Source organism: Buteo buteo, chromosome 10 (assembly GCF_964188355.1).
Source record: "Buteo buteo chromosome 10, bButBut1.hap1.1, whole genome shotgun sequence".
Classification (NCBI taxonomy): domain Eukaryota; kingdom Metazoa; phylum Chordata; class Aves; order Accipitriformes; family Accipitridae; genus Buteo; species Buteo buteo.
Window position 1 is genome coordinate 26,644,363 of NC_134180.1, and position 72,089 is coordinate 26,716,451.

Genomic DNA, 72,089 nt, shown 5'->3' on the forward strand with positions numbered 1-72,089 from the left:
ACAGTTTATATTGACACTAGGTTTAAACAATGCCTCTGGCTTATTTTGAAATTATTTAATGAATGTACTTTGTCAGATGAACATCATTTCCTAATTATACAGGAAAGTATTAAATGATGAGCTATTTTTAAAGAGTGGATACAATCTTTTCTTTCCTAAGGGACAAACTGAAAACAGGCTGGTGCCATACGTTGCTGCATAAAGTGTATAGTGGGGGGGGGGGCTGGCAGGCGGGCACACACAGAAATTTTCCTTGTCTTGACAAAGCAAGATCTATAGCTAGGCATCTTAAGACAAACATGAAGAGATATTACCATCACCAGGTAAGGCTGATACGCCACCATTTCATCACCCAGAAGGGAATGACTATTTCCAAGGGTAATTAAGGGCCTAATCCTGCACCATGAATGGTGATGAGCACTTTTGACTCTCACTAGCTTTAAAGGGAGATGAGAGGAATCAGTGGGTCACAGGATCAGGCTCCAAAATGAAAGAGAGATTTGAAGGAGTCGTCCACACAATTTCATACACTAGAAGGAGGACAAAGACAGTTTGATCTGAGCATCACTTCTATGCTCTGGGAGTTTCACAGCACCTCCACTGTACAGCACTGTAATTTTGTAGGTCCAATAGGCATTTGCCAGCATTAGCTGCTCTGAAATAAGAGAGAAGGTAAAGGATTCGCACAGAAAGCTGAGTGTTAAGCTGATCAAAGTTAGAGATACAGGGATTTATATGCACCTTTCTAGCTAAGAAACACTATCTCCTTTTTTACACTAATCTCAGTGGGCCAAATTTATCCTGATGTAACTCAAAGCATATCAGAAGAATTACTGCAGAGAAAGCGGACCCAGTCTCCCTGTGATGTTATTTATAATCTGTATGTTTTGCTCTACAACAGCATATATAGTTAGAGGGTTGCCTGACTGCAGTCACTTACAAGGGTGCAAAAATCTATTGACTTCAGCAAAGTTAATTCTGAGTTTGATGAAGGAGATTCACATCAAAGCAGTAACAAGGGCTATTCCTAAAAATCATTCCTATATATTCACTGATGTTCTTAACTTGGCATTAAGAGCTGTATTAATACTCACATTAGGCTGTGCCTTCTCCTTCAAATCTGAAATCTGACACCCTTTTTCTAACAGCTAAATGCTTTTACATGCATCTGTTGTGAAACAGCTCTGTCCTGCAGTGTGTACTGTGAACAGTCTGCTTCTTTTGTGGAAGTGCTTAGCATGTATGTTTAGAATCCAAGGTTGGCATTCAAATCCAAAGTTGGCATTTTCAGAAGCATTTAAGAGACTTAAGCATGTAAGTCCTGCTGAAACTCAGTGAGACTTGTCTTCCTAAATCAGTTAGGTTTTCTGAACGTTAGATCCTATTGCATTTCAGCGAGAGTTGGCTGCCTCCCAGCTAAGGCTTTGAAAAATCTAGCCAACAAAATAATACTGCCACAAAAATCAACACAAACAATAGACACAAGTTGTGTAAACTGAGACTTTCCATGATCAGCCTACTTGGAAAATGGTTAAGATCTCTAAAAAGTGATTCCTCTCTATCTAGGATCCTCTCCAGATTTCATATGAGGAAAGGGACACTCCAATTAATGCACAGATGTCCCAGGTGACAGCCCGGATAAGGCCCACTTTATTGGCCACTGTATTGGCCAACTTCCACTCAGTAAGGAATGGGACTTGCTTTGCTGCCATTATCCAGAGAGGCGTATGTCCAAACTTGTCCGTCATCTTCTAGGATAATTTGGTATGAAAATTTTGCTTCATACTGAGAAAGAAAGGAAGTATATTCATTTTCTGTCATTATTTTGAACAGCGCGATCTGAACAGTAAACCTAAGTACCTTGCAGAAAGCTACAGATAAGACCAGAACATGCTGCTATGCCATCCAAGTCTCTGTAGGCATATTTGATATGGTGTTTACATAATAGCAGTTGCAGGAAACAGAAGTTGAAGAACAGTTTCTGGGGTTGGTTGGTTGGGGTTTTTTTAAATGGAAAATGTATTCCCTTTCTTTCATTTCCTTTAGTTGCTGCGACACAACATATTCATCTACAGCCATCTAAGAAATTATGCATGGAGCAGTAGCTCACCCAACCCCCTGTGGCTTCAGCTGACGCTTTAGAAGCTGGGATTCAAAACGCACTCCCAGACCACGGATGTCCTAGTTTTGCCATACAGTGCTCCTTCCTCAGACAAGTTAAAAATGCAGCTTTGTATGAACTGACAATGAACAGCACTGAAAAGGGCCAAAGTTTGTACAATTCATTGCAGTCACCACAGGTACAAAATTTATAGGAACCAAAAAAGCCACAATGGGATTGATAACTTCAGCCCATGGCTGAAGGAAGCAAGTTCTGGAAGCACAAATTTAACCTCATTTCTTGTGACACAGTCAATTGTGGAATAAGTGCTATAATACACATACTGCAACAAGAACAAAAATTGCACCAGTTGCTTTTATGTTATTATACTTCCGGGTGCTCTCACAAAAACTTTCCCCAGAAAATCAATAAATCAGATTGTGCCCAGCAGTCACCCATTACAGAATTAAATCCATATGCCAACACAAAACAATGAAGAAAACAAAACTAACAAGGGATCCATTTGGCTTTGTTTGACTTTGCCTGCCACGAAATGAGAATGCAAGGCTGGGTGTAATTTAATGCAAACCTTGGCCTATCCTGGTCATGCATATGACTGACCCTCAGGGCAAGACCATCAATTTTCTATTAAAGATCAGAGAGTTGACATATCAAAGTCAACATCTAGCTGAATAACTGCAGTAACTTGATAATAATTCTTTTGTGGATTTCAGAGTGGCTTTTCGGTAAAGTATCAGAAAGGTAGCAGTTTTCAATCCTGACCCAACAAGATCTGAATATGAAATAAAGGATTTGAGCTTGATCTCTCCATGATGTGAGGATGAATGTTCTAGTAAATGTTAACTTAGTGCTCTGAATAGCTCAGTAATAGATGGGTTTAGGCGGTAATAGGTTTAAAATGTCAACTTATTGAATAATAATTTCATGTTGTACAAATACTACGTGTAAGAAGGGATTTGTTTTGCAAATTTTGAAATAAATGAATGGATTTGTGATGTCCTTCACTGTTCTGGTCAGACTGTTACACAAGAACAGAAATTAGTTTTGCTTCAATAATATCCCTCATTGTTTCCCTGCATTATTCTGAGTATGTGTCATAACTCACGAGTCTTGTTTACTCCTTACCCTTAAGTAGCTTGATGTATGTTTTGGCCCCCATGACAAGAATGATAATTATTCATTGTGCAAATAAATAGTAAGATACAAAAAAGAAACCTTAACAGACTTTTCTTAAAATTCTGCCACCCAAACTAAGGAGGACTGTTAAAACATCATTCCATCACTTACATTCAAACAGTTCCTACTGAACTCTTACTGAAGCAAGCTCCAACACAACCATCAGATTCTGAAGCAATGACAATCCAATGCTGCCTGACTGCTAGCACGTGGATGGAAGCATTCAAGCTGCTCCCTTTTTCACATCACTATTTCAGCCATTGCCTCCTGTCTGGGCACTGATGTTAAGCAACCTGTGGAGTATTGCTAGCATACTTGGGAAGATGATGCCAAGCAAGTGACCATATGGCATTTTGGAACATAAAGGCATTCTGGGGGCCTTTTTATTTTTTAATTATGTTTTTCTTTACTTATTCTCAGCTTGCTTCCATTCAAATCTTGCACTGAACTGCCATCTATGTATGCTTTCGCACTTACGTAAGTGATTCTCATTCTAGCTTACGTAAGTTTTAATCCACTACACTTACAATGGTACCAAATTACCTGTGATTGAATCCTAGCAGTTTGTTTTAATGACTGACCCTGAAACCATTAGTTGATCTTTAACTTATTAATCAGGAAGCAAAGATATAAACTGATCCAAAACTGTTAGAAACTCATTCTTTATGAATCACGAAGAGATGGGATAATGAGGAGGGTTAGCTAAGCTTAATTATTCCTTCTACTTCCTCTTCATGAGTGCCAATAGCTGTGTGGCTCATTCCCCAGCAAGAACCCATGCAGCTCAAAGCCCCATTTTCCAGACCTGCTGGATGACTGGTGGTTACTCCTGCTGTACTCAATTATTCCATGGCCTGTTTTGCAGAAATAACTTCATGCATTCAGATTTACTTAAATCTCCCAACGAAGGACAGGACTTTACAATCACTGGGCAAATAACCCTGTCCCAATTTCAGACAGTGAACCAGACTAGAGACAGTCAAGTGATTAGGGCACACCTCAGTTGAGCATGATGCTGCTGTTTGCTTCTTGACCCCAAATTGTTGAGTGGCATGGCCACAAGGTTAAGTAAGTTTTATGTTTTATCCCAGAATAAGCTGTAGTCGCAGGCAAAGTGACTCTATCTAAATTGTCCTATGCTGAAAGAACCAAAAGCCTAAATTCCTGAGGAGACATACCCCAATCACTCCTCTGTGGAAGTGGTAGCTTGAAAGGCAGACCCTGCTGGGAGACAAAAAGATTGGGAGCATCCAGTCATTTCTATGGGAACTGGCTGATACTGTGGAATGATTGCTGGAAGTGACTTATTGATATGTCCCCCTCTTAGAAGAAGGTAAACCTCCAGGGTGGAATGCAGTGGATATGCAAGAAAACTGTTCCCTAATAATTCCGTAAGCAACATAACCTGCAACTTCAGACGTTAGCAACACCAGGGGAGCTTGGTACGCTGACTCTGAGAAACAACACGGAGGGTGAAGCAGAGTGGAGACAGTGGCCTGTAGAGGTCTGTGGAGAGTGGAGTGGCCAGGCTCTGTGATATCATCACAGGGATAGGGAACTGGAACTACTGGAACAAGAATGGAAGGTTCCTGCATTGAATCCACTGAAGCAAGGAGGTAAAATAATGAGGGTTCTGTCAACGCTATTGTCTTACTTCTGATTTATATCCTAAGTGCTCAGTTCTGGAGTAGTGACACACTAAATCATGTTCTCTGGGTGAACTTTACTCATTATAATACCAAAACACACCTCCATCCCAAAAGCTACCTGCCTTCAAGGTGCGACCACCCCTCGCCGAGCATGCGCTCTGAATTTTCTCTAGCATATACTTTTAAAAGTAAAGTGAGGAGATTTTACACCAATCATAATAAAGGTATATAAGACTAGAATCACTCAAGCTCCACCTAAATATAAGAAAATATAAAAGGACTTAAGAGAGGAGGAATGTGAGGGAAGACACCATCATAGACAAGTCAGGAGGACATCACTGACTTTTGGGAGCAGTTGACAGGCTGAACCTCTCTTCCCCCAGCAGGGACGCCTATTGGGTAAGATTCGAATCCTAAGTTATACCAAGTACTTCCCCGGGAAACTCAGAAATCTCTATGGAGTTTTTCCATAATTTAGCATGCTTGTAGTTGACTGTATTATTATTTGCACGTGCTTTGCAGACAGTGTATTTATCACTGTCAATCCAAAAGAACCTGTACTCCTATTGCTTTAATAAACTGTACTGTTCATTAATCTAGCTGTGATAGTCTGTTGAACACAACCAAACTCCTTAAGACTGGCCGTGATAGTTTGTTGAACACGACTAAATTGAAAGTACAGTGCACTATTAGTGCATCCGTAATCATGATAGTTCAATATATTGAATGCGACCGGACATACAGTGCTGAATTGGGCATCACTCAGAATCTAAGCCTAGCTGCCCCCAGCCCCTCTGATATCTGAGGACATGCTGGAATGCAAGGGTGTTTATTTTCTGCCAAACTTCATTACGCTTTAACGCAACAGATACCATAAAACAAAAGGTGATCATTTCTGTACAAGATCAGGCACAACAAGGGGAGAGGCTGGGCTGTAGAAAGCAGTTCTTCACTCTCATACAAATATCTTAAGAGAACAATATAGGGATTACAGGAAATCATAAGCCAAGTAAACTGCTTTTTGGATAAGTATTTTCTGCTTACAAGGCTGCCCCAAGGCAAAAGTTACTCTTTAAGCAGAATTTGATTTTAAGGGCAAATTTACAATTATAATTAGCTGCAATGAGCAGCCAAATCCAGAGGGAGGGCTGTGTTCAAGTCCTAAGTACAGTTCCTCATGGTCTGACAGTGTGTTCAGGAGCCCACGCCTTGTCGCCTGCCCCCAAGTAACACCCTCCAGACAGCTCGCGGGTCGTGCTGACAGGGGGACTCCTGCGCTCCTAGAAGGAAAAGAGAGTGGAGCTGGGGACACTGGTTGGAAACAAGTACATAAATAAATAAAGCATTTTAAAGCTGATCAGAGGCGACTAAGGTCTCAAAGAAACTAGCAGCACAGAGTAACTTGAAAAGTTACCAGGCTGAATACCCAAATCTTGCTTCAGGTTCATCTGAAGTCTCCTTAAGTAAACTCATGTGTAGCACTTCAAACTGGAAAAAGGGGAGGGGGGACCAGAACACAACCAAAAACCTCAAAACCAAAATACAATAAAGCAGCCCTGAGAGACTCACAGAGGGGTCAATTCTGAGAAGGCAACACAATTTTAGCCCAAGTTGTGCCAAGCTGTACCTTAAATTAAGACCCTGCAGAGAACAACAAGATGATACAGGAGCCCAATAACTATCTTCAGCACGAACAAAAGAGTGGAAAGAAGCTTGAATAATTAGTGCCACTGGCACTAGGAACTTCAGCACCAGAAGAACTCAAGGGAGACATAGTCATTCCAGCGAGCAGGAATTTTGCTTGATTATTACTCTGGTATCACCCCTTCCCAAAATATTGCATCTTGTTTCTGTTTCTTGGTTATGTTAAATGCTAAAAATCTAAAGCAGTAAAAACAGAGTACCCTTCCAGTAAGCTGTAACTGGAGCCTTATTCAGGATTGTGGCAAGATAACATGGTAAACTGAAGAGTCTGACCCCATCCCTAAGTGGGCTGACAGCTTGGAGAGTCCAAATGGCAATTACATAGTGAAGTTCCACCCCCACAACAGTTTGCGTCACACAAATAATATGTTATACTTAGGTTAGGAGACATTATATCTAGATCCAGTCACCATAACAGCCAAAAACTCTAATGGTGTACAGTAAATAGGAATGCCAGACAAGCAAGTCAGAATTCTGTGTGCTCGTAGTGCTGAGGACCCTGCTCGTCTGTGGCTGCCCACTGACTTTATTATCTGTTATGAGCACAAGTGGGCTTAAATTTTATCCAAAAGAATTATATATACAGTAGAAGTTCAAAAGTAGACCATAAAAAAAAAAAAAAAGGAAAATTTAGCTTTCTTGAAGGATACAAGAGCAAAAAGACCTTTCTCAAAACCTGTGTCTCCCTAACTTGATCAGAAACTGTGATGGTTACAACTTCATCAGAGTTTCTGGTTGGAAATATAGAAATAGTAATAAAATCTCTCCTAATAACACCATCAGTGAAACCTTTCTCTCCAGATTCTCTGCCTGCTCTAACAGTAGCTTGGCCAGGGATCATAAATTGGCTTCCTGAAGCCATCACCATCCTCCATGTAAAAACATAACTTACCTGAGAGTAGCTGTGTGCTCTGACAACTGGCCTGCATGTAATGCAGTTACTGCCTGCATATTCAAACACTTCCTCCCTCACTCCACAAAAGAAAACCCAAAGGTTCAGATCTTCCCTAAAGAGTGCGCTAAGCTGGTATTACTGGTGCAAATAAAGTAAAAGTTTCTCCTTCTTTCTAGACAGATACTATCACTGAAGAGTCAGGCTACTGGAAATACTATGCCACAAGAAGCTGAACAGCTTAATGTGGAGCAGCTGGTGGGTGAACCCTGGGGCAGGGATAGTAAACAAACACGACTGATACTTTCTGGAGTAGTCACATTAACCTCTGAAAAAGCCATAACAGGCTTCACATTTGGAAAGAACTCACACTGTAGCCAGTGTTTTCTGAGAGCCCAAGCAAAGGGCAAAAGCGTAGTTAAGTACAAAGACTAAATGATCTAAAGCTTCTCTATCAGGATGAAAGTAGGCATGAAGCAGGTATCCTTGTGATAACAGTACATTCCAAGTGCTTTGCAGGAATACTCTCCCTGAAGTCAAAGACTGCTCTTGGAACTAACGCTAGAGCTTGAACTATCTACAGAAGAGGTGATCTTAAGGCACGATGCAGTGTCATTACCCAAAGATCAATACTGCTCAAACAATTATCACCCAACTTAGGAAAACCTATCCTATCACTGACAAGAACATCTGGATAGTAGGATCTGCCTTGGAATAGAATCTTTTACGTGACAGTTCAGCTAGCGTACAAAAAATACAGACCCTAGAAGGAGAAGGGAAATCAAATTCACATCATCATCAAGTCACAGCATCAGCTCCTCTACAGAATAGTTTTGGTTTTTCCTCAGGGCTTTGGTTTTATTTTTTCATGTCAGAATGTGCTTTTTCTTGTTAGCAAACACTTAATTTTCCAAAGACTAAAAATGACACCTGCCATGTTAGAAAAGATTCAGAACAAAACCTTTTTAAAAATGCAGAGAAAAAGCTATGTAAGACAGCCAGGCCCAGCAGCTCTGTAATGCAGACAACATTCTCTGAGAATGCAGAATTTAGGCCATGCAATCTTCCCTGGCCATGTCCTCCAACCTCCACAAACATATCTGTTTTGTAATAGAGCAGCCTGCCACTCGAAGGTTAGTTTTTAGTATCCAAAGGCCTCCCTGTATCGTTCATATTACATATGCAGCAAGTCTCATCCTTTGGCAGAATCTAACCTTTATTTTTTCCACTCTTGAAAATAAAGCTTATGTCAAGGGGGCAAGGCCTGCGGTGTCATCCTCCTCCTCTTTGCCTACCATATGCAGAGCCTAGGGCAGCACTAGAAAGAGTCGAGGATTTGCCCTTACAGTGAGAAGCACCCTAACAGCTGTAAGGCTAGTCCCAAGGACGTGCATTTGTTGTCATGAGTGCAAGTCTGGGTACCTCTTCCTGGGCTCCAGGTCAGTGAAGCTACAAGACTAGCATTTACCCCATTTCTTTAAAGAATCCATAGACATTAAACAGCATCCTTGATGGTATATGAAAAGCAGGTACCAAGTAATACAGAATTTATAGAGGATGCCACTAAGCTACCAAAAGAGCATTCAAGATACGGAGGAACATAAATTGCACAGCTGAAATCATCATGCCATACTTTTAGCTGCAAACTTGTTAAACCCACATTCATATGCCTCCACCAAAAATATTCCATTCCCTTTGATTAACAAATCTTTCTTAAATGAGGTTCAGTCCTACACAAATGTGAAATGGACGTGTGTTTTTTAAAGCATTGAAACTGATTTGCATTTTAGCACATCGATATATCTATAGGACAATTTTAATAAAAAGGATCAGCTCTTTCAGATTATTTAGTCTCTGTGTTAGTTTTGCTGGTGCATATAAAGTTATCTTAAGAAGTGAAGGCAAACCAGGGATCCATAGGTAATCTAAGCAGCACAACATTCATCCTTGTTTATATCAGCATTTTCAGCTCGTACATATCCATGATTTATTTGCAAACAAATTAATTAATGTTTCAGCAGCTGTTTGCAGCCAGTCTGTGATCTAGTTTAAACAGAGATGACACTTTTTTTTATTCCACAGGGGCAATTTCAAGTACTCATAGATTATATTCTTACTATCAGTCCAAATGATAAAAGAGTAGTGAATCCTGAAACAGCATAGCTGACTTTGTAAGATCAGTGTGCTTCCACATATTCAGTTATTCCCTAATGCCATCTTTCCTGTGTTATCTTTTAATTAAGGCTGCATAATGCCAGTTTATAAACAAATCTCTAAGTAAGATCAAAAACTGACATATTTTAAATGTTTTTCATTCTCTAGTTTGTGGTCTCCTGGGGGTGTTACTCTAAAATGTACATCTCTGTATGAAATGACTTTTTTATTGCAATGTGTATAATGAAAAGAGATGTTTGAATATTGTTCTGTAACCTGACAATGAGCAAACAAACGAAAGAACAAATGCTGGGTAGTGTAAAAGATAAGCATAGTATAGAGTAGGTAGATCACTGCAGAAAACATTACTATACTTTGTGATCTTATTTCTCTTAAAAAAAAAAAAAAAAAACTACAAGACAAAATCCCCAAAGCCTCGCTAGGCTAAATTTCCTCCTTCTTCTTTGAACAGACTACACAGATTTTGTTGACTAATTGAGATCAATCCCAGTTGTAAATCGCCTTGCTATCCTACAGCTTTAATTAAGCTACCAGAGGGAGTTGTTTATCAATTAACACTTGTTACAAATTATTAGTAATTATATGGACTTTGCGTATATACTTCAGCCAGTAAAGACTAAGCCATACTTCCCTATGACAGAAATTAATTCAGATACAGTGTGTAATATTTTTCTTACAAAAAACCCAATCAGCACAAAAAATATGGAAATTAGATTGGCGTAGGAAGACCTAAAGTAATCCATGGTATTACTTTTAACTAAATGCAACAAATTTTAATCAATCTTGTGCATAAATGCAGGCAGTTACACTAAGTGAATTAAGTTACTCAAACTCTTTTTAAACAATGGTAGCATTCTTTAATGCGTTGCATGCTTTCTCTTTTTGAGTAACAAACATCTTAAATAAGGAACATTAGGTAAAAGTTGATAATGTATTCAAACATTAAAGCTACCTATCGCTCTGTGCACTACATTCTGTGATAATTTTAATTGGCTTAATTGAGATGCACAAGTCTGATTAATGTTTAATTCCTTTATATTAAAAAAGAGAGAGTCAAGTAGTTAGACATTTCTTCAATTATGTTAGATCTTTCTAGACTTCAAAGGAATGTTACAGTAGACAGCCAGATACTGGATGAACTGATTAAAGAATAAAGACTGCTCATTATAATCTAAGAGTACAAAATTGGTTTGTGTAGCCTTTGAAAGTTGAAATTAAGAGCTGTTGAGCTAAAACTCAAGCTACAGTAATTAACCTAATTTACAGCCATCTTCACTTACCTGGTTGACTAAGATTAGTCATTTGAAATGATCCACTAGATTCACTGGCTCATTTATCATTCATTCTATGACCAATGAGATGCAATTTCACCCTACTGAAACCTTCACTTATGAGACAAAGATTTAGTGCCTCTACTTATTTTGGTTTTGATTATTTAGGACAGAACCTTCCTCATTCACATTAATGAGTACAGATCTGTTCAAAATCTGCTCTTTTTTTTTTTTTTTCTTTTTTTTGACTATGTAAGTAGTAAGAAGTAAAAGATTACAAAATATTTTGGAATAACACAAGTGTTGCCTTATAAAAATAAGTATCTTACAGTAAATTTTGTATCAGTACCACAGTTCAGTTGCTCTTTGCTAACACAGTTTACTGTCTGTTCCTGTAGGATGTATGTGGATAAAGAAAAACTACTGGGCATGAAGGGGTAACTGAACTTCTACTGTAATATTAGAGATGGGGGCAGTGAAGTTTCTTTCTTTAAAAACTAGCCTGTATTGGCAGGAGTTTTAAAGTTTGTCCCTACTGGCAATAAACACTGAATCAATTGATTTTAAAACATCTTTGTCTTTTGACAAGAATAACAACTTGAAAAGCAAAGGCACTGCACTTGACTGAAGACAGATTCACCTAGGTCTCAATTACTTACTATCTGCAATGCTTCATAAAGAGAAAGAGAAGAAAATAATCTAACAAGTTTTATAATAACAAACAGGCTTATGAATAGAACTACACTGCTAAATTATTCACAGAAAGTAAACTACGAGCACTAAAAGAGGAGTCAAGAAAGCAAATAGGTAGCCTGTTTTGCCAAATGAAGTCAACTGTGCTACAGAGTGTATTTGATAATCATGGTAATTATTTGATCAAGACTGTTCTACAGTTGGGCTTACATAGGAGCCCTACACGTAGCAACAAGCATATAAGCTAAATGAAAACAGTCCCCTAACTAACCAACTTAAAGGTCTGCAAAATCAAAAATGATAGTAGAGGAAAAGAAGCTTTTCAAATGTAGTACAGTGGCCAAGGGCATTCCAGAATGCAGTCAAACTTTTGAATACAGTATTTTTTGACAATACCTATTAAAAGTAACTGAATATGAAAAGATATCAACACCTGATCATTTCTCATCTGATGAAAACTCTAACTTCTATTGACATTAGTTGGAGCAAAGATAATTTTCATGTTCCTAGAAGATACACCCAGCTGTTTGTAGCATCTTACTAGTACTTTGTTACATTAGAGGTTTAATTGCAGAGAAATGCTGCCTTGTAATTACCTATTCACCACAGGGAAGAGGGATTTTGCTGCTTCTGCTTTTCCATATTAAAATAGAAGCTATTGCTCAGATAGTGAAGTGGCCTCTTTCTGTAATACTGTAAGGCCCCTTTCTCTGGACCATGAGATTTATAGTTGATTAAGAAAAATTAAATGCAAACAATTACAGCATCAAACCTGCAACGACCTATTTTGCCATTACAAATACTTAACTGAATCTGTACAGGAACGCAAGTGCCACCTAATATAACTCTTAAAAGGTTACCTTCATTTCTGGAGGAAAATTCTTCAGTCCTGAGGCAGACTGACAGCTCCAAATCTCAACTGTTGCAACAAAAATGCTACAGGATACGATTACTTAAACAAGATGATCTCTACACCAGAGCTAGAAGGAAATATTTTTGACAGACAAATTACTTCAGGTAAGTTTTCTCTAACCTCTGGAAAAAAATCAGATGGAAAATTACTAGAACCTTGTCTTGTCTGCATCAATCTATGGCAGCACTGAACAAGGAAAACAGCACATTCAGGAACTAGCTGCTCTTGCTGGAACACTGTTCACCGTACCGCTGCACACTGCTTGAACCTTTGCCTGGAAATTCTGACAGCTACCCATTCAAGTTTCCACTGCCTGTCACAGCAACAGTGCATACCACCTAACATACAATTCCACAGTCCAATGTTACGATAGCATCCACTTTTTCCGGTATCAGAGAAAATGTGCTCATTTTTGAGAAAGTAGAGATTTAGATTAGCTGAAAGCTGAAAAGTAGATTTAGATTAGATGTAAAGAAGTTCTTCACTATGAGGGTGGTGAGGCACTGGAACAGGTTGCCCAGAGAAGTTGTGGATGCCCCATCCCTGGAAGTGTTCAAGGCCAGGTTGGATGGGGCTTTGAGCAACCTGGTCTAGTGGAAGGTGTCCCTGCCCATGGCAGGGGGGTGGAACTAGATTATCTTTAAGGTCCCTTCCAACTCAAACCATTCTATGATATCTGCCAATTGCAATTAAGTAAAATGTTTTCATATTCCTATTCCTAAACCCTGGCTGTCAGCATACCCTCTTAGATATCATCTTTCATGCTAGAGCAGCTACATTTTATCGATGGGTGATACCCAATAAAATATTTTTTGAACTGGGTATCCTTTGGAAGGTAAAATACTATTTAATAAGCTCATCACCATCTACCCTTGTTTTGTCACTGTCTGATCTGCCAAATTACATGTTGCAAGGACGAAAGGAGTGGACAAACTTAAAAGTATCTTCCCACATATCCTGTATGTTCAGTAGATAATGGTAACAGCTTGCAGCCATAGAACACTCACTTGGATATATGGTAGACAACAAGCAGCCTATGTTACAAGTTCTGCATTCATCCACCTGCAGCAGAGAGCTCTAGCAGATTTCACACCTAATTGTGACATTTCCTTATCTGCTCAAAAATGTTCCCGAGCTACACAGTATCTCTGAATTTTCATCGTTGGCTGAATCTGACAAAACTCTTGGTATCATATCTCCCTCTCACTCATCTTGAGCAGATCTTGTTAGTGCAGATTAGAACTTGTTAAAGATTAATTCTTAAAGCATCCTCAAGCTTTCTTTTCCAACAAAGGAAACATCAATTATAGGCTCACACATAAACTTTGCCCCTATCTTGAATACTTGCTGCCCTTTATAAATCTTAGATTTCTTCCCCTTGTGTGTGTTCAAAGGAGAGATTTTATTGCCTCCAGGGGTTGTTAAACTGATTGCAATACCACGTATTTAGAGCAGTTCAGTGGGAATTAAGCTGGTTCAATGCTGTCAGACCTAGAATATAGCTGTCAAATAGCATTACAAGTAAAACACCCTTGATAAGAAATAATGACCAAACGTCAATCTGTTTTTTACCAGCAGCACTACAGATTCGGCTTGCCAATGAAAAATGCAATATTATGCACGTTATAGTAGCTATGCTTTTGTGATGCTACATAGGAAAGGGTGTTTCAGTCTTTCAATTTAGCTTTTTTTTAGATGACACAATTTGATCACTAAAATGTGTCTCAGACCTACCTTGGGTTCAAAGCAGCAATGCTTAAAGTCTTGTTTTAACATCCTTGCTCTCTTCTGAAAAAAAAAAAAAAACCCCACACACAAACCCCCCCCAAAACCACAAAAAACCCAAAAGCCAAAAACAACAAAAAAACACCCCCCAAAAAACAAACAAAAACACCCCCCCAAAAAAATACAAAACCAAAAAAAAACCAAAAAACCACCAAAACCCCCAAAAAACCCACCCCCCCAAAAACCAAAAAACAACAACAAAAACAACACCCAACCACCCACAACCCAAAAAAACCAAAACCAAAACCAACACATGCATTAAAAATTCATTAATCATATTCCCTAAATGTTAGCCATGCAGAAATTAAAACAGCCTATTTGGCTTAGAGATGCTTTATGCTGTTATAGCATAAAGGTTCAAGTTTCAGATATCTGTAACTTCACATTACAATGCAACCCATTAGGTACTGTTATTTTCTGATTAATGGATTGTTGTTTTTTTTAATGATTGCATTATTTACAAAATTGCTATATTTCTTAAGATTTCTTTTGCAGATCCAAGTATTTGTCACTTATACGAAGAATTAACATGCAATAAATATTTTAATAATTAAATACTCACTATTCGTATACCAATACTTAAGTGCTCACTACTCTAACACTTAAATCAGGTGACAATACGTTTACAAACATGTATTCGTTTTTGTTAATGCTAAAAACAAATATGAAATTGTTCCCATAAACAAACAATGAGACTTTAAAACCTAAGAAAAAAGGTTACTTAGACACAACTTAAGACTCATTTATCCAGATGTGATAGGGTTCAAAGTAACATGCCTGAAAACTTGGTTTAAATAAAGCAGGAGATATTTCAAAACGTCTGCAATAATTTGGAGTCACAGTTTCAGCCAGAATAAGCTTTTCAAGATTTTGTCTGGGAGAGATGCAAGAGGAATGATACACAAAGGAAGGACAATGAAAATCTAATGTAATGTCTTTCACAAAGGCAGCATACAGTTCCCCAGGAGCCACTGATGAATGAACAGGTAACAGAAAGTAAACAAAACACAATCAAAACTCTAAAGCACAGTAAGATTAAGAATGTGGAAGCCAAATTGTGCTTTCCATTGCATTCAAAGAGGGCACCTGTTGACAGCAGTGAAAGTTCCAGCACATGAGATAAAAGTAATGCAATATGTTTAAAACATTATTAGTACTTTGACAGAAACCTACAAAAATAACAACAACAAAAAAATTTAAAAATTAAGACGACTCTTAATATTGTCTCCCAATTTAAACTTGCAAAATACCTTCCATCTCTGAAATAAGCAAAGGACAGACAGCATCTTTGTGTTTACTACCTTCAAACTTACACCTGATTTTTTCCATTTTGTAAACTTTTTCCCTGCATTTTATTAATCCATCCTGAACAAAGAAGCCAAATTAATAACTAGCTGAGGTGTAACTAAAAGAAACTTCATATGGCTGAAAATGTGGGTTTCAAGTATGCATACAGACAGCAAAGAGGACAAGACTGAGGAACTACCCCTAGTCCAACAGCTTCGATAAGGCTGTACAAAATCTGAACATTTCAGAGCTGATGAGCCACGACAAGTCCTTACATGCCTATGCAGTTCCCTGTCTTCAGTGAATCTATATGATACGGAAGTTAACTCTGGAAATGGGCCAGAATATTTGAATAGAGATAAATGGGCCAGAATATCTGAACAGAGGTTTTGGGGTTTGGTTTGGGTTTGGGTTTTGTTTGGTTTTTTTTTTGGCAGATCTGTTTCAGAACAGAAAGTCACAGTAAAGCGTGACTGTTGCCAGCTTCAGACCCTATCTTCCTTATCAAGCCAGGGCTTTGAGCTCAAAGTGTCCCCTAAACTCAATGCATACTCATTATACAGTAACAGGCAATACTAGTACCAGGCAACAGTACTAGCTAAACAGTACAACATCATAATCACTCTAAAAGATAAAACAGATGTTCCAATGTATTTAAAAAAAGTAAATTCTACTTTCTGCATTAATGATCAACATTCATTATTAATGGCTAAAGTACTGCATGGGGTATTCTGTTTTGGTTGAATTCGTAAGAATTAACTTCCACTTCCACTTGCATTTTTGCTTTAATGCTTTTCCCGTTCCTCCTGTGAAATGTTTACAGCTCACACAGTGATGCTGGAGGAGTAACTGATTTCAAGCTCAATGCTATCGTTCTGTAACTACGCTTAAGGAATCACAGGGGAACAGAGTGTCACCACTGAGTAATATGAATAATTTCAGATTGCGAGATAAATGAGGCAAAGATGGGCCATTTATCCAAAAATCAATCCAGAGACGCATGCGAGACTCCCTTTCATTTTTTCTTCCTTAAGTGAAGTGGGAGATATCTCTGTGTGATTTCATTTTGTTTCCATTTATACAATTCAGCATGCAGTCTGTAATTATAGATTTTGGCACAAACCCGCACAAGTTTCTCGCTATTGATGTTGAAAAGCTGTCCTTCAATTGGTTTTGCAAGCTATTTTTTTCCTGTACTGCAGCTATATCACAACCAGTTAAATTGTACTGCAGGCAAGGTTCTTTTAAATATATTTGTATTTTAGTAATTTTTTTTCTTAATTGAAAATTTTAAATTAATTTTGAATCATTCAGAGCATCAACCAATGCATCAAACTGACACAATCATTATTTAGCTTGATAAAAAACACTTCAATAAAAAATTGTTTGAACTTTACCTAAAAAATAGAACTTTGCTGCCCTCTACCTGTCAATTTCCAGACTGTGGGAGAAGACAGAAAAATCAGAACTATGTCCAAAGTCCCAGGCTTTTCACAGAATACTAAAAAGAGCTTGGAATTTAGCTACAATTACACAATCTGTCTGGATTAGGCAGAAGAATCAAAGTCACAATTATCATCCCCCTTTATTGAGTTTAAATGAAAGAATGCTATAGAACTACTTGGAAAATACAAAAAAAACCCCAGCCAACCAGCTCTTTTGCTTATGATCAAACGTGGAGTGCACAACCACCATGGGAAGAATGATTGCTAAAAGCTTTCAATTATATTCAGCTGGAAGTCACTGCCCCAAAATCACTCACTCATTTAATCATCCATTACCGGGGCAACCAGCACGACTTTCCTTGGGCCAAAACCACTACACTTTTAAGTATTATGTTCAGTGCATGTAGAACAACAGCCATGTTTCTACCTCTGCTTTCTCTCACAGGAGTACACAGCCTCTTTCCTTTTACAGGCTATATTCCTCAAACATTCTGGGTTTGTTTTGCTCTGTTATGAAAGGCAAGACCTGCAAAAGAAAGCAGAAGGAATCAGTCTGAGCTCCTGCTTCAACAGACTTTCTTTCTGTTGCACTAAAAAGCGCTGAACATCTACAACTGAAATCACTGAAACAAAAGAAAACCTCTCTTCCTTGCTTTCCCTCTTCCATCAGACATTCAAGTTGCATTTGCGCTGAACACTTGTCACCAGAGAATCAGCACAATTGTTACAGCACTCAAGTCAAGCACTATTAATTTAGATGGCAACAGTTTTACCCCTCCTTTTTAAACCTGCAGTTTGTTCGTTGGTTTCTTTAATGCCCATTTAATTAAAATTCCAGAAGAAAAAAAACAAACCAAAAAACCACCCCTCTTTGAATCTCCAGTAGCCTATCCACCTTCCCCTCTCATTGAAGGGTTATAAAAGCTTCTAATGAATACTTCCCATGTACCCAGTTAGTTCGACAAAACAGGGAGACAGAGACAATGTCCTTAATATCAAGACGGATAGGATCATATGAAATTAAAAGCTAAGGAGACGCTTTCCACCCCCTGCCACCTCACTTTTTGGTAACTGAAGCCATCAGCCAAAAGTAGGCATACATGGAATACAGTGAAGGACCACTGCATTTTAATGAAGTCCTAAAATAAGAGATTACTCAGGCTACTTGTACCATGCACTAGAGCACACCAAGTCAAACATCTAGAGTATGTCATTAACTTTAAAACATAATGAAGTCTTTGCATCTAGGAAATATAAACACACAAGATGCCCTTTGTTAATTCTACTCTTTGAAAGCCAGTATGAAGTAAAACAAGGCGAGTATACCTTTTTAGATACACCCTTGATTTAATCCTCTTCTAAGCAAAGCCCTCCTTCACACAGAAGGAGACCCCATCAATAGTTGTTCCAAGATGTATTATTCCAGTAACATTAACAACCCTTCAGATCCGACTGTTACTAAAAACAAGGAATCTGCATGGAGAGAAAAAGTTATCTTTCATTAGGGTTAATGGCAAGACTTCGGAGAAGCTTGGCAGGAGACAGCTCCTGCTCTGGACAGCTTATAAAGATGTAAGAAGAGCACATGCTATCCAGAGAGCAAGAGGGAGCGAGAAGGCCTTTTCTCAGTCATGGTCTAGGTTCTACTCCCATAGAACCTAACAAATCAACACTGATCATCTCAGGATTACACCAGGCTCTGCTACCTACCACCACAGAGGATAAAAAGCCTCCAAGAAGTTCACTTGGGATCTCATTTTATTAACCACTGCTGCACAGAAACTACACCAGTGGGCTCCATTATAAAGCCTTAAGACAGACAGTCAGACAGACTCGGCAATTCAGACTTTGTTGGCTGGTTTTTTTATATCTTGAGTTTGTTTTAAAGAACACCACCACAACTCCTTTTTTTGTGAACTTCCCAGAAAAAAAACCAAAAAAAAGCAAGGCTTTCAAGAGGAACTGAAAACCAGATGAGTTTCACATGCCACAAAATAACAATTTTTTAATGGAAACCATGGAGAGTCACTTTGGAAATACAAAGACTGAAACACTGAACGAGCACTTCTTTTGCTCATGGAAAAGGAATTAAATGAAAGCATCATCTTCAACAAAGAACACAGGTACAGAGTAGGCATTTTATTTAAACAGAAGTCCTGGGGTTATCCAGTCATGGTAGCAATAAAATATGTGATTCTGTGGTAGGCTCTCTCTCTTGAAACCTCAAAATACTTTCAGCTGCTTTATGAACTTTTATAATTTCCTTATCCAAGCGAAAAGTTTAACTATTACTAAATTAGTTTCTACAAGACATCAGAAGTCATTGGAAGAGCTAAATACAAGCAGAGAACCCTTGACCCCTATTCAGTTACTTCTAAAGCAATACTTCCTCTCATATCACCACTATTCAAGGAGGTTTTGGGGGGTTTGGTTTGGGTTTCTTTGTTTGGTTTGGGGTTCTCGTTTGGTTTTGTTAACTACCAGCGCTCTCAAATAGCAGTCAAACAAATAAAAAAATAGAAGTACCACAACAAAAACTCTTTCAAGCAATCCCTTCCCAACCCATAGAAGCTCTCCAAACTGAGAGGTCAATGTAAAGGACCTAACCCTCATGATTTTAAGAAAGTATTTTAACTCCACTGATAGAATTGGAGCAACCTGAAGTCTGTTCTCCTGTGAAGGGCTTATGATATTTTCTGACCAACTCAGAGAAAAGGAACAAATACAAGAAGTTTTACGAGCACAGTTAAGGATTTTATAATAGTATCATCACAACTGTACTCCATCATGCAAGTTCAACAAAACTAAAGGTAGAAATGTAATATTGCTAGGGAATACCACTAAACAAACATCTTACAAACATTCTGCGTTTGTATACTTCTACTGTAATGTTAAAATTAAGGCTGAACAGCTTGGTTTTATGATAGTCTGCCAATAAAGTCCAAAAGAATTTTTCAAGAGATGGACATTGACTTAAACTCAGGAAAAAATAAAAATCAAGCCCCTTGTAATTAGGAATATTTTTCTTAAGTTAAGAAAAAGAACTCCACAATAATCTTTGAAAAAAGAAATTATGGCCAAACTCCATTTGGAAAGACAACATGGGTCCCAGGAACTAAACAGTTAAAAAAAATCTCTTACAGGAAGAGAGTAGAGGTCTGAAATAAAATGAAAGTGCTCATGCAACCTTGCATTCTTGTTTTGCATTTTGAGTGTCTTATTTCAGTCACTTAAGATCTCAGGCACTTTAGTTTCCGTAACATGAAAGGTACACTGCAGTTGGATCTGTCTGGACTTCAGTGTGCAGTACTATAATTGCATCTGGATTTAAATATAGTTTCTACATTGAAAGAAAATAGGAAAAAGGTTTAAGAAAAGTTTGAGGAGCTGAAGAACGGATAACTCCTTTTGTATGTTCTTTCAAACATTAATACCTGCCTCTCTGTCCATACTTATGCTTCCAACATCATTTATTATTGATTCAAAGGTTGGAAAAAATAGAGAATTAACAACTGGGGGGAGGGGGAAAAGAAGAAATCAGTCCTGTATAAAATATCCTTACCACTTCAATAAGAAATCAGACCATGAGTGGCAAAACAAATGTGATAGGGGAAGAAAGAATCGGGCAGAAGGGAAAATAAGTTGATCTTGATTTACAATACTGACATCAACCTAAGAATTAACATTTGGCTAACGCGTCTAATATGTAAGAAGAAGCATTACCACAATAGGGGTACCATTACAGCACCCTCCATAGGCTCAAGACACAAAAGATTCTGACCAGAACAAAGGACACTCAGAATAGAGCAAAAGAGAAAGTGAAAAGATAGTATCATATCAAAGATGTAGAATTTAGCTGCCTCTGATTTTGCCATGTTCCCTCAGCACACTTCCAGGGAAATTAAGTAAACATTTATGATATGGATGACAAGTAGTAGTAAAGGCTACAGCATCCACAAAAATATCAGGCAAAATTCACATTCTGACAGCCACAACTTCTGTAAAGCAGGAAGCTGTTGGTTTCTGCTTACTGCATTTAAAACTTCCTGCATTAACTGGTATCTTTTGAATTTTAAACATCTTCTCATTTTGAAATGCTTGTTGACTTTTTTGAAAACCATTCTGGACCATAAAGGAAAATGTTTAGAACATTATTAAATTAGTTTGATAAAGTCTTTGTGAGCATTTTTTGTAAGAAACACAACATGAAAATCTTATTGTTTGAAAAAATCTGTGAAATGGAAGCAACCTAGTTCTGTTTGCTGAAGGGCCTTCCTTATTTTGGCCATATTTAATGTCCCAAAAATGATATCGTCATGTATCTCCAGCTAAAAGGAACCTCTTGAGAGCAGCAAGGATAAAACAAATACAAATTAATGTTGACACAAAGTTCATTTTAGCTAACCAAGACTACATTAATTACATCATACACTTGCATAAATATTGTAAACCTACTAATGTCCATCTTCTCAACAAACACAGTGCTTGGCTCTCATGCAAAAGTAATTAGCAAACTGCCGTGCTTTGGCACAGAACTTTGCGTACTCCGAACATCGTTTTATGTACACATTCTTACATTCACTAGGACTTTGTGCTTACCGAGTTTTGCTGCAATTAAGCAAGACGGAAGAGACAATAATTATTTTACATTTATTTTCAGAGCTTGAAATATGCCTTATTTAGATTATCTGATAACAAAAACCACCTTAATTCAAACAGCCTATTGCAGTTTTATAATCTTTAACTCTTTCAGTACAAATCCAAGTTTATTAGGGATGAGTTTATATACTTCCATATTCAATTTGGGCAACTGAATCCTTTGTTTAAAATAAAAAAAATAGTCTCAATGGACAGAGACACTTAAGTTTTAAACAGGATTTTCTCTCTGCCCTCCTGAACTTCCATCTGAGGAAGGATAGGCTAAAGGCCATAAATGTAGAGCTATCTTTACAAAGGAGATGGAAAGCCAAGTCAAATATGACTTTGAATTTCCATTGGTTTGTCCTAAGCTATTCTTGTTTCTTCTGACAGACCAGTGTTCTGTTACCTTTCTGGAAGAGTTGGAGAGAAGACTATCAGTTCTTAAAAATATGCACAAGAAACAAATGTGAAATTACAGATGAAGAGTAAGTTTTGTTCCATTAAGGTTTCATCTTTTCTTTATGGATTAGCTTTCACAGAGCACATATGGAATTGTATTTCCATAATATCAGAAGAACTATCAGTTTTGTAAGAGTAGTGTTGATGAAGTGTCCAACACTTGATCTTACTAAATAAAACAGGCTGGGTGCTGCCCTGGCTGTGTTGCTGTCAATGGAAACTTTGCCATTGACCTCAATGCACTGGGGACTTCACAGAGAGCATACTACTTCTATCGAACACGCGACTGTTGTTTTCCATATACTGAATATATTTTTCCGGCAAATAGCAAATCACTAAACTGAAGCAGTTTAATCTGCTTTAAAGCTGCTGCAGAAAATAAAGTTAGTCTGACAATTGTGTCAGCATTAAAACTGCTTGATAAGCTGAGTGCAATCAAAGGCTGATAGCAGCTTAACACCTTGCATTTAAAAATAGCCCTTTACACTTCATTAATCTCAAGGTTTAAAACAGATGATGGAGGTTTACAAGAAAATGAGTACCAGCTTTCAAGCAGATCCTTTCTAAATAATTTATAGTTAAAATACATGTCAATGCTGCTATACAGACATGAAAGTTGCAAAAAATAATACAGCTGAAGTGAATATAGCTAGAGATTACAAGGAGATTGCAAAGGCTGTAGGGCAGGGATCATCTTCTGTCTGTACTCTGAAATGCCTGCCAGGCATTTGGGTGGTGTGAAAACACTGAGTATAAAGTAACATTTTCATGAGGCATGTGTAGCATAAGGTCAGTCAATCAATCAATCACATTTTTCAAACTATGTCTCTTTCTGTTACAATGTGAATGTTGCTATTTCACAAGAGTATTTAAAAAACAGCTGTTTTTTAAAAAAGTCAGTGTTGTATGCTCACCAAATTCAATAAAAAGCCAGGAAATCCCTATAATTAGAAAACCTATACAGCTGTCCTCCTTACCTCTTGTCCATGTGACACAGAAATGCAGATTGTGACTGCATTGTGCAGATCTGAGCAGTGAATGCAGCCTTACAAGGTGCTTAGATTGAATCTATTTCTTCTCACTTAAAGTTACATTATGCTAGACTTAAGGCACGCTTTATTTACATGCATTCAATCTCTAGTGGGAGTTTATATACTGTGCACTGGATAATTCTCTAAGTGAACAACAGTCCATCATGAAGAAGAGTTTCATGCAGAATACAAATAGACGACTACCTCCCAGGGACAGCGAGTTCCCCAGGCTTACGTTGGGGATGAGGATTGGTCGATCTGCTCACCCTCAGGGGCTGTCTGGAATTATAGATCAGGGACCTTATTGTCATACCCCAGCTGCTGCACAAAGCCACTAGAAGAAAGGAGATTTACGAGTATTTCAGCAGCACTGAACAAGGGATACAGAAGCTATACAACTGGGAGTACAGTGGCTCTAAATCTGTAGGCATTATGCAAAAAGAAAATGCAGAGTTCGGCGTCAAGGGAGCTCTCCCAGAGCAATAGGACATCTTTGTAAATTCTCTAAAGAATAAATTTAACAGTTATTAAAGAACAACACCCTGTTATTGCAGTCACTGAACTTTACATCACAAGGAAAGATGCAAGGGATTTTCAGAAAGACATCTGTCATTTAACAGTGACAGTGACCTCAGCACTGATGAGCAATTCAAATCCCCAGTGATGGAAACAAATTAACCCCTTGGTACACGGGGGTTGAGAACTCCAGCATTAGGACGACTGCGCACTGTAACAGTACAGCCTGTAAAAGGTTTTACCTTCAGACAAGCAGTAGATAGAATGAGGTAGATTTTTTTAAATTGTAATTGCTGTGCATAAAACACACTTATGACATTATTTAACATCATGCTATTGACAGTCTTCAAAAGGTGCAAAGGAATTTCAGTGGCAGAAATAAACGCTTCACTGAAAAACATTTATAATGTAGTATTTAAGGACTGGGCACACAAGTAGGAACGCTAACATCTTTTACATATGCCCATTTCACATGACAATTGTGTTTTACCAAGAGGGTATTCAGTCAGTCGGATTCAGAACTGGAACACTCTAGAGATCCTGCAGTCTTTTCACTAGGAACTGCTACATCATCGGCCTGCAACCTGACCTGATCCTAACTCCTATGCATAGTCCTAAGGAAATCCAGGGAGAAATACAAAATCTGCCAATATGTTCTATACACTCAGCAGATGGCTGCAGGGCAAGAAGAGGGACAGGCCATAGAGATTACTCCATCCCAATGACTCTAGCAGTCCCCATGATACCTACAGAGAGTAGGACTGGACAAGAAGCTCTAAAGAGTAATACAGTAAGACCTTCAGCCCTTCTTGACCCTACCTCACATTCTGTGCATTTCCACATAGAGAACTACCACAACACAAGACAAAGTATCCTTCCTCCCAGGAAGAGCACCTCTCTCTAGAAATGCATACTCATTTCCAGACAAACCTTCACAACTAAGGAAGGCAACTACATCTGTTCAATGCTGAACTCTGCTGTAATCAATACTACCAATAATTAAATTGTAAACCTCTTTCCCTCCACTGAGTCAACTGCACTTCTTGAACACTGACTTAGCCTCACAACGCCTGAACAGACTCCTCACCTTCTCCAAAGGAAAACACGTAAGAGAGACACATGATGGGAAACCTATGGCTGAGTCTGGCAGAGAACTCTGCTCTCATAACTTTATAGTTTTGCCAGTCTTTTGAGGGAGGAGATGCCCATGTAGCATCACAGATTGCTTAGTAGTCAATAGAATTGTTTTTTCCACCCCCGTCCCCCATTTTTTTAAGTTGTTTACTGTGGCATTTAACGAGTGTGTTATTTATCACTAACAGAAACAAAAAGTCACAGCGAGAAGACACAAAGGCTGAAAAACAGGGCAAAGCCATATGGAGCCCCACACTATACCAACAAAATCCATTTTAGGCTTTTAAAATTAAAAGTCATAGAGATTGCATAAGATTCACCCTTGTCTGAATAATAACAGTTAAAATAAATTAGCTTTGTAAAATACATATTCTAGCCCAACTAAAAGACCTTTGATCAGCAAGAAAAACACAGCTGACATTAGCTAGGATGGCTATACAACAGTGGTCCTCTCCAGCCTTATAAATCTATGGCCTTAATGGAGTATGTCACTGTACTCCAGGTAAACAGTGACTGCATGCTAAACAAATTGCTGATCTGCCATCACAGCATCCTCCCTCAGAGTAATTAGCTTCCAGATGGATGCCTTTAACGCAGAGTAAAATATTCATACAATATAAAGCCCATTTAGATCTTAAGGCAACTGTAAATTGTCCACTGCCATATGTGTAGTAGCTACATGCTTATCTTATCTATGTTCTGGGAAATTCAAACAGGCTCCAACATGTTTCAGTCATCTCAGTGTGAAAAGAGGAAGACTGATTGACAGGTACTCTTGAAGAAACCTTAGCGATTGATGGTTTAATGATACAGCAACCTTACAGACTGGACCATAATATTATTAGCTGGTGATGAAGGACATCTATCTTACGACCCTTCTGAAGTGAGAAGATGCTCTTTTCTAGGTGGAGCACATCAATACTTGCAGCTCTTTTCCGTAGTCCGTACAGCTGTTCTGCTTTTTACAATCTTTGACAAATACTCACTTAAATATGCTATAGGTTATGCTTATTCACAATATATGCATTCTTTCTGCCACCATATTATCCATTCTTAGCTTTTTTGGTACCCCACAAAAACTCCCAACATTCTTGACTTACCTTCACAGCTTTGGGTATATAGAGAACCCTACAAACACAGAAAGAGTTTGGAATACACATATTCTAGAGTCCACGAGGAAGATGTACGGAGTAAAAAGGAGTGAAGATAGCAAGTCTCCATAAAAAGAACAGGCATATTCGGTGTGAAGACTCAAATGTTTGACCTGCAGAGGACCACAAAGGCAAGCAGATTATTTATTCCTTGTTCTCCCATAACACTTGGTATTCTTCAATCCTGAAAAAAACAAACAAAAAAGCAACCACACTTCTGCATACAGGCAGAACTTTGTTTTAAATCAGAATCACAGGATACTAGGGGGTCTTGTTAAGAAGCCTTCTACTTTTATGGTTTTGCCTCAGCAGATTTTGATGCTCTAGTTCACCCTCTAGGTATTTATTCCTTTTCCTGTGGGCATCAGCTTTGAAGTACCAAAGGGTGGGATGAGGAAAGCTTAGATTTGTAGAATAAGATCAGGAGCTCTTTTGTTTTAGATGTTGGACTTCAGTTTATACACATTTCTGTTTATACAGAAAGGCTTATTCATTGGCAAGCTGTATTTAAAACTAGTCAAATCTGTTTATAGATAGCTGAATTGAGCTGCAGGACTTAGTGCAGTTACAGTTATTTTAAAAGCAAGTACAACACTGTAAGCCTAAAAAAAAAAAACCAAACAACTTAAGACAATTTTAGAAATTAACTTAAAAACAAATTAAACAGATGATGTTATTCATTTTTATACTTAGCTCAGAACAAACCTTCATTGCCAACACATCTGATGTAAAATTTCAATGCTCTCACATGATTAGAGGGACTTCATTGCAGGCTTTAGACCCAAGAATATGTGGGACTTACCAAGCCCTTCCTTGCTTTAAGTTGGGAGGAAGCATCTAGGAGTGACCCAACTCTCTAATGGTTATGGGCATTCCTTACAATAAAGTTTCTCCCTACAATCCTAAAAGCTTAGTGGGTGAGGACTTCATTTAGTAGAAGGATAACCAACTGAAGAAAAGCTCTGGATCCTCTATTTTAGTGCTGCTTAAAAAGAGCAAGAGGCATTCCAGCATCTGAAAAATACTGGAAGTTTAGATTGGCATTTAAAGAAAAGCTTGATACTTTTTTGTAGAAGTCTGTTGGCAGAAGACAGGAAGAAAATGTATAGTTAATATTTCAGCAAGCTGAAAACTGATTTAATTTATTCTTAACTATAAGCAATACAGGAAAAGCCAAAGCAAGAGAATCTACAGGCTCATTTCAAGATTTCAGTCCTTTGCATAGCATGAAAACAAGCCAAATATTACATGAGCATGATGCTAATTGTTCTACAGTTATACTGTGTAGCAAAAAATAACTGTATATAAAAAGCCTAATGCATTTGGGCTGCAATACACACAAGAACACACACATATGGTAGTTATTCAGCTTGTGTAAATTTGCAAGGATTAGTGCCCATATTTCTTTCTGCTGTACTGTACTCACTTCCTTGCAAGTTCAACCCTAAACAAACCAACCAAAAAAACACAAACAAAAAACCACAGAATATTTTTTTCAACATTTCTCAGAGCAAAAAGAACTGAAGTTCTAGCTCCAGAAACAGGTAGTTACAACATGAGACAAGTTGCATGTATTTCTTCAACACAACAACACACCATTAAGCAGTGTCCTGTAAAAGACTAAAAACACAGCAAGGTGTTTCCAACAGAAATAAAACAGCATTAGCATCACTGTGCAAGTCAAATGCCCATAATTCTTGTGCAAAGTAAATCCTCACCTGAAACATGTCATGCAGTTTTGGCTACTCAGATCAGAGGTACCACACCTTCTCTGTTGATTCCACTCAAGCAAGACACTAAGAGTTCTACAGCTCATGCACTGGAACAGTATTAGAGAGATCTTGCCTTCTTTATTGCCCAACAGACATTTTTAAACATCCTGAAATACTTCACATAACCTGATGCCACTTTTTACCAACCACAAAATTCCTTATCAAACCTCTCAATATTGATTCCAGGACAGGACCTATACCCACCAGCTGCCTAAACTCCATCCAACTGCTTGTCCTTAATCAGCTGACTCCCCAAGAAACCAGTCATTAGTAACCAGTCATCATCTGGAGCGTGAACCACCAACAACTACATTTCAAATCCAGTTTTCCACTGATCTTTCATTTAGTTAACCTGGTCTTTAGGGACTAGGGGACACAACTATGCTCCCAAATTGTTTGTGGTATTATAAACTGTATAACCTAGGCTAGTCAACATTCCAAGAAGATTCTTTAGATAATTATCTAGAGAAAGGCATGTGTTACTGCAACCAACACTTACAAACAGTTCGGAAGTTGACAGCACATAGCTGGTCTTTGGTGAATGCAAAGGAAACGGGAAGGGTCTCTTAGCAGGGATGGGTAAATAAATATACCTGTATATTCCAGCATGCACCTTCATCCAGAACTGTCTAAAACTGTGGTCTTTTTTTCTGAGATTCTGAAACAAACAAATGCAATCTCGACTCAGTTCAGAATAACTGGGGGGGGGCAGAGGGGGTAGGGAAGGGGGGCACATCTTACCACAAATCTGTCATCTGGAATGGGCAGCCATTACTCCCTCTGAAGTTATTTCCATACTTTGTTATTGGTGTAGGAAATTACTTTAATTTGATAAAACATTAGCTGGAAAAGGGACCCAGGGACTCCTTTAAAAGTTCTTTCTAAGCCTATAGAAAAGGGTAATTTTGTTCATTACAATCAGCAGTTCCTTCCCCATCCAAAATCTGTCATCTAAGTTTAAGCTATCACTTAACATACTTTATAGGTGAGAACTGTCAGTATACAGAAGTAGTCAATTATGTATTTTAGATTAGCAGTGAAGTCAAGAATGCTTAAAAGTTCAAAGATCCTGAGGTCACAGTGGATAAAATTACTATAGCAATGGAAATTAAGTACTGAGATCTTAGGTAGAAGGGCTTATCTTAGCTTCTAAGCAACTTAATTCTCTCCAACTAGTGAAGGAGCCATAGACAAAGACAAAAAACCCACCACTTGCAGAAATCTGGGCAGCATCTCAGTTCTCTTAACTACTGCAAACAACTTCTCATGCTAAAGCTCTCGCCAGTTTCTAGAACACTGATACAGTTCCTGTTGTCTGGGAAGAGATCAGCGTCTTCCTCTTGTAGGGCAAGAGATCTACAAACAGAACACATAAATAGTTGAGTGACCAGCTTGTAAGGCAGAAGGGGAGATTATACCTTAAAAGTAATGCAAATATGAATCTTAATCCTAGCCTTAAGATGGAGAATAGGAGAATGAGTGTTTAGAGATCTAGGGAGTACTTTGTTATTTTAAGCTTACATATCCACAAAAGATACTGTTCAATCAGCTGCAGACTTAACACATCTTTCAACCAACCCATACTAACTTTAGTTCCAACCTAACCCACTTACAACAATCAAGCCTACATCATGCCGATTTTTTAAAATGGAAAAATAAAAGCCATATAGAAAACAAGAGGTGAAGGCACCAAACACAGTTTCCTCTCTCTTTCCTCACAATGTTGTATTTTCTACTCTCCAAGCTACGCTAAAAGGACAACAGGTAAATGACTAGACACTATTTTTTGGAGTTGACTGCTACTAGACTTTCTGGTGGCCTAATATCTAAATCAAGTATTCCCCCATAATACTTGCATGCTTTCCCCACTTCTACAACAGATCACTGAAAAACAAATTGGCTCACACTTCAGGTTAGAAGTATTTTAATTCTATCTAACCTCTGTCCACTCTCTGCTTATTCTACCTGTATACAGCAACAGCTACAAATTAACACAAAGGTTCTCCAACAGAAAGGTGCACAGATTACATGTATGATGAGATTTTGAAAAAAATTCCCCATAATGACCACAAGAGATTGTACACTTACTTCTGTTAAGTTACCACATTCAGGGAAAAATGATGCAAATTACTTATTTAACCATTTCTAAGTACAGCTAAGACATTTTCAGTTCTCATTAGTTAAAAGCTAGATTACAAGGAACTGTGGAAAAACACCAAGTGTATTTATATATAATTTCTAAGATAGACAACAGTGCACAGCACGTAAATATACTGAAAGCTTGCTTCCCCAAGGCAGACTATGAAGGCTAAAGCACTTATCTGTCCTGATAGGTAGAGTCTGAATACATCAAAAATCAGCAATAAATGACATGCGTCACTAAGAGGCAACTACAAATTTTAAATAATTTCAATCGTGATATCAATCAAGATTTGATGTGAAACCAATTTGGTAGTCAGCATGGGGAAATACTTAACTACAGAGACTCTAAACAGTAACATTTCTTAAGTGTTTTATTGCTACAAACTGGTACATCTTATCACAAAAAGCTACAAGGCATATTATAACATATACTCTATTATACAGAGTGCAATGCAGTCCCCAAAACAGCCACACTCAACAGCACAATTTTTGAAGTTACTCATTCTTTACTAAGAGGTAAATATGATAAGCTTATGCCATACAGCTTTTGATATATTTACCCCACAGACCCGCCTTTTCAACTGATTAGACCAAAAATTATTATTATATCCAACTTTCAATACACACACCAAAAAATAGGATGCTTAAAAAAATATACAACACAATGTTTTAATCAGCTTTAACAGTCAGTTTTCTATAAAAAGCTCAACTAAAATAATCTTGATTTCATTTTAAACAGAATCAGAAACACAGAGGAATTATATAAACAAGTTCTCCACGGAATGGAATGCATGCATATGGTGGGGAATCTTCAACAACTTCATTTGAGACTATTAAAAAGTCTTAGCCACTTTAGAGCAGAAATAAAAAGCTGTTTTGCCCCTCCCCCCCCCAATATATTTCATTTTCTTGCACTTAGTTATCTTCAGTGTGGTCTAAAGTGAAGTCAGTTTGTTCTTCAGTTTCTTCTTCCTCTTCTTCTTCCTCTTCTTCCTCACCCTCAACTGGCTCATCAGCTTTGTCTTCTTCTTCTGTCTGCTGCTCCTGAGCCTGATCATTAATTTCAAAAGGATTTTCACCCTGAAACAGAATATTGAAGACAAACACTTTGATATTTGCTTCAAACATAAAATAAAACAATAGTCATCATTTCAGTGAATGAAAAGGGCAGCCAATAAGAAATGCTATGGTATTTTATACAGTTTTTTAATAGTTGGGGTGTTTTTAGCAAGAAAATCAAAACAGATTTGATTTAAAATTAGCAACACCTCCATTTTATGCACACCGTAAATTGGGATCCCAATAAACTGTTTTAATGAAAGTAGAAACGGCATTGAGAAAAAGCCAAATTATGGTACACACAAACTTCAGTTTAACTTCAACATTCAGTAAATTAAAATTACGTGGTTAAGTTTCAACACGCTTTTATTAAGAACTACTGCTGCTTCCTTTTTCTCCCCAATTAAAACCAAATCTGAACACGAGTTTTGCTCTGCTTTTCCTTAGTCTTTATTCACTCTGAATAATTCTATCAAAAAGACAAACTCTTCAGTAAATGAAAAAGAAATCTAGAATAATAAATTACATTGATTAGCCTGAAATTCGTTCCACTGTTTATCTAGAAAAATTATCAAGCAGATTTCTCAGACAGTATTTTAAATATATTGGCATTCTAGTTTCACATTTTCTCTATTTCATACAATAATTCAGTACAAGACATACCTCAGCTTTCACTTGTTTCAGGTATTTAAGAACTATGAATAATCAATAAACAATATAGAACAACAACATGAACTATTAGGAGTTTCTTCGCTGAAGCTTCTTTCATGTTCAAGCATCTGATAGAGCAAGTCTGATCTGAATATATGACACCAATCACTAACTCCACTAAGATTGGGATTTCAAGGACATTATTTAAAAGATGATTAAAAAAAAAAATGAGTACTAGGCCCCTTGTCCTTTTTTGCTTAAATATTTTTACTTCAGTTACATTTTTCAAGTAGGGTCTTCCAGGTGGCCTACAAATCACTGAAAAATTAGAAAGCTATAAAAACATTTAGCAAATGCCACTAAACAAAAACTTGGCTTATTATTCTAAAATCAAGAAAAAACATAAATTCAAATTTAAACAGTAATCCAAAGAAAGCAGAATTCTTTGAGACCATGTTATTCCAAGTCCCAGAATAATTTTATGCACACACTTTGTAATGGCCAGCCTATAGCACTCAGATGGTAATGTCTGTTGAGCCAAATCAACCTATAGCCTAATCAAAGACATAGCTGCCACATAAAATGCCATGAATAAGGCAGTATTTAAACTTCTTTAAGATACTAAGTTTGGCTTTTTTTAGAAGTAGATTCTCATAGGTAAGGTTCACATACATATAAAGCCAATATCTTAACTTATCTGAGCCCTATGAAAACAAGAAAACCCCACATCTCAGTTAAAACACATGCCACTTCTAGATGATCCACTATTGTCAAGCACCATGGAGCTACAGAACACCAAGGAGTATTTCACTGAATAGATAACACTGTCCAACTTTGAAATACTAAGAATATTTATTAGCTCAGTAAACCGTTTCATGAAAAGTTGTATGGAAAAGCAAGTGCCCAAACCAATTCAATTCCAACATCAACAGAAAGCATTGTGAAATAAAAAGACTGAGCATCCAAACCTTAATTCAATAAGGATTAGTGCAACTCCCCAAAATTGTACTTATCTACTTTCCTTTTTAACAGAAGTGCAAAAGACCTCCTGGCTGCAAAGCTTCTAGTGCCATTTTCCTTAGGTTCAGCCAAATATTTTCAATCCCATTTGTGTACAGGAACAAGGATTTCAAAAGACAGGCAGAAATAAGCTAATTACTGAGTTAAAAATAGTCCACCTGGTTAGTTTCAAATACATGCTCATCAGTAGATATGACAGAGGGAAGACAGCTATATTAAGAATTTCATATGGCCTAATAGAGAGCATTGTTTCCCAGCGAAAGAAAACAAAAGGTGGCCTCTCTCTGTAAGTGATTCACAAGGATATCAGAAGCCCTTTTATAGGTCTGGTACAAAAGAAAAGACTAGCATCCTCTCATGTCTAGGCTAGGCATAAAAATGAATTGTAGCTAAAGAATCAACTTCTAAAAGGACACTTCACACTCCTGCAGACAACTATTGACTGTCCCTGACTCTTGGGGACAAGCTACAGAAAATTCTTACACTTCATTCCTGGGGAGACAGTATGTCGCTTCTGGTTAACCTAGCAAAACTGGATTCAGCACACTACTTCTGGCTGAACAGATCTCTATACAATAATAACAAAAACAAACAAACAAAAAAATTAAGTTGCTTTCCCCAACTGCTTTTTCAGAAAAAAAAATGCATTTTTCAAGTTCTCAGACTAAGGAAAAAGTTACTGCCCTCAAGGGGAAAATCCTAAAGACTGCGCTCTTTTCCAGTGATGTAGCATCAGAGGCATCCAGCACACCATGCAGAGCCAATTTTGACACTAGTTAATTTTGACAGCCACACTGGTCCCATCTTCCCAGATGGCTTTAAAAAAACAAAACAAAAAAAAAAAACAGAAAACAAGAACAAAGGCACAGCACTGAACTCCTGCAGAAAGACTTTATAATGCCTACAGAGCATAAAAACACAAGCAGATAAGTAGTTTATTCCCAAAAGATGCATTCTTTGGGTTCCTTGTCCCTAGAATATTTAAATTGCAGAGAAAGCTTAAGACTGTGAACTGGCATTTACAACAAAGCTTCAAGATTCAAATGTCCCCTGAAACCACTCTCTACATCTATTTATAACAGGTCTCACAAACTTGACCCAAAAAGATACCAAAGTCTGCCTACCTAACTGGTAAACTTTAGAATGCCTTCACTAATACAAATGATCAAACAGTCCCAGAATATAGTGGTAGAAAATGTCCACCTCTATGATGCTTCTCTTCAGCAACATCCAAGCAGCTTTTAATCATAGACATCATTCTATCTAGGAAGTTCCAAATAGCCCAAAATTAAAAATAGTCATTACTTCATCAAGTGATAACTTTTTGCCTGAGAAACAAGATGAGGTTTTTTTCCTCCTTATTATAAAGGGACTTGCTACAGGTTCATAAAACTTCTAAGATGATTGTTTCAGAGTAGCCAGCAGGTGGGCTGTGGTGGATTTTCCCCCTTCCCCCCTCTTTAAAATATGGATGTAGGAGTATAAGGAGAAATGAAGAACACTGAAAAAGCATACAAAGAATACATTGGAAGCATAAAAGGGCACCACACAAGACCAAGACTGGGGAAACAAAAGGCTCTTTAAAAGAATGACCAAGGTAAGAAACAATCCTTTCAAGGTTCTTTGATTAAAACACCTATGATGAAGATATCAAACAAGAGATTAAGAGGAAAGCTTCCCTGCATGCACAGGACAGGATACAAACAATATGCTATTACTTTAAGCACTGAATTGGATTTTCAAATATAGGAATTGAAAAAAAAAATCATAGAATAAGATACTGTAAAAGATGGTCACCAGCACCATTAGGATCATAAAGATCACATGCAAGTCTCAACAGCTGGAAACCTCAGTTCTGATACAGTAGTGTTCTGGAAACTGAATGGAGAAATTTCCAGCAATGCAGACAACAGCTCCAAAGCAGCAGCAGTACAGGGAACAGAAGCAGCATTTCATGACAGAAGACACGATACAGAAAATAGTAGTCCTAGCAGTGGGGTCTAGCAGAAGACTGGAAGAATGGTACACATGACAGACTTATTCCAATACTAATAGATTCAAGGAAGCTGAATTAGTAAGTTAAGAAGGCCACCTTTAACAAATGCTATTCTCCACCATTATGATTCTTGTTGGTCTCATCATCGGCTGTGGCACTAACAACCACTGCCAAGCCCTATCTGGAAGTTTGTTTTTCCCTTTCCATTTGTAACTCTAGTCATTGACCAGAAGCATAACAAAGATCAGAGCCTTTATAAAATACCAGGAGCTCTTCTAAAGCCACGTCATCTAATTTACTGAAGCTGGGACATTAATTGCAAATGGCTTGAAACAAACAAAAACCACACACACACACACACACACACCCCACATGAGGGATTATCTTAGGCTAACTCCATATAGATCCTTCCATTTTCAGCGGACACCAGAGGTACCTTTACCATGTTAAAAAAAATTCAAAATAAAAAAAAATAAATAGCTTAACTCAGTGAAAATTACAAGGGGTGATTTAACCTTTACACCTTTGCTGCAGCTGACATGTCCAAGCTTATAGAATTAGCTGAAAGATTCAAGTTCAAGTATACATGTACAGGTAAATATTACCAAGTTCGCATTCATTTCTTAAAAAGAAGATTTTGCAGTGAAATTTGAAAATTTAAAACTGACTTCATAATTAAATGGTTAAATATGAAAATATTTGAAAACATTTACAGCCAAAAAAAAAAATCTTCTTTCTGCTTTCCTTTTCACAGCACAAACTAGAAACATGTAGTTAAAGAAAAATGGAAGTCGAATGTTTGTAGAATGACACATTTGAAACTAAGTTTGTTTAAAATGGATGCATCTATTTGCTTTCTTTCCTTTTGCACATACAGCAAATAGCCTGTGGAGCAGTCTCTAGTTGGAGAGAAGATTAAATCAAAGGGCAAAAGATATTTTTCATTAAGCCTTGGGTAGAGGAATAAGTCACAGCTAGAATGGCATTTTACTCAAAGGAAGTTGCGAAGGTGTCCCAGGTAAGACAACAGTTGTTATTGCTTGCCAATTAGCTCACTCCAGACCAGAAGCCATGATCCACTCCCTCATTTTCAGTCAAACATTAGCCAGAGCCTTCAACCTTGAAAAGTCTTTTACAATGCAACACGCAGCAAATATCCTCAAAATTGATCACCTGGTGCCAGGTGTCACCCAGCCAATCAACTTATACTACATTAAGTTGTCATCCTCCAAGCAGTTACACAGTAGTTTCATGGGGCAATCGAAGTGACTTAAGCAGAATTTTTTCACACAAAACCACAATAGGGGAAGGCGGGTCCCAAACACTGGTTGTGGTAAAGGGATGGATGACTACTACTCTCAGCAGGGTGTGGTTCTAGAAGGCAGTACTGGCCTCAACAGAAAAAGAGCTTTCCCCAATTCAACTTTATTTGGGATATGCATGTCTTCTAGGCCACACATTAAAAGAACAAACTCCCAAATATGCACAGAGAAATCCAGCAATGTAATAGAAAAGAAAAAAAAAATCTTTTCTCTTTTTTGCTCATGTCAAATTGTATCAATAGAGATGCATAAAAATCAGGAGTTGCTGACCTGCAATTTTGTTCTCCTTTTGTCAAAGGCATTTGCCATGTTGACAACCTGCCTTTGCAACTTGGTACAAATCTATGCAACAGCCTCACAGGTCTTCCCTGCTCTGAACTTCCTCCTTCCATGCTGCATATGCGGGATAGACACTTTCCAAAACAATGTTGGGTTTAGGGTTTTTTTTGTTTGGTTGGTTTTTTTGGTGGTGGGTGGTTTTTTTGTTTGGGGTTTTGGGGTTTTTTGGTTGGGGGTGGGGAGGGGCATTTCCCCAAGCCAATCTGCCCTTCATCTCAAATCAAGCTATTTTCAGCCGTAACAAGGATTTCCCACTCTCCTGGAAGACCGCAGGCACCAAATGCATGCATCGCATGCTCTGATTCATCATATGCTGTATAATAAAACTGGACTCCTTCAGTCTGCAGTTGATCATGCATTTGGATAAGGATGAGAGGGATTTGCATAACCAGAAGCCAGATAGATACATCTCACTGAGCAGGTGTTGCTCTATGTTAAGTTCAATCCACCCCAGCAAATACCAGTGCTAGGCATTCTGAATATGTCGGTGCTCTCCTCCTTGTGAAGACAATCTTGCAAATTTTATCTTCGTCAGTTTTCCAACTGATGAATGGCAAATTTCCATTTCCCCTTTTACCAGTCCCCCACTAGGGGGCTGTACGGGACAACGCAAATGCATACCAGGCCATAAGGAACACCAGAAGAGATGGCTGCAAAAGCTATTCCAGGCTGTGGCATCTGGTCATTTGCTACCTTTTCTTAACAGATATAGAACAGTTGTCAAACTGATTCATGCACCCAACCATACGTAATTTTGCAGGACATGACTAATTTGACATTTTAAATCACAATTAACTTCTGCACTGGTTCATACCTTGTCATATTTCTGCAACACAGCATTGCCTTGTCTGAAAGGGTCTATTATTGGGGCACAGGCAAAATTATAAAACGATTAAAAGTAACTACCAGAAATAGCTAACAACGGTACTACAGAAAAAGTCACTTTGTTGGCCCAGAAGGAAAAAAACCCATATTTTGCTATAATGAATTCACATATGTTTCTCAGGCCATGTATCTGTAACACAGGTTGCCATGCCTTTTAAATTCTCTGATCACAACAACTACTATTATAAGATTTCATTTTTTGTATGCTGCCATAAATCTTAGAAATTCTATGGAATAAAAAGTAGCTGAATAGTGTGTGCACTATACTTTAGTACAAAGCCACATGCTGGAGCCTTTGCTTCTAAACATAAAGACTGACTCACTTGTAAAATGTTTTGTGCTCTATAGTATTATGTATAAAGACACTGCTGATGCTTTCCTAAAGGTTGATTTTTTTTTTCATAAGAGCATCTTACTAAAAATTGGCTAGATATACATATAAATGGTAAACCAGAACCAAAAGCTAGTAAATCTGAAGGTGGTAATTTTTTCTGCAGAAGTTATCCGAGACTGACAAAATACATTAAAAGTATGTTCAATCTGTGAGCTACCTAGAAGGCAGAAACAGAAGACAGAGCACTGAGGCTGAACTCCATCAGCATGGAGGAAATAGTGGTATAGCAAACATTACAGATGACATTTTTTCCATTTGCATCTTACCTTCACATACAGCTCGTATCGTGCCTTGACTATAGGATTATTCAAGATACTGGTGGCAGTAAGAACGCTCTCCCTTTTTATTTGTTCTCTGTAGGCCTAAGAACAAATTTTACAGTGAATAATTAACATACACCTATTAGAATTGTCACACAGATTTGAATTCATCGTCAGTTTCTGTAAGGAAAATAATGAATGTATTGCAGCATGAAATGCTCATTCTTAGCATTTAAATCCAAACCAGATTATAAGCTCAATTAAGTTTGGTAGTGTTTATAGTTTGTTGGTTTAGCTTGATCAAAAGATATATTCACGTCTTGCTTACATAATGAACTACAACCACACACCTGTCTACAACCACAGTTACCTGTTCTCATCTACCATTAATATGCATGCTTTTCCATCACGGCCTAACATATTGTTGAAGATGTCCCTGCTCACTGCAGGGGGTTGGACTAGGTGATCTTTAAAGGACCCTTCCAACCCAAACCATTCTATGATTCTATGATATTCCATAATCACAGAAGCTCATATATAAACAAAACATTACTTTGGCAATCTTGCTTACTATGACAACTGTGATTTTTGACACTCACACTACTCTTTCAACCCTTCTACCAACCTTAAAAGTGTATCATTACAAATTGCAACAGGGACCAACACCATACTACTGCTAATTCTAAACTGCTCTCACTTTTCTTCAAATTAAGAAGATAATAGCCAAGCAAAAAAAAGACACAAGGTTTGTTACTTTGCTGGAAACATATGTATAATGTTTTGCAATGTGAGTAACAAAATCTTTCCAACACTTAATGCCACTAAAAAAAAATTCCCATAAAATAAAGAAGTCATTCCTAGTAACCTCCTCAGGACTTCCTACTGTCAGCTATTAAGCACACCAACATTTCATTAATTGGGGCTGCTTAAGCACTGACTCCTTAATGAGACATTATGTTTACAAAGCATAACAAGGACATTCTAGCTTTCTAAAAGAACAAGCAATACCAACAAGAACTTAGAAATTACTTGCACCAAGTACCATAACACTTCTCACATACTATTAGATTATGCTTGCTTTTTTTTTTAGCAATGTGTCATATCTTACTTGTTTTCCTTTTGTGTGATCAGGAGATTTTAAGTGCTGCTGAACAGAACTGTGCAATGCAGGAACGTACACACTGCAAGCACTGCAGTGAACAGTCTCAACTTTCATCATATGGTCATCAGCAGTAACCCCTGCCAAAGAAGATGCAACAAATCACGAACACAAAATGTGTTATTCTAAGGAAGTGGAACAGGGGATTGGTGTTTTATACCAGAAAATTAGAGCTCTCAGTTGTTAAACATGTCAAACTGAACTACAGGGGAATATTCACCCAAATTCAGGCACCAAAATTAGACTCTCTGAAGGCAGTGTTGAAGGAGGAAGTTTTTCACTTGGATACTCCAACTCCTTCTCTTAACAGACTATGTATAAGACCCAGGCAATTATGTTTGCTGTCTGAGGTTATGATATATGAACAACTACCTGCCTAAATAGAGGGAAATAAAAATGATACAACAATCAAAATGAACTATTTAATGTATAAAAATGCCATCTACTTAAAATCAGCAATAACTAATATCCTTAATACACATTTTAATACAAGAAACAAACAAAGCTTCACCAAAGCAGTTGGATTTACTTTACCCCTCATAAGAACAACCAACTTATTTCCTTGCCTCCTCTCATTACCAGGAAGAAGCACATGAATCCAATTACTCTTGCAATTTTAAATATTAGTTTGCCAACAAAACACTCTGATCATCAAGGCAAACAGGCCCTCCAGTACTTAAAGAAAGTACACAAAAAGAACTTGGGAGATTGTTAAGATGTTGGCTACATATGGTTTTAAGCAGCTTTTAGCATTTAAATACAAATTAAGGTAATATTCAAATACAGTTATTGCCTAAAGTAAAGGCACTCAAAAGATGTCCCCTCTGGCTCTAACACATCTTTGGAAATTCCTCAGCCAAAGGATACAGTGGAAGGATACAGCACAGCAAGGCAGGGACACAAAAAATGCTCTAGAAAACTGCCTGTAGGGCAACCAAGGGGAAAAAAATTCAGGCCAAGATGCACCTTGGGTAGCCAAGAAAGTACTCAAACTCCTCCTTTTGTCAGTGTCCCTCAAAACCACAGCAACTATCCCACTTACATTATCCAGATCCTTGCCATCATATTTAACCACTATCACCTTACTGCTTTATTACACACTCTCTTCCAATCTATCTGCACCCACCTGCTGCCTCTTCTCATACATTATAATGAAAAAGACTGTGGCAAAGCCCACGTAATTCTGTTTGTCAAGTACCTAGCACAATGTTATCTTACCTTCCGAGAAGGCTACCTGGATAGCAAATATAAATAAGGTTTGCTATCTCCCACTGTGCTTACTTTCCACATTGTATCAGACATGAAGCAAGGAATCCCAACCAGGTACAAAAAAGGTGTGAAAACTAATTATTTTAATCCAAACATTTTATCAAATTCAAAGAAGAATGAAAGGAGAAAAGGACAAGCAGAGCTCCACAATATGCACTTTGCCATAAAAAGCATTACTCACCTTCCATTATATCTTTTTCAGCAGCTTGAGCATTTTCCGTTTGGTTACTTGTCTGTTGCTTACGCATAGCTGTCTTCTTGAATTTATTCACCATACACTCCTAAAGAAAATCAGAAAAAAATATTGTAAGACACCTGATATACAATTGTTTATAGTCCAATAGGAACCTATATTTAAAATATTACTCAGAATAGCTCTGTAACAAATAGCAATTAATTGCTGTTACTTCTTAAGGCACTACTTTTAATTGTAAAAGTAACAGACTCTGAATTTGCTTCAACTTTTAGAAATAAGTGCTGTGCCAAAAGTCCTCTGCAAAAGGAATAACAACGATAAATTAAGCATATTTTTAAGATAAATGGTAAATTTTAACTACATTCTAATGTAAAAGTATTATATAGATCAAAAATAGTTGTCTTACATGAAGAAATTCCATCACTACTTTGTCAAATTTGGTTTGCTTCTGGATATGATCCAATGTTTCCTGGTGAGCTGCACTCTCCAGATGTGACTCAATTTCTTTTTCTTCAAATGTTCGAAATTTGCAAAATGAGCAAGTAAATGCCATTCTATCAAGAGAGATACATTAAATAATACTTATATTAAAGAAACATTCTTCCCTCTCTCCTCAAAATTATGAGGACCTGACAAACCTAACCAGAAAAGGAATGGGAAAAGTGTTCTTTAAAGAAGCCTAAGTGAAGAAGAAAAAAGAAAAAAAAAAATAAATCCAGTATTACAGCATTATGAAGGGTAACTCCTACAAGAACCAAATATAAATCAGGCCAGTCTGAGAGTAATGAATTATCTATGCAGAAGATAAAAACCGCTGAAATCAGAAGCTAGCCATCTAAAAGTGACATTATTCTGTGAGTATACCTATCACAGCTCTCTAGTTTGTGTCACCTTTTGTAGTACTTCTCATAGTCAAGCCAGTCCATGATTTCCTAACTACAAATAGCCAAAAGAATTCTTTTAAAGTTCATTTTCCATACAAAAACTATATAGTCTTTGTAAGAAAATATAGCCTCCTCAGTACAATGAGGAAAAGGCACTAATGCTATGATCATATACTGCACCGACATAGAACAGTTTTGTACAGTGCTGGCCCTTAGCCCACTTGGCTGTGGCAGGACCAAGAAAAGTTACAGAACTATCTACTTATTTTTGCTACAAACCAGCTCACTATACATATAAAACCAGAATAAAGTCAATTTCTTACAGCTTATTACATCAGCATGAACATATATTTAACTGAAATATATACTTCAAAAGCAGTACCATTCTAAGCTGCTTCTCAAGGGTGCACTGATGCATTTGTGGGGGAGAAGAGGTTAGGAAATTGTGTCTTTTCTGATACAGCAGAGGCCCAGTGAAACATCCAGTCTTCTAAGCCACAGGATTTGGGGACTGGGTTTTGGTTTGAGTTTTTTTTCATTTGTTTGGGTTAGTTTTTTGGTTTTGTTTTGGGGGTGGAGGGGTTGAGGGTGGCAGGGGGAGGGGTTTTTTTGCTCATTTCTTCATTGCATTTTATTTTCCTAAAATCACTCCAAAGGGGCTTTCAGGAAAGACATATTCTTACAGAAGAACAAAGAGGAAGAAAAACACTGCACACAAGACAGAAGTTATAGCACAAACCTGTATCCATCACCGTATTTTTCACTGTTTTTTTCCCTTCTACGCCTTTGCTTCTCTCTTCTGGCCTCAATTCGCCGCTTTTCTTCTTCCTCACTTTTAACTTCTCCTTTGCCATCTTAACATATAATAGAAGAATTTTAAAATGCTACATTCGAAAAAAAACAAACAAAAAAAACCCCCAACAAAAAGAAAACTCAAACTAACAAACAACTAGTAAAAGTATCTGTCTTCCCTGTCTCCTCCACAAACACCTCAAAATGCAGAGAAAGACCCTATTCCAAAGTGGTTCAATGGCTTATTTAAATGCCAGAGAAGTTTTGCTTTGTTTTCTTCCTCTGAAGACAACCAATTTAAACATTTGCTTCCAACAATGCAAACTTAGTAGTTAAGGGGTTACACTCTAGATTACACTCATAAAAGAAAGGAAATTTAGAGTTAAAGCAAACCTTACCCTGTTATGCCTAGTTATTAAAGGCCTCTTCAAGCAAGGGAAAGGGAAAGGGTACCGAGGGTGCACAGGAAAAAACACGCTATTTAAAACTCTCCATGGTTTTACAGCATCATTGCTACCATCTCTTTACATAAGAAACTATCTAAAGCCATTCTCTTCTGCTGAGAAGGCAGTTTCCAACACCAAAAGCAAAGGTCCTCATAAAGGAGACAAGGCAGTGTTCCATTAAGGTATGGTACCCAACCTGAAATTCCACAACTTTATTATTTTTTTCCCCACTAGACTTTGCTTGATTTCACAGAAAAATGTTCCAAAGATTTTCAGCTGAAGAAATAAACACGTGAAGGAAGAGCCAGCTGGGGGGGGGCAGAAACCACCACACAACAAAAACCCAAACAAACCTTCAAAGAACTTCATTAAATTATCACCTGGCATGTAAGTAAGAGTGCAAACAAATAAATGACTAAAAATTAGTTTTGCAACATTAAAGACTTCTAAGGACATTGACTTTTTGCATAAGCATACTTATGTTTGCCTTTCCTATGTCTGCTTATGGACAAAGGGAAACAATTAAGACTATTATTCAGTGAGTAGTTTTAGAGCAAGAAAAAGAGGATCACTTCGTTTTCTTTCTCAGTTCAACCTCAGGAGAGAGGTCAGCCTCCATGAAATCTGCCTCCATCCAAATAGCAACAGAAAGGAACACACAGAAAAAAAAACAAACAACGAAAACCCCAAAAAGCACAAAACTTGCAAAAAGCTCTGTGGCTCTAGAAGTGTCACTGAGTACTGAAAACATCTCCACCAACTAACAGCTTACACTTCATTCCTGATTACCCCAAGGTTTTTCATTTTGTAGCAAAGAGTTTCAAAAATTACTCTAATCTGGACAAGAGAAAAACTCCCATCTGAAAGATTTTTTTTTTTTTTTTTTTTTAATGCAATTTGAAAACAAAAAAACAGCCACCCACCCACAGAGGCAATTCCCATTACTAATCTCAGGATTTAAATTTAATTTAGTGCCTTACTACCAACCCTGGAAACATGCGAAGGATCACTTGGTTTAGTGCTGTAAAAATCATCTGGTATGACCTTCTGTGGAGTGAAATACCCCTCAAGCTCACAAATTCAAGTGCCCATCCTGTTACAAGCTGGGGAATGGAAGCCTGAATCTACATATAAACTGGGACTCCCCAGCGGGGCTCCCACTTTCCTTCAGGGCACTTACACAAACTTTTAAAAATGAAAAAACCACACAAAATTTAAAAAAAAATTAAAATTACTACTATTTCAAGAAAAGAAACTCTCATCAGTTGGCTACAAATTTCCAGCACTCATTAGATCAGATTAGACTACATATGCAATAAGGCAGCACACATGGGAAAGGGGACTAAAAACAGTTTCAGCTTTAACACTGGATTTCTTTGTGTATTTGTTTGAAATCACTACATTATACACTTTAACTGATTTTATGTAAACTAATAATTAACCTGTTTCACTAAGACTGCACATGAAGTAGACCCCCTGCTCTTGAGAGCAGCTCTCTGAGTTAACTAAATCCACTTTTATAAAAGTGACTCACCTAGGATTTAGGGGTAAGGTTGATCAGCTAATGGGATAAATAATAGGATGTGGTTGAGGAACTGGTGGGATAAACAATATTTAAGCAATGGAATGGCAGAAGACCATTTACATTAATTTCACAAAAATTAAAACAAGTCAAACAATGACAACATACAGAGATGATCAGAAAGCAGTCAGACGATAAGCATGTAAAGAACAAAACAAGTGATGGATGGATGTTACAATCATCTTCTCCATGGCCTAAATTTAGATACTCTTTAAAAAAAAAAAGTCATGCTACTCAATAACTATTAGAGGTCATACATACAGGCTTACTAAATCTATTCACTCAAAGTCACACAAATACAATACCTTACCTGACAAAGCAAACTGACTTACCTCCAAAAGTCTGATATCCAAGATCATAAGCATCTCTTGTAAAGTCTTCATATATAACAACTGCACCACTTGTGTCCACTTCAATTTCCTAATAAAGTCAAATCCATAAATTTTGTAAGAAAAAAACTAACAAAACAATGCCATTTTAAATCCAGAAAAAGACAGAGCAAATTACTTTATTTCCAACAATCTGTTACTTACTATTTTTATCAAATATGACAATGGAAGAAAGCAAACTGAGTATCTAGTTAGACTCAGTGTAGAAACACTTCAAGCTATGCATTCCTCTTTAATGCCTTGAAGTCTTTGTGAATTAGTTTCACAATCAAAATTCTGTCTTCTACATAAATATTCTGACTTCCAATTCAGACTTCTAAGTATTTAGTTGAGAATATGTTAATACTGCCACTCAAAAAGGAAAATATCATTCCAGTCTTTCAACATGGAACAAGGATATATATACAGGCTTAGCTTACTAATCGCAATCTTGCATGTTGTTGCAACTGTCTTTCTGTAGGTAGGAACTAATCTCTGTGCCCTATCAGAGGTTCTTTTTTTATTTACCTTCTCTCCTTAACATGTCTTATCCATTCTCCCTCACTGCTATTTAGTAACCTCTCTGTCATCTTGTATTTAATTTCCCAAGCCACCCAAGCAGGTCATAGGTGTATGAATTCAAGCTGACTACTCATGACAACATGAGATGTGTTCATATGACAGCTCTCTGTGCGTTACAATAGGTAGGGTCCACAAATACACTTCAAATTCATTTTCCATGCTATATGCACAAGCTGTATCTTTCACTCTAAATCAGTACGGATTTCAGACTGCCACCAAAATAAGGCAGCTTTAGATAAAGTAAAGAAAAAAATTATGTTTAGAAAAACTTATAATGTTAAGTGCTTAATTTTTATAACTCTAGCTTAATAATTATTTGTATTAAGGTATACCATGCAAACTTCTGAGAGAATCACAAGCATTTTCCAATTCTGGGAATCTTTACCTCTATCGTAGAATCCTGGAAGGATGTCTTCATGTCTATGAACATAAAATGAGGAAGAAATAAATAATGCAAAAGTGCTGTCACTGTCAATTCATTTTAAGGCAATAAGAATTTTAAGAAAAAAATTCAGCTTGTTATGCAGCTAGGACAGTCTACATCTACAATTTATCATATTTTAGTAATAATACTAAATGTAAAATAAGTTATCCTTAGGAATATAAACCAAACAGTCTTCTAGAAGCAATCACCTATATCTAACTCCACAAAACAAGAAATTAAAGACTGAAATTACACTGTAATTTGAGATATATTTTCATACATATATTATATACCAATTGCATCCCATTTTCTGGTAGTTGTCACCCACTTCTTAGTTTTCAACTACATGATACTGCTTAGAGCATCTTTCAATTCAAGTTTCAGAAAATTGTCTTAAGCCACCCAACAGTTTTTTTCCCTCAATCTCAGAGCCACAGGACAGGTTAATTAAAGTGCATTCTAGTAGGTGCTATCTACTCCAATTCTTAAAGTAACTTCAATATTATATAGTACATTGGTCCTTGAATTGTTGAAATCAGTGAGGGGGAACAGATAACCAACTGGAAGTGCTCTGTCTGAAGGTAGTTTAGAAAAGGAGAACCTACAAAAGTACCAAAAGAGGAAGAGCTAAGAGGGAGACCTTTGAGATGCAAGTCTTTTGATATACCTGGAGATGTATTTTACAGATCCATTTTGTCACAACAAAGCTGGCAAGTCCAGCAATAATGTTTCCTACACAAAAGGCAGAGAAACATGTTCTATATACCCAGTGCCCAAAATTTTTACAGTACTGTTGAAGTTAAAGTTAAGGGAACAGTTTTGCAATACACAGTAGTAGAACTAGAGTTACAGAATCAAAAATAAAATTTTCATGTGGAAGTTTCTGCCAAGTCTGTGCATTTACCTTGCAAGCTTTGAGTTAAAGTAATTTTAAACATTTTTCAGCTGCAATTTGAAACCAAACTAAAAAACACTGCAGATCCAAATTAATGAGAAAATTAGAAGCATAAAAAACTAAAATTTGACTGCTGTACATGCTGTTCATAATATTTAATACTCAAGTTTACATTCCCCCAAACCAAGTAATTTATTCAAACCTCATAAGTGATTTTTTTTCTCCAGCTTTGCCTGCAGTATCAAAATTATTAGCTGTAGGACATCTTTAGGGAAGCTAAACAAACCAAGCACCACTAGTACTTTGCAATCTGTATTTCCAGTTTATCTATCATATTTCCCGTTCTTCTCTTCATCACGCCATTTCATTTACAAGAAGGAGCAATCTCTCTCTGCCTTTCAAACTATTCTGTAACAATTTTCACTGTTTTCTCATTTTGCCTCCCTTTCCCTCTCCTCTTCACCCAGACTTTATGCCTTTGTTTTAGCTGCATTGCAGCTGATGTACTACTTTTTATATCCATCAAAGTATTTGGACAGCAGGGCCCAGGCTCATGCAAGGGCACATTTTAGTATTTGTCAGGCATTGTCACTTAAGATAACCTGAGATCTGAAATTATTTTCAGTGGTGAAAATTTGCCACCAGAAGTATCATTATAAAGTCTGAATGAAATAGTCTTCAGCAGTATATATTTAAATGCATCAAAATATTCAATTTCATTCAGCAAATTGTCTCTGCAGTAGAAGAGTTAGAAGAGTAAATTCAGGAAATCTGTTGTGGAATACTTCAAAGGTAGAAAATGAAGAATTACAAAACAGCACATACAGCCCTCTTTTTCAATATTAAAACTAAATAATTCCCAATAAATAAAAAATATTAGTAATTTTAACTTAAGAGTTTTGGCACTTGTTACTTACTAGGTGATTTTTTCTGGCTCAGCTTCAAAATAGGTTTTGTCATTTTGGGTTTCTTGATAAATGTCCCACCAGGTTTGTTATATGGCTGTGGTATCATTTTTCTTTTTATTCCTCTAGCAGCAACTGCTGCAGGACTGGGTTTGTTATGATAGTCAACAACAATTCCAGGTCTGTGCATTCCTCCAAAGTCTCCCATATGCTGAAAATTTGTGAAATCAAGAGAAAGGTATTAGTATATGAAATCTATAGAAATAAAAAAATTAGTTGGTACAATACAACTGTGAACTAAGTATAACCTGCGTTCTAGAGCAAAATGCAGGGGAAATTTAAGCTCCAGGTTTGATGTTGTGTTGTGCAATGGCTTTGTGGGTGTTTGTGCAGTAGAATGAATACGTATGTATAAACTGTGTTTCTGCTTATTCAGAACCATTGTCCAGACAATGAACGTGTCTCTAGCCAACCCAGTTTTTGACACTTTTGTCAGCAGCCCTTAAAAAAAAAAAAAAAAAAAAAAAACCAAAAAAACCAAAACACCCCCACACAAACACCAAAAAACAACCCCGCTTCTTTATGCCAAATTATTAGCAGTCATTTGAAAACTGAGTAAAGAAGGTTGTCCAGCGTGGAACAGCGATTAATTGAAGAAAGCTCATTCTTTACTTATCTCTCCACTGAATTCAATAGATTCAGAATTTAAAAGTTGGGCCTGAAGGGAACAATACAAAAACATGGCAGCAATAGGAGTGAAAATTCAGTTGAAAGACTAAAACCTTCTATTATTTCTAAAATGCTGTACAGTCATTTGTGGACACTTGTTTATAAAAGTTAACTCTCTGAAGACATGGAATAAATGAGTAATCTGAAGAGGGAGAATTTAGGTAGCTGCAGTATTTTCAAAAGCGCTAACATACTTCCTAATATTAACTCAATTATTTGAGTAATAAAGGGCATAAAAGAGCCCACTGACTGGATGGGTGACTTGGATAAGCAGAAATGTTTGTATAGCCATGAGAAGAGAATTAGTATTACACTATCAAAGTTAAAAGAACATAAAAATAACTTCAACAAACTTTGTGAAAAGTATGACTTTTTTTTTTAAGCAAATTTTAAATGACAAGACAGCATGTACCAAAACAGGCACTTTTCTTAATCAGAAGTCCATGCAAAAGATCTCCATGTTAATTTATTTAGTTAAGATAGTTACAGAACTACCTAGCATGTACACTTACACCGTACACATATAAATTTGACATGAAGTATGGACTTGGAAAATTTCAAGTTGGTTTGTTTTTTTTTTTTTAACAGTCTATCTATTAAAGGTGCAATGCATTTTACATATGGTAAGTAGTTTAGCCTTTACATTCTCCTTTATTACATAAAGGACTAAAAAGATAAATTTAAAAAAAAAAAAAAACAAAAAAGAAATAAGGCTACTTTGTTGTAACTCTGCACAAAACTTTCAGATCTTCTGAAAGGATGGCATCCAAGCTTAAGAACCTAACACTTTCAGCTTCACAAGCAGAGAAACATAAAGATTAGAATCCATTTCTCATACCATGCTACATGTTAGCTAGCAGCCATGTGCAAATCTGAGCTAAAATTTGAATATGGCAACTATAGTACTCAAGAATGCTGCAAAGTAGACTTTCTAGAACAAAATCACCACACAATTAGGCATTTAAAAGACCCAGTAAAAAATAATCTTCCTCTACACTTCAAGCTACAAACAAGTTGTATGATTTAATATTAAAGAATTGCTTCCCAAAGAAATATGGCACGCTTAAGAATTTTAAAAGGTAAGTTACACCTAGAGGCACAGGCAGAAAAGTATTCACTGAACTCTTCATTCTCAAAAAAAAAAACAAAAAAACAAAAAAACCATAATCAGAATTGGGATTATAAAACCAAGATAAAGGGACACCATCAACTTAAAGTTAGTACTTCTTCAGGATTTTTTTTTATTCTCTTCTGTTGTATTTTTTTTTCCCTAGTTCATTTAACACCACGCATTACTTCTCCAAACTGTGATCCACTATTGTGTGTACAGTTAATGTCACTGTTTCTCGGACATACAGTTTTTATGTCCTACACTGGAAAGGAATCCACTGAAAAGGAGTTAGAACATTAAGTCTTCAAAACAAAATAAATACAAGTAACAGGACTAGGCACACTATCTGGAAATTAATCTCAGTTCTGTGAAAGGACCTGATTTCAAGTTGATGATGCCCCTTTAACCATGTTTTAATTTTCAAAAGAATCACTGTAACTGCTAACCACCCACCTTTGTCATTTCCTCCCCATCACCCTTCCAGTACACAAGTCAGAGTAAGAATTAAGTTTAAAAGAAGACTTGATGTTTGCCAAAGCATGTGTTCAACATATTAAAGAATTAGCTCAACTTTTACCTTTACAGGAAACAAAAACTACTCTAGCATTCACAACCTGGGTTTTATTTTTTGCTTATACATTGCACCTTTAACCTACTCAAAACTTCAAAAGACTTTGAATTAAACTTTTACAATATTCAAGAATTTCCCCACCAGCAGCAAAGATGCTAGTGTTTACAAGGAAAAATGAAAGTCCTTTTAATCCCTTTTAGACCAAACCTATTACTTTTTTCTTCACCTTTCAAACAAAAGGAGAGATTTAACAAACCTTATCAACTAGTCTTCTATTACTCATTACTTTCAACAGAAAGAGGGACTGGGTTCTACTTGAAGACAGCTTCAAGGGGGTAAACAACATTGTCATCAACCATGATAGTTTGCTTGGACAAAAAACCCACACTGTACTGAACAGTGCATTCATTTTAAAGCAGTGGTCTTGAAAGGGTTTAAAAGAGTGTCTAGTGAAAAGAATCTGAAAAGATTCTGTACTTACTCCTCGGCCTCGGCCTCTGCCTGTTGATGGTCCTCCAAAAGCATCATAGTTTCTGCTTCCAAATCCACTTTCAGGATAAGCAGGCGTTCCTCTCCCCCGAGAGCCTACAGGTGCAGGCTTCATATGGGGTGAAGAAAAACTGCTGTAGGAAGAGTAACTCTCTCTTCCTCTGTCCTCCATAAACCCAGGCCTCAATTTTGAACGGGAGTAAGGTGCTTCCCAGCTAGACCCGCCCTGGTTTCTACCTCCGAAAGAGTCAAGGCTATTCCGGTAGGAGTTGTCAAATCGACCACCATAACTACCTCCGAAGCGGCTTTGTTCGGGTTCATTATAACCATAGCCAGATCTGTACAGATCTCGCCCACCCAGAGAAGACCCGGAGTCGTAAGACTCATAAGGTCCAAACCTGGAAAAGTTGCACAGTGAGGAGAAAAAAAAGTAAGCTTACTAATGTTATACATTTCAAAAGACAAGTTATCAGTTGACATTTATCAACTAAAATCAATTTATTACTATACTGGTCCGTACAGTTGTGTTATTGTTTAATCTTGATTAGGGCTGGGCAAATCACACTATGACCAGATAGAAAGCTATCTGAGCCATTTTTGCTACAAACAATTCTAAAGTTCAGTATGCCTGAACTTTGTTTAATTAAAATTTTCAGCAACATTTATTTACTAAAACATTGTTAGAGCCCAGCCCTAGTCTCACAAAAATAATCACCTGCAGACATTCATAGGCTAGTCAAACTCTCCTTTCTTCAAAATCATGCCCTCATATTCTAACAGTTAAACAGCAGTTAAAAGGCGGCTTAGTTCTGAACTGAGGAGAAAAAAAAAAACAACTTTTTTTTTAAGTGGTACAGTTGTAAATCTTAAACACCCCACAGTTCTAATTTTACAGGAAAAATACACGTGCTCTTCCATTCATATTTGTACTTTTTGGAAATTTTCTTTCCTGTAAAATTCAGTCTCCCAATCAAAGAGTTCATGATCTTCAGTGTATCCATCTTTCACTTGCAGACCATTAAGTCTAGCAACTCAGGATTTTTAAAGTCTACCCAATGCATGCATAGTGGACAAGACAACAGTCCTTGGAATTTCATAGTAGGGTAACAAGGAACTGAAATCTTTAGTTATTTACCAAGAGTTTGCTTTACCAGGGGTTGGGGAAGGGATTGTCAGGCTAGAAATCATCAATATTTGTAACCACTTGGAAGGGAAACACATTAGTGTCCCTGAAGGGTTATAATAGGGTGATTCAGCAGGAGTTGGGAAAGACAACCCCTTGACTGATAAAATATAAACCAGAACAGACTCAAATTACTAACTGTATCTACAGTAAACTGAATGCCTTAATTTTAAAATATGTTAGTCTCAGAAGACCCACAGCTACAGGGAAAATGACACTATCTACAGAAAGAGCCCATGCACAATATTAACGTTACATGGCAAGAAACATTTTGGTGTTGAAGTAGTCATTCAACCTCAATCATATGCAGATTACTATATGGTAGGTACAGCTCATTCCTGAATCTCTGCTCAGACTTTTAAGTCAATCTTAATGTTCATCATTAAACAAATTATACTTAACTAAAATGTTTAACAGAACCGTGCGGCAAAACACAACACTTCTCCAGCCTCCCTACTTAGTACTGTCCTTGCCCAGTGGCACTACGGTGACTACACACAAGAATCATACAGTAGTCTGACTACAGCCAGAGAATTCAAGGGCGCACACAAGAAAACCATCAGATTATCTAAGTTTTCTTCACATTTTATTTCCTCCAAGATAGAATCACTACTCTGAAAAGCATGCTTCTTTGAATACAATGTTAAGACCTAAATCAAATCAGCTGCTCCCTATGGTTTTTATCTGAAAGAGCAACAGTAATAGTATCCTAGCATTAAATACACAACTTTAAGACCACTGCATCAGAATTTTTATTTTTAGACCAATCCATCTTGCAAAGCAGCCCAGAACGTGTACGCAGTTTTGAGTGTAATCAGTACCTGCCAATGAAATAATCTGGACATGACTTTCAGATTCAATACCAAGATCATTTGAGCACTGCACATTCAAACCAAAGAACACATACCCTAAATGTTCCTTGAAAACGGAATGTTGATAGATTCAGTCTAAGGTACTAAACCAGTTAGGTCTAGTCTGCTATGTCAGAAATGGTATGTCAGGCCAATCAGCTAGAAATTGCTAGCCATTACTGAAAAATAAAACTTTTTGCATTTTCATTCAAAAGACGCATTGTTTCACTGTCAAACTTTTCCACAGAAATGCTGATTATTACAAGAATCTAACTCTTACAGTTTAGTATTTGCCAGTATTTATCGAACATTAAGACTCAGAATGAAAGTGTTCATATAAAATCATAACAACATGCCTCAGGAACACTTAAGTTAGAAGACAGAATGATTTAAACTTAAATTGGGTTTGATCAATTCTTGGGACAACTGAAGGATTATTTTACCTGTTACCACCACCACCACCTCCTCCGCCTCCACCTCCATGACTCTCCATCCCATAGGATTGGTTAAGGTAAGAGTCCATGGATCGTGGGCCACCATAGCCTCCATGCCCATAATCACGGTCCATGTCTAAAAAAAGAGCAGAAAAATGTTTATAAAGAAAGCAAGCAAGAAGCCTTATTAAGTAAACTAGTTAAAATTCTTAAGTAGAAGGTTTACTCTTTGCCACAGTGTTACAAACAAAACACAAAATTGCCAGTTGTAAACCAATTTCAACACAGTGCTTAGGGAAGCTGTGTATCTTTGTCATCGTGTGAGCACCTCTTAACTGAAATCAAGTTCGTATTTTTTCCCAGTAGTGGATACTCGGGATTATTGTTCCATCAACTGGAATTTGGATGCAAGTTAAATTAGGAGAATTAAATGAAGAAGACCTATAGAGAACATGTCAAAGTTAGTGGAGAATTAAGGCCACTTCCCACCATTTAATAATACACACAGCTCACATTGAATACCACAAGAAGCCTTCACTCACATTGACTGAGACTGTGGGTCAAGGTTACAAGCTGTCGTGCTGCAGTGCAGACTCTGTATATAAGCTACAGTCAAACAAAAGAATTTTCTCCTATCTAGCACAAACAAAAATCCACCCAAATAAGCACTCAGTTGCAGTTCACCAACTGCACTATGTTGGTATTTCATAGCTGAACTCATGTCGCTTCGTGACCTCTTTGTATCTTGTAATGAAGTCTGGCAAAAGAGCCACCTTCTTCCTCAACACTGGAAGTCCTATGTAAAAGTTCTGGTTAAATAACCACTCAAATTCAAAGCACTAAAACAATGTCATAGATCTGCATAATGAGTATGATCCGCTGTTTTCCTGTCACATACACAATTTGGACTTCACTGGCATTCTAGTGACCAAAACTCTTCCCGGTACCAACCAACACTAACTTTTGGATAATATAAAGAAAGCCTGGCAAGTCAAGCCTCACAGAAAAGGTAACTCAGAGAAGGAAAACACAGCGAACACAGGAAGGATAAAAATAAAACCACACAGACTTATACTCTCTCTTGTCAGAGTGGACTTCATACATTTCAAAATCTCCAAGTGTAAACCATTGACTTTTCCAGAACAGGACAACAAACTCACTTGAAATTGTAAGGAATTTTCCTGTTTAAAGAAACACAGTAATTCTCCGTGCATATCATTGCATGGAAATAACTGTAGTGATGAAAATAAGTATATATACTATTTCCTGTTTGTACCTGCTTCTTGTTAGCACCAGGCAGCCACTGTAATTTACTTTCTTACATGTGTCAACAAGAGTTCTGCAGATGGTATTAAGCTGACTGTATCACTTTTACACAGATGTTCTTAGCATGCCTGAATAGAGACTCCAACAAATGAAGATCTCCTCATGATTTTTTTTTCTTCTAATGATCATAGGTACTTTCTAAACAATTAAAAATGATACTTCTGAAACAAACAAACAAAAACTCTGAACATGGAAGTCACACTACAACTTTCCATATGGCGAACATACAATAAAGACTCTGCAGCAAAGCACAAAAAAAGCTTTTCAAAATACTGATCATGTAGCACTGCACAGCATCAACTTAAACTGCAAAAAGTTACTCTTTAAAAAAAATGGCTGAGGCTTTTAATAGAAACATCTAATATTCTTCTCTGGTGTGACTGCATGATCTACCACCTAATCCAGTGGCATACCCTCAAGACTGCCTACATAAAGATGCAGGCCAGTAAAAAGAGTAAGGTGGTCAATAAAATAAATTCACCTTCACAAAAATTAAGGTTAGATGATCCCATGGTCAATCTCAGATCCAAGGGTGGTTGTTGGTTTTTTTTATATACAGTATATCTAATCAAAAGACACTGACATTCCGAAAACTGAAATACCTGACCTGAAAGCACCCAATAATTTACCCTAGTTTCACCAGCTCCCTATTATCTACAGACCCTGAGATGGCACAAAGGTAATTAGATTAAGAGTAGAAGAGGTGAATCAAATCATTCAACAAGGAAGAACACAACAGACTGTCAAGATTCCTGCCACTGCAATCCAATTCCATTACAGTGTAGGAAGTAGTGACCTATGCCAGAAGTTCACTAGTGGGAAAAACATAAAAACATCCACATGCAGAAGAACTCTTCCAAAAAATGGTTTGAAGCATAGTTTTGAAATAAATTTTTAGTCTAAAATTTTTAGCATGAAAGCAAATACTAAAATACGTTTTACAATCACAGGATAACTTCTGACATCCGCTGTTGCTCAACACTCTCCTTACTCATCCACGGTTCACGTTATCTAACATCAGCAGTCTTGCTGTAGAGCTATGCCAGTCCCTAAATCCTCAAATCACTGCCTTTAGGACATCACCACCTCCTCCGCAACAGTGAACAACTCACTCATCCTTTCCAGACTCACTGCACCGCATTCACCTACATTATAATATACTCACATTTGAAGAGGTTTAACGGGATACAAAAGGTGCAAAGAGGGATGATCACTTGCATGATTTTCTACTACAAGAAACTGGAGGCAGAAAATGAAACTTAAAAATAAAAAGCTAAAAAATTAATTGGATTTTTTTCACAAAACAGGTACTTAAGTCCTGGAACTGCTCTGTGACAAGCGGTTACTAAAAATTTACATGGATTTAAAAAAGAAATTAGATAAATCCACTGACAAGAAATTCAAAGGATGTCAAACATAAAGACTATGCCTCTGGTTCAGAAAGCCCCCATGCTGCAAACCAGCGAAGTCATATAAATATACTGAAGGAGTACTTGTACAACTCCGTCCACATCTCCAAAAAGACAGTGACGTACTGGATATTGGTGACGTGGGACAGACATAACTTTGATCCAACCTAAGGAAGGTGATCTTATGATCTCCTTCCAACTATTTCATTAACTGTTTCGGATTGCTAAGCAGTTAACCTATCTTTCCAACCACTGGCCTCCTGGTTCAGTCATTTTGTCAGCAGCAAACTTCACCGAAGATTTACAGATTTTACACTTCATGCACAGAGCTTGACAAAGATAATGCATTCAAATTAAGTGCAGTATTTCTTCAGATATTAAGCTTTTCTTTACTCTGAAAGTCTGTTCTCCAGATAGGCTTTATCCTAAAAAGGTGAAAAACGTACAAGACAACAGTAAATGCTCACTTAAGTGAACCAAAGTAAAAATATTTCAATTTTTGAATGTAGTAGCTGAAAAATAATCACTCGCACACCTTTAATTATTACAATCTCAAGGTAAACAGCTTTTTAGCTGACAAACCTCACAACCACAGACATCAAAATCCGCTCGCACTGGCCTCTTTCACACTTTAGATTCTTCTTCTCCTACCTAAAGCAAGACAGAGGGACATGGAACATTAAAAAAGCTGTATCTGCACAGAACAATTTCGTCTGCCTGTAGCCTGCTCCCCATTCACCATTATGTTAGCTCTAGCTGTCACCACCAGCCGAGACACGCGGAAGTTGCCTGTCTGCCTGCAGCAGAATCTGCAAACTATTTAGACTAAATGTGAAATTGTTTCACATGCTAGGAGAACATGTGCTTAAGCACTAGAGAAGAACCACCAGGAATTGTATTGCAGTGTCTCACACTGAAAATTCAAAAGTATAGTATTTAAGTTTAAATAGTAACCATTTATCAAAGAAACCTTTGAAGAAATATTATATCTGTGTATCTACGAATACTACAGAGTAAAAAAGAGAAAGGAAAAAAAAAAGTGGTTCATATTTGCTCCTGAAGTTTAAAAACGAAAGATTAAATCGCTTGAACTGATGAAGGCACTGACAAAGTATCTGAAACAGAGTTTGCTGAAGAAATAAATCAGGTTTTGGTATCTGCAGCCTCTTGCATAAATACAGTATAGATGAATGAGCTGTTGAACTAAAGCACAGAAATAGAATTGCAAAGAACGATCTCACTTTTCATTTCTAGATCATACTTAAGTCTACAGGGGCAGGGGAAAGAAGAGTTATGTCAAAGGAGAAAAAATATATTACCTCTAAAATAAAAAAGAATGGGACACTAAGAAAGATATGTTCAATTTACAAATTAAAATGTTGATGTACATGTACTCCTTCAGATTAAAAAAAAAAAGCTGTATCTGGTGCAAAGATCATTTAAAATAGCTGCAAAATAAATCTCAATAGGCAGCAAAGAAAAATCAAATTTTCCTTAGGAAAAGAACTAGGAAGTTAAACATGTAGTAGATAAGACTCAGAATCCCTTGGTACAAAGGACTCCATTTAAAAGAAAAAGCTTAAGATCAGAGAACATATTCACAGCACAAAGAAGGGAAATAATTTTCAATAGTGCTCTCCGTGTAGAGCACATGAAAAGGCTAGGATGATGAGAAAAGAGAAAGACCTTGCAGCAATAAATAATAAATGAAAAAATAAACTTCAGTAAAATAAAAATAACCTTTAAACAATAAAAAAAACCCAACAGAAGTACCAGCTTGAAACAAGCTGAAGTTCCCTATATTTTAAATTCATAATCCACAATGACTACAACAAGCTTAAGGATCCATTGTGCAATAGTAACCAACATTTTTTCCAGGCACATTACCTTTTTCATAACAGTATGCCTGCTTTAAGTTCACAACCTTGTCATTAGATAGAGGAGTTTTGACACATCATTGAGTCCCATGCAAAACAAGGAACCAACCCAACAATGTAGATGAATTTTAGGAATAGCAGTAAAAGCCATTTCCCCTTCTAGATTAAAAAAACAATAGTTACAGTATCAAAATGTTAACATGAATAGTTAATAATATTTCTGTTAATAATATTAACAGAATTTATTCTACAGGCCATGTCATCTCCACCTCAAACCAAGTCATCAGCAAGGGACAATGGTGCAATTACAGCAGTCAGCCACCCAATGAAAAGTGCTTCACGCTGGCTGAAAGTTTCCAACAGGAAGAATCTTGCCAAGAACTCAAATGAACACTAGGCAAAGATGAAAACTCTCAACATCCATCCTCTGTTGCCATCTACTGGACCCCTACAAAATCGCCTTTAGCCCACTGTACAGAATCAGAGTAAGACAAAAGGTTTATGCATGCCTTACTAATGTACATACACTGCATAAACATTAATGTTAAATGTTTCAAGCTGCATACATCATAATTAAACTTGTTTAAGAATTATGAATAATAGAAAGCTTAATTATCACAACGACAACTATTATTACAGAGGTACATTAAAGGACCAATCTAATTGTACAATATACATTTAATTGGTTACTTCCCATAGGATGAGCCTGGATTTACTTTAATACTACTGTCATTAGATCTCAGAAAAGCAGGTTCTGGTTAATGGCTACAGTGAATATTCCAATAAGATACTTAAACTGCCACATAAGAAGAATCCTGTTCTACTAAAAATCTAAAGGACATTTAATTTGGCATCAATACACAAGATTAAGAAACAGGGCCATAGTCTTAATTTATTTTACTACAAAGCAAGATAAATGCAAATTAGTATCATTGGCAAAAAAGCTAAGACTCAAGGAATGTATCATAAAAATGATCATAGTGCAATCAAAGATGTCTGTAATCCAACGTGTTATTTCTGTATAACAGCCAGCAAGAGAGTATCAAGAGATCCAACAGCAAACGCTTATTTGATGATGTCTGTAAATGAAGCTTGGGTACAGTTTATGGTAAATTTTTTATATTAACATCCTTTTAGCACTTGCTTGCATGCTGGCGAGAGATGTCAAATCATTTCTTGAGTCTTACTAAACTCATAACCTTAATCATCTTACAAAAATACGTGCATTCGTTTTTGTTGTATCTATGTGGCATTCTTGATAGTGTAAAAGCAAAAGCTAGCTTTTGCTGTATCACATTTACTTTATGTGCTTTCTATATTCCTTCCCAAACTATTAGTTAAGGTAAACTTAAAAAAAAAGAAAAAAAAAAATCAGGCTATTCCAGGTTCTGGTTTTTTCCATGTCTGTTTAAGAGGGAGAAACATCCTCTTTCAACAGAAGTAGCAAGAATCAAATACAGCAGTCCACAAGAAAACAAAATACTGATTTATGCAAAAAGCATCATCACAAGAAAAGTCTGTATTTCCCCCCCCATCCCCACTCCTTGATCTCACAATTTTGATTTGGAATGTGCAGGAGTTCATGTTGACATGCCCAAGATGAAAATCAAGTCTCACTCCCAGCCAGTTATAACTCCTCCAGAAAACAACATGTGCAGTCAAACCACGTTACGTACTCTTAATAACCCGTTTGTTTTTTGTTTTTGTCAACACTGACTGTTCAGCCCCAACGCTTTTTACAGGTTAGACGTATTTATAGCTCATACCTGAGACTGACCCACTGGGCATGTTCACACCACAATGCATGGGGGTATCTGGGAATCTCCAATCTCTGTCTTCAGCTGGAGAGGATGGGTCAGTGAGAATGACTTAGTGCTTAGCAAGAGCTGGAGGGGAGAGACAGGGAGCCGCAACAAGAGGCGGCTCTCTCTCCTGTCGGATCTCCAGTCTCCTGACACGACCCCCTCACGGAGCTCGCCCCGAGCTCCCCCCGTCTCTGCCCGCGCCGCCCCCGCCCGCCGCCTCCCCCTCGCCCCCCGCTCGCCCCGCGCCCCAGGGCGCCTCGCCCGCGGAGGGCCGCCCCCGCCCGCGCCGCCCGCCCGCCCGCGCCGCCCCCCGGGAGGGCCCTCCTCCCGCGCAGCCCTCCCGCCGCCGGCCGCCGCCGCAGCTCCCCCGACCCGGGAGGGGCGGCGAGGAGGTGGATGAGGGGGCTCCGTCCTGCGCGGAACAAAGCGGCCGCTGCCATTTTGAGACGCGGCCGGGCCCCGCGGCGGCAGCGGTGGCGGCGGCCGGGCCCTACCCTTGCTCTGGGGGTGCGCCCTCACCTTCCCCGTAGTCCATGGCGGTGGCGGTGGCGGGCCCTGCTCCCCGGACGGCTGACGGCCGCGACAGCCCGGCGGCGGCTTCTCTCAATGGCGCCTTCCACCACAACGAGGCGGGGCGGGACCGGCGCGCGGCAGCACGGCGATTGGCCCGGGCGCCGCGTCACGTGAGCAGGCCGAGCTGCAAGGAGAAGGGGCCCGGGACCAGCAGGGACGCCGCATGAAGCCCTCGCGCAGGGTGCTTAGATCGGCTGCGTCACGAGGGAGGCTGCGCGGCGGCGGCGGCCATGTTGGGCCCTGGCAGCCGCCATTTTGCGCTCTGGCTTCGGGCCCTGTCATGCTTGAAGCCGCTCCGGGATTACAAGTAGGCGAAACATCAACACCTTCACTTTCCCACACACATCCCCTTGGGCCCTGGTGAAGTAGCCACTGCAGAAAACGCTCCCCTCAGTGCACAAGTACCAAAATCTGTCCTTACGCGGAGCTAGAAGTCGGGCAGTGCCTGGTGGGAGTGAGCCCTAGGTGGCTTCCTTGCAGCGGCGCAGCCCCAGCCGTGAAGAGCCCCGTCCCATGGACCTGGTAGCTCCCAACGGGGGCTGCTGCTGTGTTGTACAAACCAAATGGTTTTGCAAAATAAAACGCTTGTTTAAGAAATGCCACCCCTGTAATGCCCCCCTTCGATGAACCTAATGTGTATTAACACCAGTTTATCTGTCAGTCCCAAGACAAAAGTATTTCAGCATCTCTAACAGGCTGCATTGAAACTGGTAAACACAGACTTCCATTTTAAGTTAGTTGTAAGATAACACTGTGCTCTATGCAGCCAAAGATTTGAGGAAGACTTTGCCCCAGACACATCATAGTGCAAAAAAACCCGCAAAGTCCTGTGTGAAAATCACATGAAGAAAAGTATTTCATTCCTTATAGTTACTTAATGCTTTATACAACCCTGAAAGAAAGAAACAAAAAGGAAAAAAAAAGGCATGTGAGGGAGATGGCAGTGAGCAGATCTGGTACAGAAAACCTGGGAATATGTCTCTGAAGCCAAGCTGTGGGTGAACTTTCAGGTTGTAAGGGAGGCAAAGCCACTATCTCCTGGGGTTTGATTTTGTTGGGTCTTGGGTGGCTGACAGGATGGCATCAAAAACTTCCAATTTCTCCCCATCTGAAAAGTAATAAAAGCCCCATTGCAGGAAAGGAAGATTTGACTCACTCAGGTCCAGAGTCCCAAGTTATGTATTAAACTAAAATCTAAGTCTGGCAGAGCAGTCAGTTTCCCTCCCCAAGCTCTGGATGGCAGCAGATGCGAATCTTCTTGAATCGCAGACTTCAGCTACAGCGAGAGAACAGCACCGCGGCCGGCAGCTTTCCGTGATGAGCTCTCTTCTGGTAGCTCTCAGCTCCCTTCTTTCCCCAGCATTGCAGAAGAAATACGTGCAAAGAAAATGGTTATTCCTTGCCAAAGGGAATCTTTCCTTCAGCTTCACCCCTGACTTCCCAGCCAAAGGTACATTGAGCAACGCGGTGATTTCAAGGTCCAAATAGCCCTCATACAGACTTGTTTGTGCACCCACGCCTTTACATATGCACCCTTGCACAGACCAGACAAGTTTCTTGCATTGAACATGAGATTTCTACAATGGGCATTTTCCTATATGTTCAGGGCTGTATGCCTCATGTTTGCAACATAGCAGCCTATTTTCTGCAGCCTTTTTTGCACTGCTGGGTGCAGTGCTGCTCAACCTGATCTGTCGTCTTGTGCTTGTGAACAGGATCAAGAAGCAGCATCACGCTGCCCTGCAGATGGGAGCAGACCAGCATGGGGACTGTACGGAGGGGCTCCTGCTGAAAGGCGCCCGCCTCGGCAAGCCTGCCAAGGGCCTGCCCACCAGTTCACCACAACCAGGCACAGATGTTGTCTCTTCTCAAGAAAAAAATGTATTTGATTTTTCCCATGCAAGTAAATGCATGGGCACAGCTCTATGCATTTTGCTGTATGCAAAATAAAAAATGTGAGGAATTAAAAAATAGCATATACATGCACAGAATCCAAAGGCTATCCTAGGTAACAATTCAGTAAAAATGTGGTGGGAATAAACTGATTTTCCCAGGTGGCCTGAAACATGCAGCAGTCAAAATTGCTAGGTATCATCTCTGCTTGAGGACTCAATGCATGCTGCAGGATGAGTTGCTGAGGAATGCACTAAGTGCATTCCTTTCCAATGCATCTGGCTGGTCCAAATGAGATAGCTAATGAAAATGCTATTGAATAAGCAGCTCAGAAGGGAGGAAATCATGCAGAATAGATAGATTTGTCATCACTGCAACAATATCTGGCTAATGGTTATTCAGAATAAACACAAAGATCCAGAAAACCTAATTCATCTGAATCAGCTACTCCTAAGACTTTCAAAGATGAATGTTTTAGCTGTTGCCCTGGTGCAAAACCTACTGAGGGATTCAACAAATGAAACTCTCTGGTAAGCTATGCAACCTAAGGGGACTACTGCATAAAGGAGAACAGGATTTATAATGAGGTGCCTGAGAGGGAAACACTGGGATTGAACAGGAGCCTGTTAAAATGATACAGGATTATTATGAGATGCTTAGAGAAAAGGCCAAAGACAAGGAAGTGAGGAACAAAGGTAGATCAGGGAAGAACAAAAAAGATTGAGGTGGATTGGAGAAGGGGAATAAAAAGGACTGTTTGCATGTAAGCAGGCTGCTGGTCAATATGTTTGTGTGGCTGAGCCCTGTGACTGATTGCCACTGTCTGTCCTATCTTCTTTTTAAATTCTGTTTTTAACTATATTTCATATGATTGTGTCCTCTGTTCTGTGTCTGTGCATGTGATCTGCTCCTAAACTCCAAGCCGGACTGGTGAGTTGAATGAGCAGTCTGGGAGACTGGTACAGGGAGACCCTTGAAGGGGGTTTTCCTTGAGCACATCCTTAGAACCAGGATCGGGCTATGCACGCTGCCTGCGTGTGTGGTATGGGTCTCTGTAAAGACCCAGACTGAGAATGGGCAGAAGTAAGACCAAGGCACCTAACACTCTCCGTTTGTAGGATAAAGGACATGGTGCCAAAAAGGCATCTTTTTTGTGAATCTCTCCACTATTCTCCTAAAGCACATTTGTTCTTCAACTAATCCATCAGCATATTTACTCATTAGAGCCTACTAGACTACCAAGAGTCACAGGGTTAAGCCTCTATATTTTCTCATTAAAAGTTTGACTTCATAGGTTAGAAGCAGCCCCTGAAGAAACCAATGATCATTGAAATCAGCGGAAAGATTCAGACAGACTTCAGGAAGCTCTGAAGTGGGCCCATGCACATCATGGCATGGTTACTTAAAATTTGTACACAACCCCCCAGTCTTATTATGAGAATTACTGCTATCCTGTGTGTTGTTTCACCATCTGGGGAAGTTATTGACAACAGAGGTGGTCATTATGGGGACAGCAGTCTGTCAAAGAAAAGAGGGTGCATGGTAAAGAGAACATCCAATGATGAAAAATTTGTTCTCATACCAACAAGCACTTTAGGCACCGGACAGAAGAGGAGGTGCTTTCACATGCAGCCCTGCAAACACACAGGTATATTTGGGCTTTTAAAGTTACTGTTCCAGAATCAGAAGCTCAGGGAGAAGAAACTGGATCTGGGGGCAGACCAAGGCTACAGCAGGTATAACATAAAATTTTTTGGATTTGATACAAACAGGTCAGCAAAAGCGTATTATTTTAGACTTAATCATGATCAATGGGCCACTGTTGGTTTCAGGCTTTTTGAAACAAAGGCTCCTTCTTTCCTCCCTGCAGGACTCCAAAAAGGAAAAAATCTAAACTAAGCAAAGCAAAACAAAACAAAATGGAGACATAAGAAGAGAAAGGGAACAGACCAGTGTTGTACTTCATTGGTTCTCGATGATCCAAAATATGAATGTTTTGGTTCAGCATAGAATCTCCCTGTGCAATCCCATTCTGCTCTTGAATTCATGTTCTGCTGCTTCCTTGGGTTTGTTTTCCTGGGTTTCTTGTAAATTTTTCAGAGCAGTACAGGGATAAAAGAACAATCAGTCATTTCTCCAAGCACACACAGCAGCAGAGTTATTGTGAAAGACAGCTCTTCTGTAGTTTCGTACTGTAACTACCCACACCCTCTCCTCCTCTTTCCAAATGCTGTATTTTCTTCTAGCCTTTAATTTAAAGCATTGTCTAAAATTGAAGAAATTCTGTAAAATGGCTATCAATTGCTGCTTAACAGTGGTTAGCAACCAGGTAGTAGCAATTGTGGAGGCCTAATGCTAACAAATCCTCTTTATTTCATTGCAGTGGAGTTGATCTAAATCTCATTGACAGTAAGGGGGGTGGTTTTTCTGGCCTTTGATGAAAGCTCTCTGTCTCTTAACTCTGTTTAAACCAGGTGTGATTGATTGACATAATGTTTAAATGTACAGGAGCACATGTCTCCAACAACACATCACTCCAGTGCTGTTACAACAACATTCACAGCAGTGGAATATATAATTTTTTTTTCATTTTTAACATATATCTCCACTAACACTTCACATTTTGAGGAGGTAGCTTTCTTTGCATTTTAGGACAATGGGGAGTGGAGCAGGAACATGAAAATTGCATTGATTCTTTCTAGAACATGAAATCTAATTCCCTTTGTTTCATCGTAGATATTAACATAGAAGCAGAGCCATCCATCTGAGCCTCACAGAAGAACCATGGTAACCATCCAGAGCCATGCTGATTTCAGTGGGCTCTTTTGTCTGTCATCACAGCATAAATCAAAGCTATAATATGGTATTTCCAAAGATGAAATATTATGGCCTCTGTATGTATATATTGTACAACACTAACATAAAAAATGCCCTAAAATTCAGCAGGAAACATCCTAATGCAGAAACATACTAATCATGTTATCCTTTCCTACAGGGAAAAAAAAAACACTTAGAATATAGATTAAAAGTCAGCCAAACTTAACAAACATCTTCATATAGCTTCTTTACAGGAAAGACTAGAAACTTTCAAATGTGCCATAGCACAGACCTGCTGGAGGTTGCATGCTGCTATGGCCCTGCTGGAGCCCCATCAGCATCCCACAGGCAGCAGTGGGCACTCGCCGGAAAGAATAATTGCTATAACTTTTGGGTCACAGTGGAACACAGAAGTGAGAGTAGCAGAACCCATTTCAGGCTTTGGTTTGGTTTTGGCATGATTTCCAACTGCTGGTTGGCTGGGAATAGAGAGAGGCTATCAGCTTCATTATCACACAGCCCTAGCAGAAGAAGGATCTTTGCAGAGCAACTTATTAGTAATTGGCAAATTGTCAGTAAAGTGCGTTACTTTTCTTGCATGCAAATACTTATGAGCAATTATGCTTATTGCTTTTTAGATTTACAACTTAGTTTTACTTTACACTCCTTGGAGGCCAGCTCTAGTTATTATCTAATCTTGCAGGAAAGTGCCGCTGGAGGTGTGCAGGACTCTGGCTGGGCTGGTTGCCCTATAGACTCCACACTGGGCAAGTCAGACCTGCATAGGTGCCCTAAACAAAGAGAGAATTGGACTTGTCATTGCTTGTTGCCCTTTCACAGTCAGTCAGCCCATCAAGGTCCTGGAGCACTTCTTTCAGTTGCCTATTATGTGCCCATTTGCTCCCATGTCAGAGATGTCTGTGCCATACTCCCTGCATAATCTTCCCTGTCGTTCAAAAAAAAAAAAAAAAAAAAAGCCAAACAACGTATAACTAACACATACATATTCATTGCCAGTATTTTTCAACCCTTCTGTATAGGCACTTATGTATCAGAAAGGGCACAAACCCAGTTCTGCCACAAGAAACTTTGCATTTAAGTAGATTTTATGCACATGCCCTCTCTCACACATACGGAGTAGCTGAAATAGCAATGTGCCATTCACAGCAAGGGTTTATTCACACTGTTTTCCTAGAAAGTTTGTCCAGTGCATTTATATTTGAAATGCTTTTTAGATAGAAGCAGCATGTACGAGAAACTGTGAGGTTCCAAGATAAAAAACTTAAGATTAATAACACTTGCAGCACACAGCAGCAGTCAGACAAGTTATCTCAGAGTATGAAGGCATGTTTATACACAGGCCCCTTTAAAATAAAAGTCACCATTAACTAGGATACGGTTACTGTGGCTGAAGACAAGAATGCCAAACAAAAGAGATGTGAAAAAGCATGTCATCTAGGGAAAAAATAAATAAATGGGTGATTTTTTGCATACAGCTGAAGTGGTTGAGGACTTCTAAGGCCAAAGATCTTGGTTTCTAGTCCTTCTTCTCACTATGGTTTGTCTAGACAAATCCATGGGCTTGCTACAGAACGAAAAAGAGAAGCCTGAAGAGGAGACCCCCAGATGGGAAGGGACCTACTCCAGGCAATCCCCCATGAAGGGGGCTCTTCAGAAACAGAAAACTCATCCCTGCCAGAGCAGAAGAAAACAGACAGCAGGCTGCCGTATCCACTCTGATGTCTGGCCCTCTCTCTCTGTACAGTTAGTGGCACATGGTGGCATATTTGTTACTGCTTTTGTAGGGAAATGGGTAGAAGAGGGCACATCTCCTTTTCTTCCGTGCTGCAGTAAGCTTAGAAGAGTTTAGGATGAGGGATTCCTAGAGGAACTGTTCACAGAGGTAGAAGGCTGCCCATGCTCCTGTGCCTCCCTCCTCAAAACTGCTGTGAACTCACAGTTTAAAAATGAGGAAAAAAAGAAAAGATGGAGGGTATATTTATTTGTATTTGCAGGCTACTTTCTGAACATTTGTTCTTGGGCTTTATTCTTGAACTTTTCACTGTGACTCTGAGCAACGTTTTTACTCATTTTCAATTTATCATTCTTATTGTTATTTAAAGCTCAGATTTCCATGCTGTCTTGAGTCAGACTGCAGAGGTGTACAGCAAACACTAACTGTTACAAGATTTGTGGTAGAATCACCACAATGTCAACATATGGCTTGACATAATATTTCAGATATTTTTTTCCTGTGTTTCCAAAGTAGTTAATTCCAGAACAATTTCCACATGGCCCAATACATCCTGCCATGAGAGTGCTCAGCAATTTTTTCCTTAAATTGTGTTATCGTGGTGAGTATTACCCAAGAAGCTCATCTGCAGAAGGTATTTTCCCATAGTGCAGAAAGGGAAAATTGCCATCTGATTTTGCTGGATTTATGATATAGTGTGTACACCATGGCACACAGTCAAACTTTCGTGTAACAGTTTATTTCCAGGTTACTGAAATTTTATAGGGGAATCACTACATAGTTTCATGAAAACAAGAAACATATCCAGAATCTTTTAAAATGTATAAGAAAAGAAAATAGCTACAGCCTCTTTCTCATACAGCGTGCATGGTACTTCCCATGCACTTCAAGGATGATAGAAATTTCAGCAAACACTTTACCATTCAAGGCTCATAAAAAACTGCATATGCTGCACATGTTTCTGGATCAGGTTTGTGCATGTAGTGTGTGTTTAGTACAATCTGAAAATTTAACGCTGAAAATAATGCTTCTCTGTGCTTTCCATTTGTTGTGCTTTGAATTAATCTGCACTGAGGAGCCTCACATCCAAACATTCTGGTTTCTGTGAAACATCTGATAACACACTCTGTTAGCTCAATAATTGTGCTGTTAAACCCACTTTGGAGCTTTGGTCTGGAGACAGGGGGTAGGTTTATCCACTGCAAAAGGTGGGTGCTGTGCCAGCCCCCACCACCCTCCCACATGTGTCAGCAGCCAGGGCAGCAGCTCCCAGGGTGTCAGGGAGACAAGCAGCTTGGCACTGACAGAGGTCTCGCATCCCCCCAGCTCTGCCTTGGGAAGCTTCACTCCAAGGTCTGAAAAAATGACTTCTGCTCTGGTAATTCTGCCTGCCCCGCTCCTCAACATGGCTCTGCCTCGCCAGGAGACAGCGGCTTCTGCTGAGCCCAAAGCAGCTCATCCAGAAAATGATAGAAAGCATCTGCTTAGTATCAGCTTTTGCTTCCTCCTCCTCCTCCTCCTCCTCATCCTCTTCCATTGCACTTGTTACTCTGGGTCTCAAGTCCTGGCATGAATGTAGAGATGCTCTCTGCAGCCTGAGCACATTAATCAGTGTGAGGATTGCAGCATCTGTCAACATTTCCTGCATGATACTTGAGAGCACTTTGAAACCAGTGCTGACTGCTTCTCAAAATGCCAGTGAAACATGGACTTCACTCAACTCCGTGCTCCAGGGTCATATACCTCCTGGGCATGCAGTTCCAGCCAGCCTCATCGTCTGTGGTCCAGGAGCACTTTTAAGTGCAGGTAACCTCATCTAACTGTGATTATAGATCTTAATACAAATGCACAACCCCCCATTTTCGAGGGCTTTTTAAAATCTCATCCTTTCATCCAGTTTATGTGCAGCCACACAAATAGCTGAATCAGCTCGCCTGAAAGGACCTTCTGAAGAAGGGCAGAACTGAGCATGAGGGGGTGATGGGGCTTCAATTTTTCTCACCTATTTTTCTACCAATGGACATGTAACCTCAACTGCTGCCAGGTTAATGGATTCACCTCCTTCACTGCTGAGACTCCCCTGCACAAAGCCCAGAAGTATCTTAGGTAGCTATGGGAGGGAGCTATGAAGATTTGTATTTTTCCCTTCTAAGTGGCGTATGTTAAGCATTCTGGGACAGAAAGGTCAAATCAGGATTCAAACAAAAAAGAAATGCATACATTCCGCCTTCCTGTTGACATTCACCACCCAGCCCAGTCACCTCCAGCCATGGGCACTGGTGAACTGGCTTTGTTATGGGCTCTGACCCAGATCTTCCCTGTGGCTGAGATATGCCTCTCTTCCTTTTTCTCTCTCCTTTCCCAGTTATGGCTCCAGCAACTACAGGCGAGCTAGCAGAGAGCTACAGCGTGAGGTTTATGTGTTTATGTATTTTTCCATGAGAGGCAAAAATCAAATGCAAACATACATGCCTAGCACAACGTTAGTCCCAGATACCCAGGGCAAGCTTCAGAGTGCCAGGATTAGCGCTCCACAAAGCAATTGGTCTGCCTTGCCTCCTGCTGCATTCCTGCATGCAAAATACCAGGGTTTGGAAATGGATACACCATGGGTAAAACCTGAAACCTGCCCCAAGTGCTCTGGTTGCCCAGCTCACGCCCACGTACAAAGGCCAGCTCCAGTTCCGGGTGGTTCAGAGACCACATGTGAGACAGCTGCCCCAGGAACTGATGTGGGCTAGACTGGCTTTAGCTTTCTCCTCATATTATGTATAAGGAATTTTTCTTGTGTTGTGCTTGTTCAGTGGAATTCGGATGCAGAGCCAAAGATTGCTCCACAACCGCCTCAGAAAAGTGTGATTCATCAGCTGGCATTTGCAGGAGGCCATCCCAGTGCCTGTCCCCTGGAAAACCCCTGGCTACGCCAGCAAAACTTTCTGGTGGCAGTTCTTGTACAGGTGGCGGTCCCACTCAAGTGGGCATTCCTAGCAGACGCTCATACACTTATGTTGTCTTTTCAGGGTATGACTGCAAACAATTTCAATTCACTTATCTAGAACAGGCTTTCAGTACTACAGAAAAAAACATGGTTTCCATGTTATTTCTGGAAGCTTATATAATTTTTTTCCACTTTCTCCTTTCCTCTGGGCAGCGCCTCCCCTTTGCATAATTTCATTAAGATGTACAAACTCTCCAAGATACATACGAGGGGAAGGAGAGTGAAAGCAACAATCACAGAAAAAAAACCCAAAATATCACTTTCCATCCAAGTTACAGAAAAAAATTGCAAAATTCCTGGGCACCAGAAGCATGGGGAATCAGCCACCTGCTACGAAGTGAAGGTGGGGTTCCTGTGTGTGCAGTCAGGGCCATGCCAGCAACATTAGGAAAGGTATTTTTACAGACACTTGAAGTAGAAAGTCTCAACACCTCTTGCTGACATCCATGCCATTGCTAGTCAGACCAGCCAAATTAAAGGCAGCACTGGACCATCACCCTGCACTGTGATCATATCCTCCCTTGGCATATACATTTACCTCGTGTGTGAAGGTCAGAGATCCCCACATATTTATTTAAAACACAGAAACCAGACTGCTGTTAAACCTGTGAGACAGGGTCACCTAGGATGTCAGCTGTTGGATGTGGGGTTTTGAATCAGAGCTTCACGTCTTCTCAGATTATGTTCACCTGAGAATCTGAGTAAGGATAGGGAAAAAGAAAATTAAAGTTATTTGTGAAGTCCTACAGCCCTGTCAGGCCTGATTACTTCAGCAAATTAAAGAAATTTGTAAACTGACCACAACAACCAAGGTAATGTCCCACCTGCCCAGGATGCATAGAGCCTAGCAAGGGCTGTGCCAGAGCAACTGTCTCCCCATGGACCTTCACCATTTCTGTCCTCAAAGAAGATACACAAGCTGTCCATTTAAAACCACTTCCCAGATGCTCTAAGTCACAAGAAAAGCGAAGCTATATATCAGCAACCATGGATATGGCTTTGTCAGTTCTAGCTCTCAGATTAAATCAATACTCTCACCATCTAACTGATGCACAGGAAATGAAAATGAATTGATGGTCTTGGATCTTGTCCCAGCAGGCTAGTGTCTGCTTCTCAACACCACCAGAACGAATATCACCAGCTGGGTCTCCTCTTGAGGCTTCAGCAAAACACACAGAGCAGTTACAAGGAGCAACCTGCCTTCTCAGCCTTACGCCTGCTACCTGCCTAGTTCTGGATCTGGGCAACCATGGCAGGGCTGACCAGCCAGGCGCTCACTGCTATTTCCCTGGCTGACCAGATCAGCAAAGACAGGGACAACATAAAGCTTGGAAATTTTTCAACCATGAGCACGTTTCTTTGCCTGTTACTCATGTCCTTGTAAACATTTATCCCCAAATGGCATTTGAAGATCCACATTCTATACTGTATTTATATTTGCTGTTGGCATGCCTTGGACAGTGAAAATCAATAAAGGCAGTTTCACTTGCAGGAGTCTGAAGCCATGGTGTTTGCCCAGTAAACATCCCATACACGCAGTCCTTCATTGCTGAAGAGAACTGCACCAAAGTAAAAATGTCACAGGTACTTCTCCTGATCTTAGAGCTTGTAAAAGGATATTATTACAGAAACTGAAGGGCTGGATTCTGCAACCCTTACAGCACTGAGCACTTACCTGCACAACTAGCCCATTGAGAAGGTCTGGCACAGAAATGTTCCCCACAAGCCTGTGGCTTCAGTAAACCAGCAAATTAGTTAACGAAGGATGGCAGCATCTCCAAAATGGCTGAGGTTTCAGCTCTGAATTTTAGAGGGTGCCTTTTTCTGATAAAGTTAGCATAAATGTACAGTAAAATCCTTTCAGGAAGAAAATGGTCCCCACATACTAATAGGGTGCTGCAGTAGAATGATTCCTCCAAACAAGTGGAAGTTTTGCACCAGATTTTATTAGGGAGGAAGGATTAAGCCAGACTTTTTACTGTTTCAAATTAGCAGCAAAAAAGAAGAAAAAGCATTCACCTGAGTGATTCATTTCAGCAGCTCCAGGACAGCCTGTAGTTTCTTACAGGGAAATAATTGGGATTCAGAAACATATAAAAGACCACCCCAAATGCCATATGTCTTTTAATCCAACAATGATGTTGTAGGCCACTGTCAGCCTGACTGTGACAAAGAAATTTCTGCCAGAAAAAAAAATCCTCAAAACCCAAACAAAACCCAAGCCACAGGGAAGAGAAAATAAAGACTGCAGAGATTGTTGTCAAACTTTTAGCAGGTTGAAATTGGAGCTGCTGTGCACAATGGCTCAAGTGTGCAGTTTTCAAAAGAGGCATCTAGAAAAAACAAGCTTTGAATCATTTTGGATGTGAAGTCAAAGGAATTGAGAATAAACATTTTGGGAACAGAAAAAAGTCCATCAAGAGGGGTCAGGACAGAAACAGTTCACCTCTACCCCAGCTAGGGATCAAGCTCTGAGAAGCATCCCAGATTTTTTGGAGGATGGTTTCACTGGAGCTCATTTAACCCTACCCTTTATAGGACAGAGCTTCGAATGCTGAGCAGTAGAGACGCAGAACAGCCCTGTGAACAGTCAGCATGTTGAATTGCAGGATTTCTTTGCTTTTTGTGATGTGTTAGGACTGGTTCCAAACTCCTTGTAATCATCACATTAATCTCACAAGCTGTGCCTGACTTCAACTCTGCAACATTAGAAACAGGAGAATTCCACCAGCCCAGCCTTTGACAGCCATTTAGCCATTGCTTTTGTGTGAGAACTCATAGAAGGAAACAAGGGCTGCATCTCCAAACATGGTGACTGCTCCAGGAGAAAGTGAGAGCCACCCTGCTCTGCTCAAGCTGGAAACACCTTTGCATTTAAAAGTCA

General features: G+C 38.6%; 1 protein-coding gene across 2 annotated transcripts; it reads right to left on the reverse strand.

Annotated features, from left to right (window-relative positions):
* Nucleotides 1-30,311: 30,311 nt before the first annotated feature.
* ZNF326 (zinc finger protein 326) lies at nt 30,312-59,846 on the reverse strand. Of its 2 annotated transcripts, XM_075039043.1 has the most exons (13): nt 59,691-59,846; nt 59,133-59,207; nt 52,764-52,890; nt 50,279-50,684; nt 47,399-47,597; nt 45,548-45,582; nt 44,545-44,632; nt 42,132-42,246; nt 40,915-41,062; nt 40,494-40,593; nt 38,993-39,123; nt 37,891-37,986; nt 30,312-31,038 (listed from the first exon to the last, which is right to left on the reverse strand). In XM_075039043.1, the coding sequence occupies exons 1-13, from the start codon at nt 59,704-59,706 to the stop codon at nt 30,874-30,876; spliced, it is 1,701 nt and encodes a 566-aa protein (XP_074895144.1). In that variant the 5' UTR covers nt 59,707-59,846; the 3' UTR covers nt 30,312-30,873. The 2 variants fall into 2 exon arrangements, with proteins under 2 accessions (XP_074895144.1, XP_074895145.1); XM_075039044.1 differs by lacking the exon at nt 59,133-59,207 and having other exon boundaries at nt 59,691-59,824.
* Nucleotides 59,847-72,089: the final 12,243 nt, after the last annotated feature.

Bases quoted from the DNA above. Each gene is read 5' to 3' on its own strand.
- ZNF326 (XM_075039043.1), bottom strand. The intron at 52,891-59,132 runs GTATGAGCTATA...CTCTTTTTTTAG, and splicing joins GCCCAGTGGGTCAGTCTCAG to ACATGGACCGTGATTATGGG. The intron at 31,039-37,890 runs GTAAGATGCAAA...ATTCTGTTTCAG, and splicing joins GATACGAGCTGTATGTGAAG to GGTGAAAATCCTTTTGAAAT.